General features: G+C 38.2%; 2 protein-coding genes across 4 annotated transcripts; both read left to right on the top strand.

Moving 5' to 3' along the window:
* Positions 1-34,182: 34,182 nt before the first annotated feature.
* LOC145986563 (putative oxidoreductase YtbE) lies at positions 34,183-54,276 on the top strand. 3 transcript variants are annotated; one of them, XM_083120716.1, is made up of 7 exons: positions 34,183-34,272; positions 37,267-37,348; positions 39,603-39,683; positions 42,209-42,316; positions 46,723-47,003; positions 49,335-49,536; positions 54,134-54,276. In XM_083120716.1, the coding sequence occupies exons 2-7, from the start codon at positions 37,288-37,290 to the stop codon at positions 54,274-54,276; spliced, it is 876 nt and encodes a 291-aa protein (XP_082976842.1). In that variant the 5' UTR covers positions 34,183-34,272; positions 37,267-37,287. The 3 variants fall into 3 exon arrangements, with proteins under 3 accessions (XP_082976842.1, XP_082976843.1, XP_082976844.1); XM_083120717.1 differs by having other exon boundaries at positions 34,225-34,324; XM_083120718.1 differs by lacking the exon at positions 34,183-34,272 and adding an exon at positions 34,383-34,440.
* A 16-nt stretch (positions 54,277-54,292) lies between these two features.
* Adat1 (Adenosine deaminase, tRNA-specific 1) lies at positions 54,293-55,988 on the top strand. Its single transcript, XM_083120715.1, has one exon. The coding sequence runs from the start codon at positions 54,293-54,295 to the stop codon at positions 55,709-55,711; it is 1,419 nt and encodes a 472-aa protein (XP_082976841.1). The 3' UTR covers positions 55,712-55,988.
* Positions 55,989-72,089: the final 16,101 nt, after the last annotated feature.

Genomic DNA, 72,089 nt, shown 5'->3' with positions numbered 1-72,089 from the left:
GGGGGATAATCGGGATTTTGTTCACCTGTTCAAGCTGCTTCGGTGCCCACCCAGCGTCGTATAATGGGTACCTGGAGGAAACTCTGGGGAAGGGGGGGGGGGGTATGGCGGCCAGGGGCGTGGTGCTGAACACATCATTCCCACCTTCCGCCTGATGAAGAAAGCGTGGAGTCCTAACTCCACACCCCCTATACGCCTTCATGGCTTGGTGCAAAGCACAATTTAGGACTTTGCATTTTAATTTACTATTCATCCCAATTTTGTCGTAACAAAACTTCCCAATCTCTACGTGGACTTTCTTCCAAGTTCCGTAGGGATGTGAATAGGCTCCAATATTTCTTGAGACAATTCATACATGTTATATTTCCTTATAAGAACAACAGCCGATATATATTTTGTGCCTTTTTTTGGCGGGGAGGTATAATCCAAACATGTGAGGTGATCCTTTTCCCACTACTCACTCTATTCTCAGAAATAAATCGCAATTCCAAACACTGAAAATGCAGCACTTTCTACATCTTAGCATGCAAATATCTACATAGTAGCAAAGTAATGTGTGGAAAGAGAAAAATTAACGATTTGTAACAGCACTCTGGAAATCTTTTACAAGTAGTTTATTTTTTCCAATTTGAACTGACATTCATAACATTCATTAACGATTCCAATATTGACAAAAGAATAGCTTAGGCGTTCTGCTACTTTCAATTCTTCATTATCGTAGTCACCGTAACTACTAACTCTCTCTCTCTCTCTCTCTCTCTCTCTCTCTCTCTCTCTCTCTCTCTCATCCTTCCCGATGGCGCTGTAGTAGAGGAGTCGCATTGTAATCAAGGAGTCCCCTGTTCGATACCCGGTGGAGACACAGTGGTTAGGATCCCACTTTAAACTGTAGATGCAGTCTCGATTAGCCTTTGTGTGCATAAAGTGGACTTAAAATACCAAATAAAAATAAAAATCACCGTAACTCTCTACAAAGCCAGAGGATCCATTTTTGAAACCTGTTGAGGCTTAGATGTAGCATTGCATTCGTATCATTACCCATCATCTTCGTCGTCGCGATTATTGCAAGAGGTAAAAATGCGACACAATATAACCCAAACAGAAGCTTGGAATCAATCTGAATATTGTTTACGTTGGATATGTGGTAGAATTGTTTTAAATATCACTTCCTGTGATGTAATAGGGTTTTTGATTAAGGACCATTTGTATAATGCATATCGTTGATGTGAACAATAAATAGTTTCACGTTCACCACACTCTTCGGTTGTTTAGAAATCGTAAGAAAGAAGGATCTCTAAATTTCCGCTTTCACATGTCAATGAAACTTTAAAATAAGTTCAGTGTAGGTCACAAAAGAGATTTACATATTGTTATGATATCTTTGAAACACCACGAAATCTAATTCCAATACAATACGATACGATACTACTACTTACGTTCCTGTAAATGTTCACCATTAGTCTGGCGAAAGAAAGTAACTAAGATTTCCGTGTTTCCTTGAGGAAAGATAAGGCGCCTGCTTGTAGTAAGCAAGCACCAACTGCTTCGATCAGTGACCTTCACTGCCAGAGTGACTCTCAGCAGGCCTGCGCTCGTTCCAGTGTGCGTATAAAACAGGTATTTTATTTCGTTCGTTCCAATCCACAATTATATCAAGCTAACATTCTAATATTTTCGTAAAATATGTAGTAAACAAGTTGTATACATTATGGTCTTCCAGAGTGTTGTTGCCTGCTATTTACACGCGGGAGATGGGGGTGTTGTAAACATTTCTGAACCCAAAGGTCGAGCACGAAGGAAAAGTTGTGTAATCATTGGAGGTAATAACAAAGTAATAGAAGTTGAAGGAAATGCTGGAATAAATTATATCAGAAATTGAGTAAAAACAGTTCTCATCACACATAGGGCTATCAGATCACTCTTCAGCGGAAAGTAGGACAAATTGTCTCAAAATGTTGAACACGAACGTATTTGCAGTAACTATAATAGGTTACTAGGACATCTTAGCATATAACGAGAATATGACACATCTTCAGCTGAAAAATTAATGTTGAAGTGAACGGTTGAGTTCAAAATTCCTCAACTGCTAATTAATAGCACGGCTGTATGTGATTTCAACTTGTGTATGTAAGACAGAACGTTGTTCGTCGATGTGGGGCCAGGAAGAGAAAACAATCCATGAATTCGGGAAGGAAAAAATTCACAATTTCGTAAACAAAGTCTGGAAGTTCCAGTGACGTGCGGTGACGTCGACACTTGGGGTAGCAGTCAGTGGCGTGCTCAAGGGGGGGGGGGGGTTGGTGTGAGTCACACCCCTCCTCTCTTTAGGGCCAGTATTCCTTCAAAAAGGAAGAATGTCAATAACAGGAAAATATTGCAAAATTATGAATGAGTACTAGAAAAAAGTACACGTAAACCCCACCCACATTCGAAAATAAAAAAAACTATTTGATTTGACTCTAAGCCAGAGATCCTGGGTTCGAATCTCGGATTGGCCATTTGTGTTCTTTGTGTGTGTTCCTTCATCTATTTTGTTGTACCAAAGGTGGCGGAAAAGCGAAGTAAAATAAACCAATTTGAGCAATCAATCAATGATTTGATTTCATTTTTGTTACTTAGCGTCGCTTTTTTGTCACATTTGGTTAATTGTGAAGATGATACGATGAAACTGATGAAGGGACGAGCATAGGGAACGCCCATGCCCGGGTCGGGGTTCGAACCCGGAACGCCTGGTGTCGTAGCGCGCTGTGATAACCACTCCCCCGCGCTTGGTTGATTTGGTGACAGGAAACAAGACACAACACACTTTTTTGTAGTTTCTTCAATGATATTCATTTGACTTTTTGAGTTCTGAGATACATTTTTCATTCCAAATTATTTCATTATTCACTGCAACACATAGGACAAGAATGCGCACTCATCACGGGTTCGAATCCTGGCCTGGATTGTTCATATGAGGTCCCTTCACCAATTTCATCATATCATCACTCAATCCTCATTTTCGCGATAACCAAATGTGGCAGAAAAGCGAAGTAAAATAAACCAAACCAACAACAATATGAACACGCGTTCTCTTGCCCAAATAAATACATCCGTATTTATTACTGTTACAGGCCAATATATTAGTATATTTAAATAAAACACTACTAAAACTAGAGTCAGAGAGAGCCTGAGCACATATTTGTAATTTAATCATTATATATTCCATATTTGAAAAAGAAAAAAAGAATGAAAGCATAACATTATTGTCTGCACATAACACGTTCCCATTTTATAAATAATAAAACTACATCCCATATTATACATACATAATGTACAACGTGTAAAAGGTTGTGTAAATACAGAGAACATAAGTACTGCAGAAAATTTTACCCTGTGTTCTTTAGAGGATTTACAAAAAAAATATGAGAAACCAATCCCCTATCTGTCCTATAGGAGATAGACTGGGGGACCTGAAAGCCTGGGCTTTCAACCATTGCAGCGGGGGGCGTGGGGGCAAGGGAAGTAGAGGTCGAAATCTTCCTTTTCCTTAGGCCGGCCGTTTCTACCTGGAAACTGGCCTGGCTGAAGAAGAGCGAGCTAGGGTATCCAGCCTGCTTTGCCCGCGGAGAACACCGATGGACGAGAAGCGCGTGGAAAAGAAAGTGTTGCATATGAACTGTGGCTTTAACAAGACAATAAATATTGTGATTTGAATATAATTCGAGATGTGAGATGGATTGATCTATCTCTGCTAGACTAGCTACTCCTCAGTGCACGTCACTGGGAAGTTCTTGTTTATTAATATGTAAAAAAAACTAGTATACACTGGGAAAAAACAGAATTGTGTGCCTTATTTCTCCAATAACGAGAAAAATTACTTGTTACTTCGAACAAATTACAGACACTTATATCGATAAAACTTCACAAAGTAAGCATTTTTATACATATATCCGGACTTTTTCGGATCTAGAAAATCGTTAAGTAATTTCTGAGCTGGGATTGTAATTGTTTTTTCCGAACATCCAGTAGCAACCATGCACACTCTTTGATTTAAGCATACTTCTCCAAGTAACCACGTTATCTTAGACTTCCCTCAGTTTTTTCTGTTTCTCCATCTAATTTGAAGTTACGTGATGCTCAAAATACGTATAAGACATTTGAGATTTCTTTCAAATTCCTTCCGGAGGCCAGACACAACTATAAAATGTAGGACACGTCCGGAAATAAGATTGATTTTTATAAGTCTTTTTATTTTCTTATTTAGCGCGTTTTTTTTTCACCTCTTGCTAATCGCGACGACGAGGATGAGTGATATGATGAAATTGATGAAGGGGCACTCACAAAGAACACCCATACGCACGAACGGAATTCTTATAGCCCTTATCGTTCCTCAAGCATATTTCCTATCTTTAACTACACACGAAACATAATGAACAATCTAAATAAACAGGTGCCAGTTCACACTCTAACCGTAAAAAAACATATGCATGTGAAAATGCAAAATAATATTTATTTTTAGGTAGTTGTGACTTATTATTGTATATTAAAGAAATATATTAGTGATAAAATGACGGAAGTAGAGGAACATCTCCAATGAAACATTCATGCCTTATGGATATTTTTATTTCTTGCCGAACAAGGTTCCGAGTTCGAGTTCTGACCAAAATGGATTCATTGTGTATGTTCATTCATGTCTTTAATGTAATCATAAATCGTCGTCATGAATAATTTAACTTCAGAGGAAGAAAACTGAGGTAATTACTAATAAAAACAATAACAAAACAAATTTGATCTTAAAGCCCTGGCTTTGCGCTACATATTCCATCACGGGGATCATAGTCGTGCGCCCATGGGGCCAGGGGGAGGGCAAATGCACCCCTAATCGTGGACGTCTGCAGATTTTTTTCCACGAAGAGACAAGCAAGGTATTTTTCCATGGGGCATATTACCCCGATAATAGTGTTGCATTATCGCATTCCTGCATCCTCATTATAATAATTAATGTAAATTATTATGACTGAAATCAAATTATACATGTGAAAACGTACTTTTTGGTTGACATTCGTTTTCTAAGGGGAAGATGTGGCAATCCTTGCCTCCCTTTCAGACATCTATGCCCCTATATTATTATATTTTCACCTAGAAATTTAGGATAGATGAATCCTATCGCCGTTATTAAACTATATTATACTCTTAAAGAAAATTAAGTATTTTCAAGCTTATGAAAGTTCAAGGCAACTAGTGTTGCCCACGGGACGAGACGGGACAGGCTTTTAAAAATTCGAGACGAGACGAGATTGATCATGTGTCCCGAGACAAACGAATATTTTCGAGACGAGACAGCATTTCACAGCATTTCCACGAGACGAGACAGGCCAAAGTCTCGTCTCGTGGGCAACACTAAAGGCAACTACGGGGGAAGGGGGTGCAGTGGCGAAACCACAGCCCCCCACAGCCTTGAACGGAAATCAATTTTAGGGGGCAAACATGGAAGTAAAGGAAAGCAAGAGTAGCAGAATCTAGCAGGAGAAAAGGATACTCAAGATGGATTTTGTTTTCACGGCTTTTCTTTCTTGCATTATTTCTTCCTGACTGCCAAGAGCACCTGCGGGGGGGGGGGGGGAGGGACAGAGCTGCAATTGCTCCCTTGATTTCAAATTTTATACAAATATAAATACCTTTTGTAAAATGTTCTTGCTCACTTCGCTCGCAATGTCTGCTTTTCTTGCAGTCTAGTTAAGTTCAGGGCCGTAGCTAGGGGTCGGCGGGATAACCCTGGACGCCAAACGATCTAAATGAAAAAAATTGTAAAAGAGAATAATATGGCGCTCCATGAATTTTTTTCCCATATTAAATCGACATTGTTTTCATTTTGCAAAAATTTGGATCTGAAAATTTATTGGTCGCTTTACTCGCAATTTGTTTTCTGTAATGCATTTTATATTACCGAGGAGAGAAGTACTGCTGCTAAAAGGTTTTCTCTTAAGTGCATGAACAATTGTTTGGAAGGAACGCGCAGATTTGAGAGACAATTTATATGATTTTTACTGTTGGTATATATGTATATATATATATATATATATATATATATATATATATATATATGTGTGTGTGTGTGTGTGTGTGTGTGTGTGTGTGTGTGTGTGTGTGTGTGTGTGTGTGTGTGTGTGTGTGTATGTATGTATGTATTTATATGTGTGTGTGGGTCGGGGGGAGGGGTTTATATATAAACACACCCATCAATGCAATAAAATTTAAACAAGTGAGATGAAATTACGTTATTCTTTTCCGGCCTGAAATATAATCAAGGTTATCCCCCTCTAATCAGAGGGTCTGCGCACGCCTATGACGGGGACTGACACTTTACGTAGGTGTAGACACGCTTCGTACAATTTGATGATATCGCGATTACGTAATGGATGTGCAGCCACTTAACTGAAGCCCCCAAAATTCACATTTTATTACTAAATTGTAAATTAGCATAATATCACATAGATTACCTATTCATAATATGCGCCGCTTTGGTGCACTTTGTGGATTGTGCATTAATCAACATCAGGTTAATCGCGGCAGGCAAAGTGGAGGGAAAATGACAATGAAGCACAACGAGGGGGCCCTTGGTTCCCGATTAATGAAACTTTGTGTACATGCAACTAAGTCGCTGCGTGAAATCGCTGAAAATGTCATTTATTAATTTCTTAATTTTGCTTATTTTATATTGCTTTTCTAGCACTTGGCGTCAACAAAGGTGATGAGGATGATTAATGAAGTTATGAAATGGATGATAGGACATGATGATCCATGTCTTACACAAAATTCTAAGTTGGGACTAATGAATAGCGATTCATCTTATCATTAGTCAAGTAGTTGTTTTTAACTCCAATCTTTTTCAAGGACTTCTGGGTTGACAGCATGTGTGTTGCGCGATGATGATTCGACGAAAACCACCATTTCAGTGAACTTTCTTGACAATGACTCTAATATCAGTAAAGAGAACATTTTCTTACGAATAGCTGTTGTTAAGAAACCAATTCCTGAAACTTTTTCTGGTGGTCTCACGGCACCCAGCTGTTGTTTGTTATGGCTGGGCCTGTGGGTATGACTCACGCTGCTGTCAATACGCAATCATTCCAGAGAATCCAGGTCCGCCAGGCAAACTCAAGCGACAATTTTCTTATTTGGGTTGCATAGACAACAGTCTTTAAGATGTTACGATATCGTAGGTCTTGTGGCCCAAGAACTATTTTCCATGACTGTACATGTAGCCGCTGTTACCGCAGGTAACACCAAAATATAAAAAATTGAAGAACCCGTCTTAAAATATTATTACGTACATAAACTGGTAATATTGTCGTAAAGTAAACATTGCAGACTGACATTTTTTCTGACACCGGCAAAAGCGAAGAGGAGGACTGATCCGGTACCCTCCTCAGGCAACATGAGGAAAGGGCCCTGAGCCCACGCAAGGAAGACTTCGCGTTGCGGCAAAGACTGACCGCGGGAGGAGGAGGCGGGTTTTTGGCATGCCTGTTTAGCTGGCGCAGTTGCCGGTGATCCTTACCGGATACAGACCAGTGTTGCCATATTCAATTGACAGAAAAGGGCTAAGTCGCCTAATCGGGTCTATCTTACTCTGAAGGTGTCCAGTCACACTGGGGAACGATGGCGCAGGGGTAGCGTCGCCGCCTTGTTATCAAGTGATCCCGGGTTCGATACCCGGTGGAGGCACAAGTGGTTCGGATCCAACTTTAAACTGTCCCGATTAGCATTACTGTGCATGAAGTGGACTTAAATCGCCAAATCAAAATTTAAAAAAAATCAAATCACACTGGGGGAAAAGCAAACTAGCAAGTGATATTTTGTATTTACTCTAAATATCAGCGATTACGAAAGTCCTCTTCGTCCTTCTTCGACATCATGGGCGAGAAGGAGAGGAGAGGGATGGGTATGATCAAGGGGTCCGCTGTCCTTCTAAAAATGTCAACCTAAAATTCTATATTTCACACATATAATATTATTTCGGTTACAGGAATTTGTGATAATTGTTGAAAGGGCCGATTGAGATTGACATACGTTGTCGCAGGAATGCGATAATTTCGGATTGAAGCTATGTTTTTGAGGTGGTAGAACTGTTTTTGGGTGAAAACATTACTTACAAGCCTTAGCACGCTCTGAAATGTCAGGTGTCCCAGGTTCGAATCCTCAGCAAGAAATGGTTATTTCAATGTTCGTTGTTATTATTTTACTTACATAATTATAAAAATTAATAATTACATACACAAAGAAATAATAATTTTATTTCAATAATTCACCATGCATCCTCATCGTCACGATTACGATTATCCTATAAAGCGAAAGCCTTAAAGATAGCAAAGGACATAAAATATACGAAATAGTAGTGGTGTCAGAAATGAGATTTCAGTGGATTTAGCGAAACATGGGAGTGGGAGTAGTTAGGAAACAGATGAAGACTACATCTACTCTACATACGTCTTATTTGAAACGAAAAGTTTCGCGATTTGGGCAAATCTGGTTTCAAAAGAACTAAGATTGTAACAGTAGTAGAACTGGATTTCTTGCAGGTTCCGAAGGAAATTTTGGGGAAGCGTCGATGCTGAGAGGGGAGGGGCAAGGAGGGTGCTTCACGTGTTACAAAAGTAAACAACGGTTTGTGAGAGGGACTGTGCAGTGCGAGTTTTGTGAGTGGTGTCTTTCGTCTTTATGTTGTTTTCGGGCATTGTCAATTAATTAATGGAGCTTGCTCCGAGTTCCGAGGTGGCGGGTTCATCCTATCTGAAAAGTGTGTGTAATCGTGCTATAGAAGATATTTTGAACCAATCTTTCGGTTCGTTCTTTTGCAGAAAAAAAAGCGAAATTGTGGCGAAAGGGAGGCCAAAGTCGATTTTGAACGATTTTAAACCAAGTCGTCTGCTAGATATGACCGACATTTCAATGTTTTGTGGTATAACGACTATCAGTGGTTATGTGGATGTGCGCAGTTGTCGAAACTCTTTTGTTGGCCATGTACTCTATTTTCGGGTGAAAAAAAAAAACGTGTGGAATTCAGATGTGGATAACATGGACCATGACCATGACGCACCCAATAATTAAAATTCAAATGAAAAACTTCACTTTATGACAGCATCATAGAACCTTTTCGATTTGATTTGATTGATTTTTCTTCGCTTGTGCCACTTTGGGCTAATTTGCGAAGATGGAGATGAGCGATGATATGATGAAATTGATGAATAGACATCACAAACGTCCAAGCCCAAGCCAGGATTCGAACCCGGGACCCCAGCATCATATCACTATTTTCAAAGAAGAGTCGTTGGATTGATCTGCTCTATAAGTAGCCTTCGATGTTTCTGTAAGTATCAAATTACGTATTATTGTGTCAACAACCAATGTTTGCGATTTCACTTCAGTCCTTATGTCAACATTTTTTTCCTGATTAATAACTTTACCAAAATCTAGAATTGAATTGCAGACGTACCAGATTAATATTATATGAACTACTTGGAAGACATTGCAGGGGGGGAGGGGCATGACGTGGGGAGGCGCCCAAGTCTCCCTTAAATGTCCTACTGATAACCGGTAACACTTTTAAAAATCCCACGCCACGCCACTGCAGTTCGTAACAGCAAAACATTTAGCCCAGGGATTTCGTTCACAAAGAACTGCAAGTTCTTCAAATGGCACAGTTAAGCGTGTAATTTTGGTCTCCTTGAAATGATGGTGTCTGATCTGTTCAGGTGGTGCCCTTTTTTTAGTGTATCGCAGGGAATAGCAGCTCATAAAGCACCCTTTAATGCATTTCTCTGTGTATTTGGATGCATCAAATGTTCATCATTATCAGTTTATGTATTTTAGTATGTTACTGGAGTATTTGCATCAACAACTGACACATTTTGGGTTCTGTGTGAAAGGTGGTTGTATGCTCTTGTATGGAAGAACATTCAATTTTACAATTTTTAATCTGATATAACAATCCGATATAACTTGACACATTAAAGGGAACAATTTTGGAACAGCTAAAGCTGAAGATTTCCAACTAAGCTTGTGTGCAAGATGAGATGATAAAATGTTCAAGTTTACAAGCATTACGTTTGTAAACTGAAAGACGTGAGTTTCTGTTAACGTTCAAAACTTTACATCTCATTTCAGCCAAATTTTCAGCTAAGAAATAGTTGTCCAAACACAGTTTGACAAAGTCATGATGAAAATTCGATGACATCTCATAAAAATCCGCAAATGAGAAGCTAAATATTGGGGGATATCACGGAAACTAGGCAACCATCTTGAATTTCGAGGTATTTAAATACTGTGACATCCGAAGGCTGTGAACCTCCCCCCTTCCCCACCCCAAGAGAAGAGTTGATTAGTTCCGCTCAAATACAATACCAGATCGATTCTTCAAGCCATATAGATAACTATGATAAACAATCAGCCCAGACCGCACAGAGGTTGGCGTTTTCTTGTTCCTGATGACTGTCTTTACTGGGTCTTCGAGAAGTGTAGAGCAGTGGTTCTCAAACTTCTTTCTCATTGTAGCCTTTGCGAAATCACTGCAGATTGGTGGTGGGAAGGAGCAGACAGACACATACACACACACACACAAACACACACTATATATATATATATATATATATATATATATATATATATATATATATATATATATATATACAGAGTGTCCACAAAGTCCTGCTACCATTACAATGAAACATAGCTCCTAAACTATATGAGATAAAGACATGCGGTTTTTTGCAACGTGTTCTACAGCTCTCAAAGTTTTAATAAGTAGTGGGTATTTTACTATTATTATTATTATTATTATTATTTGTTTTGTTTTTGCAGATTATGTTGTGGGGGACCTTTTGGATAGACATTTCCTGGCAACCGCGCTCCCCTGATATCACCCCCTTGGATTTTTCCTTTGGCGGTACGTCAAGGATCGTGTCTACGAAACCCCTGTTCCAGATATTCTCACATTTCGTACACGGATTGCAGAAGTTCTCGAACAGGTTGATGCTGCTATGCTGCAGCGTGTATGGATGGAGATCGAATATCGTCTCGACGTCCTGAGGGCAACTAACGGGGGCGTATGTGGTGTGGAAGTGTTGTAATTGTAAATAAAACTTTGAGAGTTGTAGAACACGTTGCAAAAAACTGCATGTATTTATCTCATATAGTTTAGGAGTTAAGTTGCATTGTAACGGTCGCAGGACTTTGTGGACACCCTGTATATAATGTTATTAAATATGTGTAAATTATTAAATAATCAAATTATATTATAAAATATACAATATATTATATCGACTGCCTTTCAATCATAATGTAATTGCAGATTGAAGATTTTGATGTACTACTGATGCTATGAACAATGATTTGCGTAAGGGAGGAGGGACAAAAATTAAGAGGATAAAAGTTTCCTGTATAAAATTCACATATAAGTACTAATACGTGTTATATTAATATATTTATATACTTCGTGGTTGCTAACGAAAGGCGATGAGAAATGGAGAAGAAATAAGTCGATCTAATTTCTGTGTTCTGGGGATTGCTGGATTCGGTGGCCTAAGAGATGAGGCTCTTTGTTGGCAGTTATGTTATCGATATTATTCCAGTCAAGTATATTCGAATTCCAAACTAATTGTTTATGTTCGTTGTTAAAACAAAAACTCTCCCCCCCGGAAGAGTTTGGTGGGGGGAAATTTCAGGACAAGATCGTTGTTGGGGGGAATTCTCCCCGTCCCCCCGGGATTTCGCACCCTGCCCTTTATTCGTAACTAAACGTCTAATGTACCCCCACCATAGGTGTTCTCCAAAGAGTGGGTTTTGGGGAGTTTTCTTGCTACCTGATTGGTGGGGCGTTTTTGATATGTTGGAAAGCATGTATCTCTGCAATAGAGCAAAATGGCATTTGGGCTGTATGCGGAAAGATGGTAAACTAATAAATATTAGAATCCTACGTTTATTATTTTATTGGGTGTTTCTACGTTTACAACCTTTATGATTAAGTACAACAATAAAAATCTGAAACACATGTATGCTAAGAAGTAGATAAAGAAAACTTTAATTTTTCATACATTTTTTCCACAGTTGTTGGAAAAAGTAATAAACAAACTGCCAAGCACAATTTTGGAGCTTTTATTGTAAATTCTCAGAGTTTCTAGTGAGAGGGATGTGCCTACATAGCCTGACACAGTCTCTTGATGTCTGGCTGTGCACTTGAAACTTTCAAGCGAAGATTAGGCTCCAAATTCAGCCTATTATAGATTTCGAACGAGTATTTGATTTCAAAACACATGAAACAGAAGATAAGGGTGTCAGTGACAAAATCCGCCTAATTTTCCTGTTGGGTGTAAGCTATGAAGTCTGAAACAATGAAGTCTGCTCTACACACCTACAGAAAGAAATGTCGTGTGGGTATTCTCGACAATTCTCTTCCGAACTGGTCGCGTATCCCTTTCAAGTCGTTCATGTACCCCTGAGGGTACGCGTACCACCGTTTGAGAACCGCTGATGTACAGTAATATGGAGTGTGTGTTATGCGAACGATCTGTGGGGAAACATTTATCTCTTTTCCTCGCTATTTCCACATTGCTATCCTTATTTTTTTCTACCCTTTCTTTCCACGTTTCAATCCTTCTCATCAGTTTTTGGAGGTAACTAGTTACTCAGTTACAAGTAACTGAAGTAACAGTCACTTTTTGAGGAATTCTAACTTTAACTTGTTACTTTTAAAATTAAGTAGCTGTAACTGTAACATAGTTTCCTTTTGCAATAAAAGTAATTTTATCAACAATTACTTTTGCAGTTAGTACTTCACAACACTTAAATTTGGCAACTTGAATATCTGTAACGTGAGAGAAGAGCTTTCTTTGGCAACTCAGTTTCCAAGCATGTGTCTTCTCTGGACGCTAAAGTGAAAGAAGTTTCGTGAACTCGCCTAAGCATGGGCGTAACTTGGGACCTAATTTTGAGGGGGCAGAATCAAACTGAGCCTAATTTTGAGGGGGCAGAATCAAACTCGGTCTAATTTTGAGGGGGAAGAATCAAACTGGGCATAATTTTAAGTGGCAGAATCAAACTGAGCCTAACTTTAAGGAAACAGAATCATACTCGGCCTTATTTTGAGGGGGCAGATTCAAAGTGGGCCTAATTTTGAGGAGGCACAATCAAACTTGGCCTAATTTTGAGGCGACAGAATCAAACTGGGCCTAATTTTAAGGGGACAGAATCAAACTGAGCCTAATTTTGAGAGGCAGAATCAAACTGGGCCTAATTTTGAGGGGGCAGAATCAAACTGAGCCTAACTTTAAGGAAACAGAATCATAGTCGGCCTTATTTTGAGGGGGCAGATTCAAAGTGGACCTAATTTTGAGGAGGCACAATCAAACTCGGCCTAATTTTGAGGGGAAAGAATCAAACTGGGCCTAATTTTAAGGGGCAGAATCAAACTGAGCCTAACTTTAAGGAAACAGAATCATACTCGGCCTTATTTTGAGGGGGCAGATTCAAAGTGGGCCTAATTTTGAGGAGGCACAATCAAAGTTGGCCTAATTTTGAGGCGACAGAATCAAACTTGGCCTAATTTTAAGGGGACAGAATCAAACGGAGCCTAATTTTGAGAGGCAGAATCAAACTGGGCCTAATTTTAAGGGGCAGAATCAAACTGAGCCTAACTTTAAGGAAACAGAATCATACTCGGCCTAATTTTGAGGGGGCAGATTCAAAGTGGGCCTAATTTTGAGGAGGCACAATCAAACTTGGCCTAATTTTGAGGGGGCAGAATCTAACTGGGCCTAATTGTAAAGGGACAGAATAAAACTGAGCCTAATTTTGAGGGGGCAGAATCAATTGATTAATTTATTAATTTGGTGTCCACTTTATGCACAGTAAGGCTAATCGGGACTGGACCTACAGTTTAAAGAGGGATCCAAACCACAATGTGCCTCCACCGGGTATCGAACCCGGAACCCCTTGATTTCGAGAGGGGCAGAATCAAGCTGGGTCTAATTTTGAGGGGATAAAATCAAACCTGGGGCTTAACTTTGGGGGAAGAGAGACTAGAAGTTTTCCATCACATACAAATACCGTCAAGGATTATTTGCTAAATCAAAAATATTACTCTTTATTACTTAGCTCCTCAGTTCCCCTAACTTGTAAATTTTATTAAACCTGAAAATTGGAGGAGGGGAAAGTGCCCCCTCTTGACTCCGCCAAGGTGCGCCTATGCGCCTAATGCAAGGAAGTTAGGCTTCATTGAATGTAATACAGGGCGATTCTTATAGAACTGGCTCGACAAAATGAGCTGTAATATGAAATATACCATACAGATATTAACGTAATTTATACATGACGTACCTTGGATAGTGTGCCGTTGATTGTTCATTGTGATCAGAGCATGTGTTGAAAGTGTCCGCCGTTTTCCACCCACGTTTTCATATTCGCCGTGACTCGCCGCAGTGTTTCTCCATGATGTTCCTAATTTCAGCCGAAATGTTGTCCTTTAAAGTTTGTTTGCATACTCCCTGACCTTCATTAAACCCCACAAGAAAAATCCAGGCTGGTAGGGTTTGGGGGGGGATCTTGGGGGCCTGACGCCTGGACACTCCAATCACGTTTGTACAGTAGGATCCATTAGTATTACCGTGCAAATTGTCCATAACCATGATCGTGCACTTTATTCGACCCAATAAGAGCTTCAGGAATTAAAAGAAAACTCAAAACAAGCTGTTGACAACTTCTGCACCAGCATACATAAAAATCCATCTCTTAAAAACACATAAGATGTAAGAGAAAAATTAATGAAAATAGTCATGGACAATTTGTACGGAAATACTCATGGATCCCACTGTACGTACACCACTATGTGTCCTTCAACCTTGCAGCTTAACGGGATGGACTACGGCCGCCATCTTGAAAATTCGTCCCATTCATTTACATGGTAAATTGTTACCATAATTGCGTTGCTCTGAAATGGAACTTCGACCATCTGCTTGTAGGGCCTTGTTCTTCGTAACCGTCCCCTGTGTTCTAATACTTCGAAGCATAAATTTTATAATTATATTGAGAGCAAAATAATAAAAAACTGACAAAATGCAGCTGACATGCCTTTCCACTTAATTTTCTTATTTCACAAGAAGAATATTATAAATCCAACATAATAGTTCACTAGAGGAAACATTTATGCTGCGATTGATGTATACTTGTCACTGGGAACTTTGCGTATTTTAATGCAATTACTATAATATTCGAAGTCTGCAGCGTATTTTTTTCGCAGCATATTGTGCTGCCACCTACCATTACTCCTGGAACTTCCAGGAGGCGGAGGGATATTTGAGTTGGGCAGCTTCACGTTCGTCGAGTGCTGTCAACCAACACAATCGCCAAAAAATTGAGAAGATTGTCTCTATCAGGTCAGGGAAAGGAAAGACGAGGCGAGCAATTAACTTGAAAATTTGGCGAGAATAACAAAAACAATATAGATAAATGTAAATATGTATTTATATTACTTCCTGTAATGTAGATAATTTAAAACTGCGCAGTCGTCACGCGAACAATTTTGTCCGCAAATTCATGGGACATAGAAAACCTTGCTGGTCTGAAGCCTAGAAATTGCCTGAGGGAGGGATACCGCTATGGTTTTTCCGTCCCTCGGTAGGAGGGAGCTCCAAATGTTTGTCACTTCACTTGAGAGTGGTCAAGGTCAACTTTTCGGAATGACACAACGGTGTGTTTATTTACGATACAACAGATCCCAGTGATTAGGCGATACAACCAGAAACATTTCCTCTTTTTGGAAACCGTTACGTCTTTCCATTGGGAAAGGGTTTCTACAAAATGTGCGAATAATTATTGTTTTGATTGCACGATAAGCTGCATATTCTATTATTGTGTAAAAGTATTTTCTTTCACCTAGATGCTTCCCTTGAATAATTTCACAAATGATAGTTTACGTATTCTCACGACATCCGTACTTCTTATGTACGGTATCCTACAAAAATAATTGTAGACAAAGGAGATACGAAATAGACTGACTGCAAGCATAGGTGGATGCATAAAATTTTCCTGGGAGGGTCACAAAATATGCCGTAAAGATACGACAGGATGTAATATTGAGAAGATTATGGGCAGACACAAGATTCCAAGACAAATGCAAGGATGAAACAACTGTTTTTCTTTTACATTCACTTTTACATCTCACCAAATCCGAACCCGGGACCCTTGATTATACGGGAAAGGAAAGGCGCCAGCGTTAGAAGAATTTGATGAAGTAGAAGTTGTTCCACAATTACTTGTATTGACAGTGATTAAAAAAAGAAATACTTTTGAGAATTTTCTTATTCAGACGAACTCTATTTTTTCTTATTTAACGTCGCTTCTACGCCACTTTTGACTAATCGCGACAACGAGGATGAATGATAACACTGGTCGACAGTGATTTTTTTTCGAGCTGCTGAAGACGAATCTGAACTTGGTTTTTGTTCTGCACCCTCAGATTTAGAATTAATGCCAGTTATAGTATCAACCTTTAGACACCGGCCAAAATTTGAAGGAAATTGCAGAGCTTCATGTTGGCGGCCCTTGTACCCCTCTACTAATTAGCCCCGTCTACTTGGGTGCACTTTTTAACACTCGGTGCAGTGCAGGTGTATCCAGTGTCAGGGTGGTGCAAGGAAATGACGTTCAACCCAAGACTACTAGAAGTCTTGCGTTCAACCAACTAAACGGAAAGCGGTGTTCAAGTTCAAAAGATTCAACAAATGCCTGTCTGCTTCTTTAAACGGTCATTTGATTAGTTAGCACGCACCACGTCACCATACACCACACTTGCACCGGTCCGGAAGGTACTGCAGACGGTGCAGACACCAAATATACTACTTGACTCGAAATCAACGAACTAGAGGACTCGGTGTTGCACCGTTCAACCAACTAGATGCTTCGGTGCAAAGCGAGTCATAAAGTGCAGCCAACTAGACGGGGCTATCATCCCAGAATCACAAATGATACCTCGTTGGAAAGCTTATGGAACTCCGATTCCAACGAAGTACATTTAGGTTCCATCACGCCCAATTTGTAGAAGAAGAAGAAGAAAATAAGAAAATTTGGGGAAAAGTTAATTTTTGGAGAACTTGAGGTAAGTTTTGCAACACTTACAGTTGCGCTACGCAAACATAAACTCAGTAAGACACACCCTATACGTTAAGTTGGCTAACTGAAGTTGTCCTGTAGGACGAATTTCAATGAAGCATATGTAAAGTATACATATTGCAATATACAGGGTGAGTCAAAAGTCCGTGACCACCCCTTATAAAATGGAAGGGAGTGTAGATTGCAACAATTCAACACTTTTTCCAGTTCTTAAAACTGGTTAAAACTGAGATTATTTGCGAAAATTACAGGACATAAATGAATATCACCTATGCCCAGGTCGGCGCTGGAATCTTGAACGAAAGTCTCACACACATATATATACTAAACAAAATTACTTTTTGTTATAGTGGTGTTGGTATTATAAGCAGGAAAAGTGATAGCATACAGAATACACCACTTAGAAAACTGTGAAAATTGTCATACTCTTAGAAATGAACTATCTTATTATTCGATATTTCATTAACTTCAGTTGGGTGTTAGGGGGCGAGGCGCCAGGGGACATCTCCCCCCCCCCCTGGCGTCGTCACTGAACCCCTGTCGCCGTAGCGCGCTGTTCTAACCACTCCGCCACGGAGGTTGACTCTCAGGCGAGACAATCAGAAACCTTGGAAAGATCCGAGTTCCTATTCGCGAACCGTCTTGTAAACAAAAAGTAGGAAAGTAGCTACTCGTTACATAAACGACAGAATGAGTGAATCAGTGAAGTCAGATATATTCCACTTTCTGAGGTTGTATTATTTAATATTATTAGTATTATTTTTCTGTTCTTGGTTCTTGAAATACCGTAATTTATTCTGTTGTTCGCAAAAAGAACAGTATTTCCTGGTGAGATATTTTGCTTTTGCCTTGACGTTGTATTTATGTGGGCCTTTAATATATTTTTATGTCAATTTTTTTCAGATTGAAACATAATTTTAATTACGATTTTTAATAACGATCTTTTGTGTGTGAGCGAGTTTATAATATTCATACCAATATTACGAAATGAATTATTAATTCATATGCAGTCCCAGGTAGCCAAATGTTGCTTTCGGTGTGAACTGTCTGGTGTTGGCCAAGCATCGTGAGGATAATGATGAGTTCCTTGAAAAGGAAAGCCAATTAAGCTTCGCCTGGAAAGCCAAATAACAGCAACAATTGGTTTGATCGATTTATTTTGGTTTATATTTCTTCGTTTTTCTGCCACTTTCGGCTAATCTCGAAGATGAGAACAAGTGATATGATATTATGAAATTGATGAAACGACGCTCACATGAAAGCCCATAACCAAGCCTGGATTCGAACCCGGGAACTCTGTCGTCGTAGCGCGCTGTGCCAACAATTCGGCGACGAAAGTCGGCACGATGAAAACAATTGGACTCGTTGCGCTGAGCAGGCGTACTCTAAAGATAAGCAGCCATTCGGTAGGTATTGAACCTCAGACGAAATTTTCACCATGGAGTTTATTATTCCAAAGCTGCTACCTCGGTGGCGCAAAACTAACTGACTTCTGTTCTAAAGGCTCTAGGTTCGAATTATGGCCATGGTTTACATATTTTAGGGCATTTGTTCTATTCCCTGTATCATAGGATCACCATTTATCCTTGCCGTGGAAAGTGACGAAGTTTTTGGTTCACTAGTTGCTCAGATAGGCAAATCGGAACTGGAGTAGTGGAGTTTCCGAGCCCTTGATCACAATCCCACAACGTAATCCCCTACGCTTTCGAGGCGGCCTGAAAAGTGTCGTAGACGAGTGGAGGAAATAAGAACTATAAAGAGTGTATTCAATCCTGAATATTAACTATAATACAAAAATTAAATTTTCAATACTTAGATTCTAAGAAAGCTTATTCACATAAAGGTGGATCCCATACAATTTGTAACGAGACTGGTTCGTTACAATAAATAAGTGAGTAAGTGGTCAGTAATTTGTCAGTATTTGGTCAGTTTTTTTTACCACTTGAATAGTTTCCACCCCTGCTATCACCAAAACCAAAACAATCGCACATAGGAAATTCCAACCCAATCTGAGTCGCTGGCTAAGGGCTAGCACTACAGACATTCAGTTCAGTGGTCAACCTTGCCTCGGGGACAGACAAAATCAAAACAAAAGCAGTCGGAGGGTGTTGGTTGAATGTTCTGCGAGGAAGGAATTTACAGTACCGGAAGTTTGGGGAGGGGAGCTTGAACGAGGGTCGGCACGTGTTTCGCATTTTGTGGGTGAAAGTTTTATTTTAGCGTATACTATTTTTCGCTGTTTGTAAGTAAAATACAGAGTAATTAACTTATATTTTAGGAAAGGAATCAAATGGTAACATTGTACACAGAGAACACCATAACACTTCCTTGCAGTAGTTTGCAAACATTCAACTACATCTTTTATTTTTTTTTAGCTAAATTAAATCGAAATATAAAACAACCTTTCTCATCTTGTCTATTCTAATGCATAACATACAGCCAAAGTACATCTACGTCTCGTGTGTTGCACTAAGTACAGGTAAATTGTAGAGGAAGAACTGCAGCGACGGAGGAAAATGCAAATCAAACAGGGAACTATATTCAGTCGTGGAATAAGCCACAGTCTTGCGTTGGACCCGCTCGCGAAACTATCGTCGGTGGTTGCTAGTAATTCGGAAGTTTCACCACCAGATGTCTCAGACGTAAGGGTGGCAAAGTCGTTTCCTTGATCCATGCCGTTAAGTGCTGCCACCTGTTAGATCATCTGCACACCATTCGACTCAGCAGCCCACGGATAATTATGTGGTAATTGGGAGATCTTATGTGCATTACCTGCAGCATTATTAGCAAATTCATCAGGCTGCTTCTATAGGAATCACCCTGTATTTACTTTCCTACTAAAAAAATTGTGTGAATGCATATACAGTATGAGAGTAAATAAAATGAACTGTCATTCAAGCAAAGCCAACTCCTTGTTCCATCATTTATTTGTTGCAATGATATAAACACATGAAGACATATTACAAACCATAAACATAAATAAAACACATGTTAGTTTTCATACATTTATTTTATTACAATTAAGGATCATTGATTGTTTGGAATTTGTTTGCAAGAAAATTTACAGCAGAAACTAACTGCTAAAGCAACTTACAGTAAATTTTCAAGTGCTAGTAACTGTAACTGAGCTACTATAAAATGAGTAACTGTAAGTAACTCAGTTACTCAGTTACATTTAAAAAGTAACATTCCAAACGCTGCTTCATGCGCTTTTTTTCATGCACTATCGATGCATCGTTGCTAAATCTTACAATGTAATTAAATCTTTCTCCAGGCCCTTACAGTCCACTGTACAGTGAGATCCATGAGTATTATCGTGAAAATTGTCCATCACCATGTTCGTGCACTTTATTGGACCCAATAAGAGCTTCAAGAATGAAAATAAAACTCAAAACAAGCTGTCGACAACTTCTGCACCAGCATACATAAAAATTCATTGCTTAAAAACACATAGGATGCAAGAGAAATATTAATGAAAATAGGCATGGACAATTTGCACGGTAATACTCATGGATCCCACTGTACGTCAAGTGCAGAATGGAAAGTTTGACTTTTGACATATTATTTACTGTTGAGCACTAATCCGTCATTCTGTATATCGCTAAACGTCCCTTGCCTTCTCTCTCTCTCTGTCTCTCTCTCCCTTTCTCTCTCTCTCTCAGTCCAGTCTTTCTGCACGTGTCTATCTTCCATACTCTTTCGTTCTCTCCACATTTTTATCTTCCTTGTTCCGTTTTTTTACACATTTCCATCTACCTTACTTTATTATTCCGTTCCACGTTTCTATGTGGTGGTGCTGAATGTTTATATTCTTCTCTGATCTTTCTACGTGTCTATCTTTCTTACTCCATGTTTTTTTCTTTCCCACTCTCACTCTTTCTTTCCACGTTTCTATCTATCTTACTCTACTTATATAATTTCGTACACCATACTTTTCCCACGATTCTCTCTTTAACTCTGATCCTATCTCTATCTCTTTCTGGGTTTGCTTGTTTCTTCTTCTAATTCTCTATCGTTTTCATTTCTGTCTCTAATTCTTGTTCTCTCCTCTATCAGTTTATACCTGTATGTGTGTGATTCTTGCTCCACTCTAAATGACTCTGAAAATGACTTGTGTTGGTTATTTAGCTGGGCAGACGACTAGGTTAGGATAATTTCACGGTAAGTTGAACTCACCCCCTAGTGGCACCGCACGATGAAATTATAATTCATATTTGCCCAACCCTCATATTTCCTGTAGTTTTATAAAAGTGATATTACACAAATACATCGTTTGTTTCGTATAGGTGGGTTTCATGACGTCAGGATGCGCACAGCCGCCATGTTTGCAGCAAATTTTACCACAATGCAACAGTTTGTGACGTAGGTGAAACAAGCGGACATCACATTTAATTTTGTCTGTTATTGGTGAGCTTCCATAATGAAGAAAGCATTAATTTTCAACATTGGGGAATCGCAGTTAGAAATACTAAAACTAGTCATTCATGTATCCTTTTCTTCATATTTGTGTAAAGAACGTTTCGCTCTCTATTGGCTAAAATTAAATGGGGAATGTATATTTAATTGTTTTATTTTGAGAGATTTTTTTCTTTTCCTTGCATCATATAACTGCCCAAGCAATGCCAGAATTCAGTCTGTCGCTATTCATTGGGTTCCGTAAGAATGTTTGTATCCTCTTCATCATGGAAAACTCTCCCTCCAAAGAAACTTCAGCAGCTATGTCTTCACAAAACAAACAAAATGAAATCTTCCCGAACAAAGTCGGATCACGAAATAAATCAATTACACAATCAAAACTGTTTCGTCCCCAGCAATTGTAAATTTATTTATTTATTTTTATTTATTTGTTCATGTATCATCAAAAACAGAATTACATCTCTAAATGTAACTACATAAAAATTACAATATTGCAATGTAAGAGAGCAGAAGAAGAATCAAAGAATTGAATGAAAAAAGAAAACAAAACTGTATTTAACGTTACATTTATAGTACAGTGCATAATGAGTAGATTTATTTCGAATAAATAAAATACTAACACAGGTAAGATATTGCCAACTTCAATATAGCCTAGTTATATTTCAGACGCTTTGGTTTATACCCAGTATATGAAGCCAGAAACGCTTTAAATGACATAGTGAAATACAAATCCTCACCTATATGACTACTTTTCTGCGTTTAATATGTAATCTTGTAATAGGCGAATTCTGATGGTCTGCCGAGTAGGATTTACCGTAATGAAAAGGTTGCATAAAACGTAACATATCCTTCTTAGGATTATAAATTAATGTTTGTTGGAGGGTTCCCTCAAGCAACACTTACTTTTTGAGGAATTCTAACACTAACTAGCTACTTTTTGAAGTAAGTAGCTGTAACAGAGTTACTATTTCCAAATAGAAATAGCGTCAACAGTTACATTTAAACTTACTTTACGACACTTAAACTAACATGAAAATTCGTAACGTGGTGGAAGAGCTATATATGGCAACTCTCTGTTTCCAACTTTGTGTCTTCTCTGGATGCTAAAGTAAAAGGCTTTTCGTGGAATCGCGTAAGACAGGAAGGTAGGCTTTCTTGCAGGCTAGATTTATAACATCCACGCTTTATTGTAATTCGTCATTTCTACTTACGCGCGAAGGATTTGATGTCGTGCATGGATTTCTGCATTAATTTTAAGCATGGTTGTCCAGAAAGAAGTTATTGTCGAGGGAATGGACCTTGTTGAGCTTGGAATGGAAAATAGTGAAACAGGTGAAAATTGACTGATGCCACCACATACAAAGTATCGTGGTCGGCACACGGACGACTTTTCGAATTAAAACCATTAAAGCGAAACTGACTCCTTGTTCCATGGTCTTTATTTGTTATAATAATATAAATATATGAAGACTTATGTACCAGAAACATAAAGAAAGCATGTATAAGTCATCTTGTATTTATTTTATTACAAATATTATTTATTTATTTCAAGTTTCAGATACAACACTTGTAACGGCCATTTTCACTGAAAACTGTAATAAATTAACAAAAGAAATCAAGATGGCTTTAGGTTAAAACAAGAAAGGTAAATATACACATGACAAGACATAAACAAGAAAACAAACAAGAGATCGACAGGTCCATTGTTAGCGACGATCGCAATGTACTTTCTGGGGAGAAAATATTAATATTTGCGGGTAGTTTACTATAGAACTGGGGCAGCCTGTGGAACAGAGAGCGCTGTATAAGATAAAGCCTAGTGGTAGAGTTGTGGATCAGTTGAGAGTTTCGGGTCGATCGAGAGGGCACTCTGAAATTGAAGCCGGCCCCCGTGGCGGAGTGGTTAGCAAATCGCGCTACGACGCCAGGGGTCCCGGGTTCGAATCCCGGCCTGGGCATGGATGTTTGTGAGTGTCCATTCATCAATTTCTTCATGTCATCATTCATCCCCATCTTCGCAAATTAGACAAAAGTGGCACAAAAAGCGAAGTAAAATGAAGCAAATCAATCAATCAATCTGAAATTGAATTCTGTAAGTAGAAATTCAGATCTTAATTTTCCATTGATGATTTTATAGACAACTTTCATATCGGCCATATCGCGTCGGGTCTGCAGTAACTGAATATTTAAATTCGTCAGGATGTCGGGTTTCTGAAGATGCCGTAAAGAAGGAATTCTATGACGAACAATGGCGGTAAAGAAGCTGAGGACGATATCCATGCTAGAAAGATTAGTATTGGAAGCCATGGCCCAGACTGGAGAGCAGTATTCAAGGATCGGAGAGGGCCTCCCCGATGGCGCAGTGGTAGCGTCGTCGCCTTGTAATCAAGTCCCGGGTTCGATACCCGATGGAGACATAAGTGGTTCGGATCCCACTTTAAACTGTAGGTCCAGTCCCGATTAGCCTTACTGTGCATAAAGTGGACTTAAAACACCAAATCAATCAATCAAGGATCGGAGAAATGAATGATTTGAAAAATAGATAGATTGTGTGTAACTTGCTTGTAAGAACATTTCCAGCAGAAAGCAACAGTAAAAGTAATTTACAGTTATATTTCAAGTATCAGTAGCTATGTAACTAACTAGTACTCTGTACACAAATATTTGCACCGGACTGCACTTTGACAACTGACCAAAGCAGGTCTGAGAATAATATTGGAAGTGAGGCTTCCATCTTAACTAAATTTCTCGGATAGATAAGCTGCCTGCTGGCCAGGTTTTCTACATGACACATATATTACGCATAAAATACGTATAAAATGTAAAGTACCTAGAATCAAACATAAAAATTTAAACAAAACATGGTTCTTGCGATGGTTATTGTTATGTATGGCAGTTGGTATTGGCCAAAAAAAAAAAAAGGCTTTAAGAAACTTTCCTTCCGAATTTGTATGTGCTCTTATATTTGAATTTTTCAAGCTACCAACCATACTCACATTCAGATAACAATTAGCCTACGCAAGTGCCTGTCCATAATATCACAAGAAACCAGCTCAGTTACGAACATTCCAAGAAACTGCTTCGAATTTATTAGTACATACTGAAGTTACAAGACCGTACCAGTGATGAATACCAGTGCTTAAGAGTGAGAATTATGAACATTTTTTTCAGTCATAACAATTTTTTTCAGTGAAAATTATAATAAAGACAAAGTTTTTTTTTGTGTGTTGGAAGCAAAATCGTCTAATAAGTAGTTAGCCTAAATGTTCTGTTCAAGCAGAATTTTCTTTTTCAGTATAACGTATACTAATTAACAATCAACGTGTTTTATTTTACTTATGAAAAAGGAATTTGAAGCTGTTACTAAAACTGAAATCCAATCCAAATAAATTGTTGTTAATCGTTATGTTATGTTATAAATACAAGTACCAGTGCAAGACGTATGTATCAACAAGTTTCTCAGTTTTAGAAAATATGTGAGAGCACAGTTCCATTTTTAAAAATCTGTTAGTAAGGACGAGGGCGTAAGGTGGCAACATAAACAATCTTCAGAAAATAACGATTTTGTGCTGAACTACGTAAGAAAATTAAAGTTTAAAGTTTAATGTAAATAAAGCAGTTTTGATATTACTAATTTACGAAAAAAATAGTTTTTTACATCTGCGTAAAAAACTGTTTTTTACGCGAAGTAAATTACTACTAAATTACGCGTAACTTACGTAAAAAACGTAACGATAACGACTAAATTACCTTGCCAACCCTGCTCCCGCACACAACATCAGTAACATCTGTTCCTTTTTCACTATCATTATGAGCAGATTCTGAAGTGGAAGATGTTAAAAAAGCCACTTACCTTTAGAATGCATTTTAACGTACTATATTTTTTTCGCTTGTCTATTTATTCTTCTGTTTTTAACTACCTTAGAAAATTATGGGATATACTATTTTCTTTAAGACCAATGGTCTGATTCTTGTCGTTTTCCATGGAAACAGTTTACTTTGTGATTGATTGTTACATGCCAACATGCCATGAAATCTAAAGAATGCAATTTTGGAATTTGCGTTTCATAACAAATCTGTTTCTTGGTAGATTATCCATTTACGGACATTTTTTATTAATCAGTTTTATTATCGCTCAAGGGGTGTCGCGAGATATTTTAGGGATAAACAAAAAGGAAAACACCAAAAAGAAAAAAAGATATTTAGGAAGTAGGTAAAAGTAATATTAAGTTGAATTAATTACTCTCATGCCCAACAGATGGTGACACTGATCGACGCTCTCGTTTCTGAGAAAGTAAACTAGCTAATGTTCAAATCACCAACCCTTTAGCATGGTAGTCAGACGCGTTACCGACTGAGCCACCTGCATGCAGAAAGCATTGCAAACTCATAGAAGTAAAACAATCCACACGAAAATCCAGCGTTGTTACAGGATTCATTACGTAAGGTAAAACAACGGCCAATTTCTAGTATGGGATACGCTGCCGCAAATGACGTCTCACTTTAAACCCAATGCTCTTTCTTTTGTACTTAGTGCTTCAACTTTATGGTTAACTCTTTGCACCAGTAATCATTTCCCATAAATTTGGCTTCTTTCTTGCATGCGAATTGAATATATTTTACTTGCATTTTTTTTAGACAAAATGATATAACATGGTAATGTATATTTCTAAGGTTTGATATAGATAGGAGTGTATTTGAAATTTGTAGATTATATGTAAATTGTATCTTATGTAACTAAAATATATAATGTGCATAAACAGCCATATGCAATGCTGTAAGTCCAATAAATATATTGATGATGATGATCAAAACAAAACAAAGAAAGTTCGTAAATTTATTGCGGTTGGAAACTTTGACAAGCATCCTAATAACGATTTTTGTTCAACCAAATATAGTGCACTTCGTAAAATAACTTGGTGACATGGCAAGGCAAGATAAGTGTGAACATTTTGTAGGAATATGCATTGTAACTTTCAATGAGCTTCGAGATTTCTGTAAAGTAAAAAAGTAAAGTGTTCCCCTGTGCTTAGCACCACGCCATGAAGGCGTATAGGGGGTGTGGGGGTAACGCCCCACACTTTCTTGATCCGGTCGTGAGTGGGGGTGATGTGATCAGCATCACGCCCCTGACCGCCTTTACCCCCCCCCCCCCAGGGTTTCCCCCAGGTACCCATGTTATTCGACGCTGGGTGGGCGTCGAGATTTCTGTACATAATGATATTTCAGGGGTGCCCACAGGGGGGATTATGGCGCCGATTGCGCCATTGAGATTTTTGGGGGGATTTTTTTTTAACTTCAAATAATATAAAATTCAACATTTATATATATTTTTAAAATATATGTAAAAGAGTTTACACCTTAAATCCACCATATTGAATCCATTAGATGAAGAAAATAAAGTATATAGGGGCAGGGGTGCCCACAGGTGGGTTTCTGGACGCATGTTGTGTGTACTCAACTTTGGGGCTTTGGGAGGGGGGGGTATTTTTTTCATTGAAATTTTACGTGAACAATGTAGCATTGGACACAAGTTGAATTACATTATTATTAACCATTGCTGCTATATAGATATCGATTTATAAACTTCCAAGGGAATTGTAACGGGTAATATATATATATTATTGCGGGGCAATATCCAAATCTTACATATTAGGCCTTAAATTGACACTTTGTCTTGGATTCTGAGGGGGGATTGAGAATTAAATGTTGGGGGGGACAATACATCTAACTCTTCAATATCAGTGTTAAGTCTTCGATTATGGCGGGTATTTTAGTTATACCCTGGAGCAAGCGAGAGAGAAAAAGTCTCTGTGCAAGTAGTGACCCGAGATGGCCTCACCAATGAACACGTCAGAGTATTGGGATTGCATGGAGGGGGGCGGGGGTGGAGCGACTGCAGTTACCAGCCTTCCCAGCAGGAATATTGAACATTCAATTGAGGGGCTATCCAATTCTTGTGTATTACTCTTGTCTTAGACTGTTGCGCAAATTCTGGTGCGGAGACTGAGAATTATTTGTCTTGGAGGAGGCAATATCCACTCTTCAATATAAACAATAAGTCTAAAGTTGTCATGGAAATTTTGCTTGGAGGATTGAGTATTAAATTTAAAGGGGGGGGGGGGTATGAAGCTCTTGATAAAGAGTTAAGTCTTGGATTGTCAAGGGATTTCTGTAGTGGGGGAGAGTTCGAATATTATATCACAGACAAACACATATTTGTATTTTTTATTTCTCTGTAATTTTTTATATAATTTTTTTCTTCCTTTTTTTCAATATTTTAATTATTTCATATTCAATTTTTTTGTAAACATGGTCAAGTGGAAGAAAAGGCTCCACAGCCTTAACTTCGCCATGTAAAAGAAGACGAAATAAATAAATAAATAAATATTTTCGGCGTCGATCGTTCGAAAAGAGTAACTATCGCGGGATCCTAAGAAAGTATTGACACCCCATTAAATTAATATTCTTGAAAGCCTGCAAAGAAATGGATGTAAAAATTTTCTTCCTCGCTTCGCTCGCAATTGTGTCATAAGGAAATGTGTGTTTCACGTTCTACTCGGGTGAATGTGAAGTTTTATACTATCGCTGCATTACAAGACATTGTCGATATTCTCGATATTGATTAATAACATCACTTCTTAAAATATTGTGCTTAGTGTTGGTATACTGCTTAAATTAGAACACGTGCATCATTTGGATGGTCTATTAGCAATATTATGGTATTATTGATTTCCTGCATGCTGTAACGTAGTTGTACTAAGTGTACTTCATATGTTAACACATTGCACGTTACCCGATAAAAAAGAAACATAAATATTATCAAATTCACATTTCTAACTTCTTGTCACAGGACAATGTTACGTTTACAAGTGAAATTTACATTGAAGATAAAATCCATGTAATTATTGCTATGGATTACCAAAATCATTATATAATTACCTCGAGCAGAGGGGGCGAGTTCTTTGAAGGAGGAACCGTATTATATTCTCGCCCTGAGCTTAGAAATTTCTATCTACAAATAATTTATTTATTGTTGTTGATTTGGTTTATTTTATTTCGCTTTTCTGCCACTTTTGGCTAATCGCGAAGATGGAGATGAGTGATGACATGATGAATGGACACTCACAAACATTGCCCAGGCCGGGATTCGAGCCTGGTACCCTGGCGTCGTAGCGCGATGTGCTAACCACTTTTTTTCACAAAAGAAAATACCCCCTACACGGAGGTATCGCCCACTATTCACTCCTTTTCTCACTTTTACACTTTTCAATTGATACAATTTATCACTTACATCTGGACAAACACAAATACCAATACCCAGGACTCCCGGATCCCCTGGCGTTGTATCCACTCCGCCACGGGGACCGGCTATAAATAAATAAATGAATAACATTAGTACTGGAGAAGGTATTTATTTGACAATCAATGTAACTTGCTCCTGATAACATATTCCAATTCGATTTAAGATTAAGAATTGTAAAAAATATATAAGGATAATTTATAAAGATAATGTAAGGAACAACGTTTTTAGCTTTATGAGAAGAGCTGGTCTGTGAGGAAGATTTTAGTGCATTCCTACCCTTTTAATGTATTCTGTTTTTCATGTGCAGGTCGCTTGCTTTACAACCTTGCACTTTTAACTTTTCCTAATGGGCTTTTTACACCCCTTTTATATGGGGCTATTTCCCCGTGTGCGTGTACACTGAAAGGTGCAACCCAAAAACTTTAAATCAATCAACCTACAATTAAAAAGTAATGATAATTTCAACAACGTAATATTAAAGATAATGAACAACTTTTTGTAAAATATAATGAACGGAGTTGGACAAAATGAGGATCCCCATGTTGTCAGACCCTACAGGTGCGCTTGGCCAGGAACCAGCGCGGAGACCACCTTTATGGCAGTGACACTCTGTTACCACGTTTACCTGAGAAGGAACTCGCGGCCAATTACGCCCACCGCTTGGGCAAGGCAGCCATTAGGGAAAGAAGATCTTGTCTAAATAACCGTTCTGCGCTGTGATTGCACTCCGGTTGATAAGGCGACTCCACCAAGAAAAAGTAGGCCATCCCGTTTTGTCCAGCCACATCGTTTTCAACAATTCATGACGGTGCTAGGTCAATTCTTAACCTCTCGTTCTTACAAAAGTCAACTTACAGCTCAATAATGGTAGTTTTCAGTGTTGTACTTTTTCCTAAAGACACATTTATGCATCAAACAGACCAAAAACGCTAACTTTTTACGATTTATACGACAACTGAAAAACAAGTTCCGTGTGACAACACATTGTGCATACTGAAGCAGCTTCAACTTGAAAAAATTGCAAATCAAATGACAAATTTACCCATGAGTCAGGCACGAATCCAGAGGGGGGGCTTTGAGGGCTCGAGCCCCCCCCCCGAAAGTTTTAGGTTTACAATAGATAAAATAAGGTTTTTTGTTTCTTGTGGTGTGAAATAAAATAATGTGACAATAATTTAAGGAGAAAAATAATTATCGAGGCAAGACGGAGAATGTTCCGTAACCCTGTTATTGATAATAGCATGTATCCGAGAGTCCTCCTCCGTAGCCGAGCGGGATGTGGAGAGGTGGATACAAATGAACATCGCCTCACTACATGTAAAGGAATTTCAGAAATTTGGGCCTTTCTCATTGTGTGCCTTGCCAAAATATGTCGTATATCATCACAATGCTTTCAAGCAAAAATTTGTATATTACCAGACTTCAAATATTTCCCTGTGAAGAAACAAAATGCCATTGTGAGGCTAATAGCACATACAGTATACTATATATATATAGCAAAAAGTTTGAACCAAATATCACCCTATATACAATGTATCTTAAAAGATCTAGATGGTAACAATCAAATAAACAAAATGTCCGATTGTCACAATATTTTGGTAAATATCTGGATGTAATGTAATTGTATGTAGTATACGTCTAGGAAAAAAAATCCATAGATGTAAACAGAATAGTGAAATAAAACTTTTTTTAAAAAAAAGGGGGTTAAGGCGTTCACTCGTCTTGAGATCGTTCGCTGCGGGACGGCGTAGGTTCGAATCCGGCCCTGGTCCGAATTTATTCGGCTGGGGATACGTCGGGCTGACCCCCCGACTATTCCAATACTGGTTGAAGATCTCCACGCTTAGAGGTGACGAAGGAGAGCGTGGGAGGGAGACCGGCAGTCGGTAGGTATGCCCTCGGCCCTTCATGGGCTGTTGCGCGACGGATTATTATGTATCCAAGATGGACTCTCGACTCTCTCCCCAGGAAATTTTTCAGTTAACGTTAGATAAAACTAGGTTTTTGGCTTCTTGAATAATGTGAAAATAATTTAAGGAGAGAAATAATTATCGAGGCAAGACAGAGAATGTTTTATACCCATGTTATTGTTAATAGCACGTATCCAAGGTGGGAATCAGGAGACTCGAGCCCCCCTTCAGCAAATATTTCTGTTTACACTAGATAAAATTAGGATTTTGGCTTCTTGAATAATGTGATGATAATTTGGGAGAAATAATTATCGAGACAAGACGGAGAATGTTCTATAACCCTGTTATTGTTAATAGCACGTATCCAAGGTGGGGTTGAGGTGGCTCGAGGTCCCCCCAGGATTTTTTTTATTTTACACTAGATAAAATTAGGTTTTTGGCTTTTTGAATAATGTGACGATGATTTAAGGAGATAGACAATTATCGAGGCAAGACGGTATAACCCTGTTGTTGATAATATTGCACGTAAACTTTTCTTGCGCTTTCGGTGTTGTCGCAGCGCACTTGAGCACTATGTAGAGACTTGTCAGCATTTGGAAGCTGCACAACAAAGGTAGCGCCACACGTAGGGCGATTCGTTGTAATTTCTAATCTCTTGAAGGCGGGAGAGGGTACGTTCTTGAATGAGAGAAGGAGTCAACTACTGGCAATATTAACGAATCGTTTTATCTGCGGAACGTTCTAGAATATAATGAGGATATAAATACGCGGAATCAATCTGTACAAAGAATCTGTTAATGAGATTTCAGAGGTAAGTGTGACAATTCATACAGTCGATTAGTGATCAGTCAGCGTCCTCTGGTTGCTTTATAAGATATAGTGATTCGAAAATGAAGACATGGACAACAGCAGAACTTCCGGGGCCGTAGTGCTAGTTCAGGTCGAGAGCCGAAGAGATGAAGGCCCCCCCTCTCTCTCTCTCTCTCTCTCTCTCTCTCTCTCTCTCTCTCTCTCTCTCGTGAATATTTCAGAAGTACCGGATGTTGGAGTGGTTTATTAAAACAGAAATAAGCTGCATAGATCAACTGAAAATGAAAGTTTTGAGTGATGATTTAATTTTGCCAGAACTAAATTTCGTATATGCAGTCCGAGAATTTCATGGTATAAAAAAATACTTTTGTTTAAGCCTACTGGGTTCGAAACACATTCAAACACTTAACTACCATAAAGAGACAGCCTAAAATTTTATGAATATCGAGAAGAGAAAGCAAGAAGATGTTGCATATGTAGACATTTTAGGCGGAAATTGCAGGCTCTACCAGAACCCGAATCAGGGCTCTACCAACTGAGCCACCTAGCAATCCTTGACTTCAATCGATTTTTCGTTAAAATGTCTACATAGTACATGTCCTGTGTATATCAAATCGTAAGGTGTTGCCTGTATAGTGAACAAGCACAGAAAATATAGGAGAGAGAAGAAAACTGAGGAGAATTATTTTCTTCTGTGGTCAACAAGAGCTACTACTTCGAGGTGACTATGACAGTAGCTTAATAAGAGAGATTTCACACCGTGTCGCCTGAGGATTTCACAAGTCGAAATTATGTTTGTGCGGCCTTTTGTGTCGCTACGGTGTGAAACGTTGCTGTTGATTGGCCCATTCCAATCGACATGTATCGCGTGTCCTTTCTGTCTGAAACCTTCCTAAGTTTTGAAAATCCAAGTCGCAGGGATGGAAAATTAGGGCCTTGTTAAGGTTAGGTGTGAAGGCAGGCAGACAGCACCCTAAAGGATCATATCCAAACCTGCAGGAAGAACGCATCTTACTTTAATCTCTAATACGGAATGATAAAACTTCTGGTGAGTTGATTTTAAAAAATGTGTCCGAGATAAAGAGTGGCGTGCCCAGGATTTTCGGAAGGGAGAGGGGTTACGCATACTATTTTTGGTGGTCAGTCCTGATTTTATAATTTTTTTCCTGACTTTGACGTTATTTTTTTTTTAAAAAAAAAAGAAGAAAGAAATACTGGGTCAAATGGGATTATGACCTCACCAACCCTTCCTTGGGCACGTCACTGGAGATAAATGAGTAAGCATTTGATCATACTGGGAGACGAAACATTAGATGTGTTGGGAACGGAAGGGTTTTCACTGAGCATTAATTGTTTCGTATTCGAGAAGACTTCCTTTGTTTCGTGCCGATATATGACAAGACAGCGGAAGCTGTGACAAACATTTTTGAACACTTGTGACTGCTAAGGCCTGAATCTGAACAATTTGGTGGGGTTCGGCTTTTATAAGAGCTGCAAAGATGGGAGGACAAGACACGTTAGTGTTATTCAGGCTCGAATCAGAGATAAATATTCGAGAGCTGTCTGCGTCCAGTTCGCAGCCCACAATTTGAATCTCGCGTTGTCGAGTGGATTGTCCATCCCGTGCATGTGTAACAGCTTCGTAAACACACTCAAACACACCATAGATGTTTTTATGCCTGATGAGAAGAAATGGACAAACACACTTGCTGAGATGGTTCCGGCACACAATGTTAATGCATGGAAACAGAGGAGTCGAGTGGTAAAATATGTTCTGATTTTACATTCTGATTAAAATGACAGCCTGGTAGTGGCGACGATTTAAGGGATAGTTGCTCCCCATTTTTTTTTGCCTCAACATTATGGCCTCTTATAATGTTAAGCCTTGTCTACCGCCCTCCGCCCCCCCCCCCCCGTTTGGGAACCCAATTGCCACCACTGGTCTTAAATATACAATTGTGAGGTTCTTACTATACCCTTAAAATATGGTGTTGACCCCCCCGAAAGGAATTCCTGGATACGTACCTGCCATGAGTTATCACTATAGTTTACGCAGAACTTGTAACCTCCCCGTTTTACCCTACCATCCCATTTTGTCCAACTTTTCCTTGTATTTGGAGTCAAATCTAATTCCCTTTCTTCGTTTTACTTTCTCCCGAAAATTCTAGTAAGGGCATTTTTTTAAGGACGAGATTGGTGATGCGGGAGATACCCGACCCCCCAGTGGCGTGCCCAGGATTTTCGAAAGGGAGGGGTTATGTAGCCTACACTTTTTCTGGTAGTCAGCCCACATTTCGCCATCTTTTCCTACCTTTGACGTTATTTTTTTAAGGAATACTGGGCCAAAGGGGGTGTATAACCCCAACCAACCCCCCTTGGGCACGCCACTGCGACCCCCTCCCCTCACCTCGGAATTTTGCACCCTTGTTCTCTGATATTTCGTGCGAAATATCTTATTTCCCCAAAGGAGAGCTAGTTCCGCAAGATCTCGAAAGAGTATGCTACCAGGCAGGAAGGGCATAAACGAACAGAGACATCTACAGCAAAAGTGAGAACTGTTTGTACTTGAGCACTCTACTTGCTGCAACAATATTAAAAAAATGAAACAAGAAGAATGCGAAGTGTTTTGTTTGGTGATGTATCGGAGTGTGTCCATCCTTTAGGATGAAGTACAGTTTCTTTGAAGTAGGTTTATTCAACATTGCAATGAATGTCAGTTCCATGTATTGTTAACCAGGTAGTATAATTGCCTAAGTAATTCATGTGCTGCATTCTGAAGTTGAAATACTGATAAATGGAAAATTGAAGATGTGCCACATCATTTAGGTTCTGCTTGTCAAAGTTACATAAATTGTAGGTTCATCATATTTCTTAATTTTCTGAAACGCATTCTAATGAAGTACTTACATACGATATTATCGTGTATGTTTACTGCGTATTAAATGTCACCATTCGTAATTACTAATAACGTTAAATTATTTGTCATTTAAACATAGCTCATTAAAGAAGAAGTAACATAAGATCATTGTTTAATTTTATAAACATTTATAAATATTTCACTACAAATTCACAAAAGTCTTGTTTATTTTGCAATTTGATATGCAATTCATAAACTGAAGAACATTTTAAACCTGAAAATATATTAATTATGATTAGGTTAATTAATCTAGATTTTATTCTGTATTCCCTTTACCATGTCATTCATATTTGTTCTTGAAATAAGCAGCTTCTTGATATAATTTTTTTCTGGAGCGAATGTAGAATATAGAGAATGTCTCTCATTTCGTTAATATTTGGTATACTAACTAAATTTGACCTTCTAATCACGAATCTGTTGTTAAAATGCCACGGACACGTCTGGAAATCGTGAGAAAAAAAACTGATTTCGGCTAAGTTGATTTTTTTTTAAAAAAAAAAACTTTTTCGCGTTGTTTTATGAACGAAATTTGGTGACACTTTACTATACCCGAGACGGATTTCTTCAAATTTACAGGAGAAAGTACTTACGCAAATAATTTTCTGTAGCGTTATTGATGTTCAGGAATGTAGTTTTGATCCATTTGAATGCGAAAGCCTGTGGTTTTCTACGAAAATCTGTTTCCGACGTGCTATTGCTGCTGCTGCCATTTGCTTTCTGCATGAGAGCACAATGCGTAAACCCCATAGTCAGTGTTTCAAACCACGCTGTGTTATCGCTACAAGATGACGTGTCGAGGATGCGTTGTGAAGTTGTTGCTGGGTGTGGAAGATGCCGTGGAATTTGTAATTCAACATGGAATCTTGAAGAAAGAAGTTGAATGCAGGATGTGGAAGGTTAAAATTAAAAGAATTCCGTGTATTTTCTTTCATCGAGAAAGCCGATGTTGTTCGTATATGCTAAATTGAACGAATGGAGTGCTAATGGAACCTAACCTAACCTAGTAGGCATACCTTGTGATGGTTCGTGGGGCTATCGTGAATTTTTGGGTTAACGTCAATGGTTTTTGGGGCTACCCGTGGATGGTTTGTGGGGCTAACATCAATGGTTTAATAATTACTCTTTATGTCAAAAATTCAACTTTTTTTGGTGAAAAAATTTCGTGAAATGTTTTAATTTTTTTTTTAAATTTAGGTATTTTTCGGTGAAGAAGATTGCAACACTGCATGCACACTCCAAATCGACAAAACACTGGCACAATGTGCGATGAACGGGTAAGCTATCGCCATATTGTGTGTGGAAATAAGGAACAACAGTAAGTAATCGTTAATGTAAGAAATAGACATTATTTTCGTTAGAAATTCATTGTTTCACATAAAGAAATGTTCTGCAATGCAGAATAGTACGTTAGCAATGTAAAAAATTGCAAAATAAATCATTGATAGGTGTCTCATGTATAGTAAAGTAGTACCCTATTCGTCAGTGGTTTGTGGGGCTACCTGTGAATTTTTACACGCGTCCGCGGCATTTTAACAACAGATTCGTGATTAGAAGGCCAAATTTAGTTAGTATACCAAATATTAACGTAATTAGAGACATTCTCTATATTTTTCATTCATACCTTTTTCTTAAGTCTATTGAATATAAAATCGACTGAGGTACGCAAGTACACAAGTCCAGGTTCCGATCGCGTTATGTCCAATATCTTAATGATACCCACACTATCTACATGAATTAAATTCTATGCATGTCTATAAATGCATACTGATTACATACTGCATCTCGTAATAATATTCCCAATATTAGAACATGAATATGTGTCAGGTTTGGTGCATTTAGTATTACAATTAAACACTCGTTCATGCTTTATTTATATTTTTGAAAGTAGGTTATGTTTGATTGCTGTAATATTTTAAGCACTTTCCTTCGTCTCCAAAATGTGCTTTAGACAGTGGTGAGCATGATCACTTTCAAACCCACTTTTCACAAATTAATACGGTAAATGTTAACTATCCTTCGGACACCTATAACTTCTTACCTATCTGCTTCGTGGATCATTTTTTAACGTGTATTCACATTTTTTTGATCTTTTTTTTTTTTAAAGTGTTTTTGTAACTGAAGAACGTACGTTTCTGCAAATGGTTCGTGGGGCTATGTATGAATGGTTCGTGGGGCTATGCGTCAATGGTTGAATTTCTGCTATGAAACATTCCCACATCACACAAAACACCTTCCAGATGTTAGACATACTACAGGAACTTATTACGGTAAGAGTTTCTTCTGTAGAAATGAAGGAATCTGTCCGAAGGATAGTAAACTAGTACCATTAGTACTCTCTGCATCTTTAAATTGCACAACTTAGTTCATCCGAACATCAAACTTACACACTTGCATGCTTGCTTAATTACACATTGAGGACAGCTTCCTCCTCCTCCTCCTCCCATTGCAAAATCTGAATCATTACTACCAGGCCAGGAGTCTATTTGTAAATCCTATAAATTTTCAGAAGAATCATTTTGCAAATGCTGCCTATTTATTTATTATAATTTTGTTTGAAGTATATATGCTGGGAACAGGGGACTAAGTGTAGCACAAGTACTGCTATCGTGAAGTAGCGAAACACTTTCTAACTATAAACAACTGTGGCATGGCTGGTAGTCATCTTTCTAATTAAAAATATGTAAATATATTGGTGATTACTTCATATTCCAAACTAATATGTATTGATATAATAGAAACAATGTTTTTTCTTTTATTTTCAGTAATTTCAAGAATTCAGCCCAATGCCACCTTGCGACATAAAGGTTCATCTAAACAATGGACTAAGAATGCCAATTATTGGTTGTAAGAAAGTTTTTACATTAGTCATTATCTCTGAATACCCGGAGTAAAATATTTTAATGTCTAAATATTTTATTTCAAATCTCTCAAGATCTGTGAAAATACACTTTGATTCAAGTTACAGAAATGCGAGCCTACAAATATTACAGGAGTACTAACCAACAGAGCTTAAAAAAAAGTATACTTTGCTGATTGCATCTGTCTATGTCATCTAGATCTCAGAAACTACCAGAGCTATAACGATAAATTTTAGTGAACTGAAAGATTAATAAATACTGACACAACTTAAACTAAATTGATTGGCCCATTTGTCTGGCTATGATGAGCAACAGACTGGCCTGCTTAGAAATAGTGATTTATCCATACACCCCAACATTACCCTACCCCCCAAATTTCCTCAACACCCTCCTAAAAGTTGTCCAGAAAGGCCCAATTTATGGTCATTTTAGCTCTAAATGTATACTTAACCCCCCCCCCCTTCCCGATGGAAAATTCTGGATAAACCCCTGCTCAGACACTAGCAAACATGACCATTTCATTAGCAAATATAAAAAAATACACATGAAATTTTGTATGCAAATGCATAATGGAATATTTAATCTTACGATTAGCCACATATTTATGGTGAGTTAAATAGCAAGATTTCGGTACAAAACTGGTTATATTTTTGGATCAAAAGTGGTATATAAAATGGCATATCAATGTTAAAACGATCATTATAATACATTTTATATAAAAATTATACTTATTGCATCAAATAAACATTTCCTTTCCAGTAGCACATTAAAGTATAGTTACCAGAGTATTGTGTTTATTCCTGTGTAAAGGAGTCTACATTTGCTTCTCAAATGTTTACAGCAGAATTAATTAATTTTTCCCCTGATTTTGCAAAACTCACAGGATAATTCAGATCTCAGAAAGTCTTGTCGGTAAATAAATCCTAAATGTCGTATTTAAAGAGTTTATATTGCATTACATTTCATTTTGCATCGTTTTGTGACAAAATATGGTAAGAAAATGTACCCCACACCATTCACAAACATGAAAAATGAGCATTATGCATGTCTATTTATGATCAATCTATTTCTCTGCCAATGATAGGTAAACAGTTTATTGTATAGTCATGTGCGACTAAGAAATAAATCTGGAAATATATTTTGTGGGGTGATATATGGATAAAATTATAATTTAATAATACATTGGCTATCTCAGTATTTATGAAACTGAGAAATAGGGATATAACTTTTTTTTAAATAATTTCTATATTTATAAAAACATCTTACTGTGTCTTAAAAGATATAATATCTTCATTATTCTATTAAAAGAATGCATTTTCGAGTGTCTGTAACCCTTAAGGAAGTTTCTATATTTTAACCACATTCACAAGTGATTAAAATAAAAATATATTAATCTGGTAGTGAAGGGCAATAGGCATGTAAACCTTGTGGGTGACGTTCCTAGTTTTTAGTATTTGGGAAAATTGAAGTGATATAGGTTGGTAAGGTAAAGGTGAAGTTCCCCCATGCTCATTTGCACCATTTCATGGAGGGCCATGGAGGTAGAGCCCCACACATTCTCAATCTCGGCCATTTTATGGTAGTGATCTGACCAGCAACATGCTCCAGACACGTTTATTTCCATAGTTACCTTTAGGTACCCATTTATTAGGTAGGGGCTGGGTTAACCTAGGCCAGTAAATAAATGATAAATAATGCACACTATTTATATTTATTGTATTGTAGGCAGCATCTCGTTACAATCCTTTAGTGTACAATCCCCCTGCTTTTCAATAACTGTGTTTCAACATCTTGCAAAATTTGCTGTGCCAGTTAGGTTACCACTGTTGTTCAGTCCACAGATGACTCGGGGTACCACCGCAGAAAACTCTTCCAGGAAGGAAAAATGTCCGTGACTGGCTCTTTCAACTTGGGGGATAAGTCTGTTTTTGTGCATTTTTCTTCGTAATTTGTGAATTGAGGCACGATAATATGTTGCTGTCACACTAGTTCCACATGAGACTCTTGTCAGTCATGATGATTCATTTGTGATAATTTGCTTCATCTTTGCTTGTGTGTGTCTTTTGGGGAGAAGGGGAGAGACTAGTGTGGTATTCATACCCAAGATTATAATATTTATTTATTAATATTTTATATATTTATTTATTATTACCATTGTTGCTATATAAAAATTGCATGGCTGAGTACCTGCCTTCTTTTTCAGTTTTGGTTTTGACATTGGTTTTTCTTCTTTTTTTAAGTTGGCACGTACCTGATACATGGACGTGATGTGATATTCAATGTTGTGAATGAAGCATTGAAAGCTGGCTACAGATCTTTTGGTAAGTTTGTATGTAGGAAATATTCATGAGCTAGTAATGTATTTAAATAGTATGATAGGCATGCCTCTCCCATGACATATGACTAGTGCATTCGTTTTTACTGTGGGGTTCTGGGTTCCATCCTTAGTGGAGGCACATTAGACAGTGGTTCACTACCTTAATCCTAGTCCTGATTATACAGGGTGGTTCTTTATGTAGTTTACAACTTCAATAATTTATAATTATCTATTGGAACCACATACAGACTTGGTTTATATGTCATTATGCAGCAAAGCACTTCAAGTTTTTTATTAGAAATCTGTTATGGTTCAATGTGTGCACCGTTGGTCATCCTGGACACATCCCAACGTAAGTCAATTTCCTGCCAAACATTAACCAGCATTTCAGGGGTAACATTAGCGATGGCTGTTGTGATGCGATCTTGAAGTTCATGAAGATTATGAGGTAGGGGAGGGGTGTACACCCTATCTTTCACAAACCCCCACAAAAAAAAAGTCGAGTGGAGTGTAATCTGGAGACTGCGGACAAAACTCTCCCTAACAGCTTCCACCACATCGTCAGCCACGGTTGAACGCCCTGGAGTCTACATTGATTACGGCAACGAGGTCCTCGGCTGACACGACAGGTGTTTCGTAAACGAGGCGTTTCATCTCTCCCCAGAGGAAGAAATTCAGGGGCGTAATATCAGGCGATCGAGGTGGCCATGGCACAGGCCCTCCCCTGCCAATGCACTGGTTGTGGAATACGGTATTGAGGAAATGGCGCACATTCCGATCGAAATGTGGGGGTGCACCGTCATGTTGAAACTACAGTCTCAGTGCCAAGGGCACGTCCTCTAGTAGTTCAGGCAAAACCTCACTGAGAAATGCTTGATAAGTGGGTCCACATAGGCGAATAGGGAGAATGTAGAATCCAATCAAATGGTCATGCAGTATCCCGCACCACACATTCACTGCAAATCTGTGCTGATGGATGTGCCACTAGCAGTGCATGTGGATTTTCATGTTCCCACACATGACTGTTTTCACTATTGAACACACCAGTTTTCGTGAAGATAGCCTCATCAGTCCATAGTACCGTATTCTGAAAATTGGGGATAGTTTCAATTTGATGAACAAACCATTGGCAAAAGTCCTCACGTGGGCCAAAGTCCCGACGTAAAAGTTCTTGCACTTTCTTCAATTTGTACGGGTGCATCCCCCTCTTCTGCCAGGACTCGCCACACATTCACGTGGGAGGTGTTTCGTTCATGGACTAGTGCACGTGTACTGGTGCCTGGATGATCCATCACTGCAGTTAGCACATTTTCCACAAACCGTCGTGTTCGCACACTTCGTGGTCGTCCAACTTCTCAACGAGGTGGCAACACTGATCCTGTTTCCCGAAGTCGAGCGTCTACAGTTTGAAATAAGGTGTGTGATGGTAACACCCTATTTGGAAAACGTGCCCCATACAGATGCCTTGCAGCACGGCTATTACCTCCAGCCTCCCCATAATTCAGATGCATGTCCGCCAGCTCTTGGGATGTGTATGCAGCCATCCTGTACACCGGGCTACAAGTGTTTATGGCCGTTAACACTAGTACACTTCACAGAACACGATAGGCTGTGGCTAAGAATTAACACGTAACACTGCTAGGTCAAATGTTTGCCCAACACTACTGTCCAAGAACCTCACGTCTTTCCATTCAACCGTGAATTTTTAACAACCTGCTGCTGGCACAGCACCTGAAGCACGAATGGCACAGACACGTGCGCTCCTTCATGAGGAAACCTACACTGTTGGCGCCCCTAGCGGGAAATGTGGTACTTAACGTCAGATCACACAGACACCCATCTGCCCTTCAGGGTATGCAACCTATGACAGTTCATTTTTTTCGTTTTTATGTCATGGTGCCCTTCGCTCAGGAAATTTTCTTTGTTTTCTGGAGCCATTCAACACATGCCAATTTTTGTCGATACCAGCTCACGCAGAACGCACACCCACCCCACTCCCGTCAATATCTTCATTTGCATCCTTTGGGGAATCCCTTGCACCGACATTGCACAACATTGCTGCTTGATTTTTTGACAAGAGCGTACCCAATTTCTTAGTGGACTGCCCAACACCGATGACTTCTCTCCACCCATTTTGCCATTATTCACTTCGGAAAATCATTTTCCCACGTTTTCAAATGTCAATAACTCGGCAACAAAGCCGCTTCCGGAATTTTGTTACATGAACTTTTCACCTTATTTTCACTCGTACAATCACCTCCAAAGTGTTGTAAATGAACTTACGAAACACCCTGTATATTAATAACTGAACTAAAGAAATGTACATTGAAAGTTAAAATGTATTTGTCTTATTAGGTTAAAATGTGTGTTATTTTATGGTTGAATGGTGCACTATTGTATTATAATGGTATCAATATTGATAGAGTACTGTTACAAATGTTATTAATCAGAAGTGTCAATCATTAATCGGTGATACATGCATTCATCAGGAAATGTTTTAGTAAGTAGATAAATGTGTTTGTGTTTCAGATACAGCAGCTGTTTACAGGAATGAAGAGGATATTGGTCTAGCATTGAAGACCTACCTTCCAAAGTACAATCTCACCAGGCAAGACATTTTCCTGACATCCAAACTTGGTAAGTATATTTTAGTGTTTATTCCTGTCTTCTAATTTGTGTGTAATATTCATACAATTTGTAGAATTTGTTTTCTGTGAAATTTGAATTCATCAGGAAACTGGTTGTTCTGTTGCCACTATTTTCATATCGTTTTACTACAACTGACGCAGGAGTGTGTGCACTAGAGTGCTGCAATGAGATGTTTTCGCTCAAGCAGCTAAACAGTTTGCACAGGCAAATCTATATGACATATAGAATTGATAGGTCTTCCTCTCGAGTGAAAAATGCTCGAACAAGTGGAATACACTTGAACTCTCGGACCCTATTAGTACACGTATTTCCTTCATTTCTCTATGGTAGTGGGCCCTGAAATATGGGTTGTGAAGTAAAAGACGAAGTGAACATAGTTATCATCTCCTTGTTAAAATGCAGTTTTGTATATCTTACTGACATATATAAAAATGAAATAGATGATTATCAGCTGAAACTACCTAGGCTGAAATTTTATTTTTCTATGATTATTGTCACATTAAAATGATGTTTGATTGAATGTTATAACTAGGGCTGAGCCGATACTGATGTATTGGCATCAGTGAGTATCGGTTAATTTTCTTTTACCAATACCATCCGATACCAAAGATATCTGTGGCTAGAGAAGCGGGCAAAGGCAACAGCTCGTCTCAACATTTGTCCTTTCTAAAAGTTGGTTCACCCTTCCTTGTGACAGATTTGGAAGATCAGGACATCCATACATTTTCCTAGAAACACTGGATTATAAACCCCCATCCTCCTGGGAAGCAGATGTCAATATCTTAGGCATGGGCAAGTGAAAACTGAACCCAAGTGTGACCATGAAGGCATGTAACTGCTTAGTTAACACTGTGGGAAATAAACCATTCATTGCCAATTCTTGCTTGAAGATCGTGGTCGTAATATAAGTGAATGTTTCTAACCCCCTGCCGCACTAATGCCAGGTCAGGTAGTTGCGGAGTGCTTGGAAAAGAGGGATGAAGGTCACTGAAATTAGCTTTATTTTATCTACGTTCGAGCACGAAGGGGAATCAGCAATTGATACTTATCCTCTTCACTTATGTCTTTCGTGTGACTGCCGGTATCGGCCAATGAGGGTTATGCATTTCCGCCAAAAGCCAGCCCCCGTGGCGGAGTGGTTAGCACATCGTGCTACAATGCCAGGGGTCCTGGGTTGGAATCCCAGCCTGGGGATGGATGTTTGTGAGTGTCCATTCATCAATTTCATCACATCATCAATCGTCCCCATCTTTACAAATTAGCCAAAGGTTGCGGAAAACCAAATTAAAATAAACCAAGTCAATCATTTCCGCCAAGATTAGATTGGGAACATATGGCTTTGATTGGCAGTACTAAGGAAGATAAGCTAATCGGGACTGGACCTACATTTTAAAATGCCCATAGCCAGGCAGGGGCCAGGGCAGCCCCCTTGTACAATTTATTTGCAGTGAAGAGTGAAATTGTAGACAGCAGATATTATTTGCTCACAACTTTGAATGATAAATTCACAGAGCATGAACAGCAGCAGCAAGTATTTAGAAGATTCGCTTCTCTAGACTTTAGAAAGTTCCTTCGTAGGAGAACTTATTTATCTGTACCTTCGCTGTCTCTGTTGTGACCTCCTGTTTATACAGAAATCTGTGACTTTGACGTCAGTTTTATCTGATTTTGTAGCATCTATTTACTATTTATGTAATAACAATATTTTTTAGTCAAGAAATAAAGAACAAAATAAGTATTAACGTTGTCTTTCCTCCGTTTCTTAGTCTGTGCTTACATATAACAATACTCCATATGCATCAGAGAAATTAAGTACTAATTAATTAATTTTCATATTAAATAGAAACAATTTTATTATTATATTTCTGAGACACTTGGCTCGGACTGGCTCCCCAAATTATATATTTCTAAATATGTGCCTAGTGATGTGACGAGTTAGTATGACTTGGTAACTAGCCTTTTTATTTTATTCTGGAATTATACAAGTATTGGCATCGGTATCGGATCAGCTCTAGTTATAACTGCATTTTATTATTTTGCAGAATATTATTATCCTTTTCGGTATGTGATCAATGATGTACGTGTACTTCTTGCACTGTGATACAATATTTGTAATTGCTTAGGCTGGTCTGTCAGCATGTGTATCCATTTTATGTTTTGGTTTGTAGATATTGCATACTTTCATTTGTATTGCATTTGAGTCTTACAAAATATATATGGAATTATTATTTAGAATTGTAATTCCACAGAGTGGTTTCCTTTCATGTATTGGGTTTTAGGTTGACAGTGTTGCTTATTACGTTCTGAAATACGGGACGTTGCCAATCATTCCAGTGCAAGTGTGGTACAATTGAGTGTGGAAGGCTCGAACGAGTTTGTGTGAGCAAAGTGGTCCCATCCAGTACTCTAGCGTGCACTAACTGGATGAGTCCAGCTGCTGTAGTATGGATATGGGAACCAGGTTCCGTGAAAATTGTCTTCTACTTAATCATTGTAGTGTGACTGAATCTTTGTCTGTAGTTTGACACATAGTAATGTCACTGGCAAACTACATTAAGATGGGATGTAATGACCTGTAATAGCCATTGCAAACCACGAACACAGCAATGTGAGTGGAAAAAGAACACCCAGATGCATGCTAACAAATGCTGATCTAAACTGAAACCTACAGTGTTCATGTTTATACTAGGGATGGCCATAAAATGTGGATAACGGATATTTGGATTTCAAATTATCTGGATAATCCAGATTTTGTACATCCGGATAGAACAGATTTCATGAAGGATTTGTAGAAAATCCGTGCAGTGAAAGTGATGAATAAAGGAATATGTGGATAACCCGTAAAACTGTTCAAATAATACACACATTTTGGATAATCTGAATATTGGATATCCAGATAATCCATATATATCCGGATATCAGAATATCCAGATATTTGAAATCTGGATAGAATATTATCCATTATCCAGATATTTGAAATCTGGATAGAAAATTATTCAATATCCAGATTTGTGACCATCCCTAGTTTCTACCTGCTTCCTCTTTGCATGTAGATTTGTCTTCCCAAGCTAGTCTCATCATCTGTGGTTGGACACTACCTGTAGCATTAATATGGTAATCAATGTCAATGCCTATCCCTTCTTTACCTTACAAGTTTTATTACTTATTTCCTTACATGTTTTAACTGTAGTACGGAATGGTACCTGAAGATTAAATGTTCTCATGTTAACAATTTTTTTTTTTTTCACTAGAGAGGTTTAAGGGGTGACCATCTTCTTGTGTTTTGTACACACAAATGCCACTGAGTGCCACTTTCCAGGCTCAGATTTTATCAATGGTATAGTGATTTTAGTTTCTTTAGTTTAATTTTGATAAGTTGATCTCTGATATAAATGTTTTGTAGTCAAATTACTTCCATCTTTTAAGGCCTTCTTTTAGTTCGTTTTTGCTAAGAGCCTGTAAATAGCCTGAGTGCTGATGCATCCATCACAGCTTCAACAAATGATGCTTATATTGTGTTTCATTTCGGCAAGGTAACTATATCCTTGCGTTTACTTTGAGCTGGTGTACTTAGTCACATCCTTGGTGCCTTCACTGACGGCGTGCTTGGCCAGTTCACCAGGGAGGAGCAGCCTGACGGCCATCTGGATCTCCCTGCTGGTGATGGTCGATCGCTTGTTGTAATGAGTCAGCCTGGAAGCTTCGACGGCAATGCGCTCGAAGATGTCGTTGACGAAGCTGTTCATGATGCTCATCGCCTTGCTGGAGACGCCAGTGTCTGGGTGAACTTGCTTCAACACCTTGTAGATGTAAATTGTGTAGCTCTCCTTCCTCCTCCATTTCTTCTTTTTTTTTTGTCTCCCTTGGAGATGTTCTTCTGGGCCTTTCCGGCCTTTTTGGCAGCTTTTCCACTTGTCTTTGGTGGCATATTGCAGACAGACTCGACCCATTCAATTCAATCTTGAAAAGGCACCCATAGTCAAAATTTTGAAGAAAAAAAAATTAGTTTCACATGCTGTACATTAATTAGCAAGATACTCAAAGATTCCACAGCACACATTTTTTGTTTCTACTTCAGCTTGATTTTGACACTCCAGTTCTTTGGACAGAAAGTGTAATACACACACACACATGCAAGTTGTTAATACACGTAACATGTCAGCCTTAGCCCAATGACTGAATATGTTAAGTTGTAGCTGACTTTCGATCTCATCATTGAAGTTCCCATGTTTGAGTCCCAGACTGGGCAAGGGTGTTCATCAATTTCATCTAATCATCAGTCATCATCACAATTAGCCCAGAAGTGGCAGAACAGTGATGTCAAGTAACAAAAGTACACTACAACAATGCAAGTACATATATGCTAAGTACATTAAATAATTATTTTGTTTCAGATCCTCATGATCATGGTACGGGAAATGTTAAGCAGGCAGTTAATACTTGCCTTAAAAAGCTAGGAACGACATACCTAGACCTGTTCCTCATTCACTGGCCAGGAGCTGGCAAGCTGCAAGTCAATAATCCTCAGAACAAGGCACTGCGGCTTCAGACTTGGGACGAACTTTGTGAACTTCATCAAGATGGTGCATTAAGTGCTATAGGTGTTTCCAACTACACCGTCAGACATTTACAGGAGCTTTTGTGTTCAAGTGCCTTCAAACCAGCTGTAAATCAGGTATGTGATGATTCCATCATTTGCTCTGATATTTGTTTTTTTCCTTTGTTTCATCAGCTGGGCCTCCCCAAGTGTAATGCCATCATCTTGTAAAGCACATTGAAGAGAAGTGTGGATCTGAATTTAAACCATATAATTACAAGGCAACAACATTATCACTATGCCATCGTGGAGGCCCAGTTCTTTTCATATGGAATATCGATTGATTGATTTTGTTTATTTTCCTTCGCATTTTTGCTACTCTTGGCTAATTGCAAAGATGAGGATGAGTGATGAGTGAAATTGATTAAGGGACACTCATAAAGAACATCCATGCCCAGGCTAGGATTTGAACCCAGGACTCCTGACGTCAATGTACACTATGCTAACCACTCTGCCAGTTAGAGTGAAAGTGAAAAAGATGAGAAAATATCTTGAAAACTCAAGTAATTATTGATACAGGAATCAATATACTACCAAAGTACAAGATCATTGATTTATTTTCTTTATTTTACTTTGCTTTTTGTGCAACTTTGGCTAATTTGCAAATTTGGGGATGAGTGATATGATGCAATTGATGAATGGACACTACAAACATCCATGGTCAGTCTGAGATTCAAACCCTGGACCCCTATGCTAACCACTCAGCTACGGGGGCTGGCGAAGTACAAGATCATATTTAAAGATGGAACTATCAGGTTGCTGCACATGAAATGTCTGATTTGGTAGTGAAACTTCAAACAACAGTAACTCTGTGGAAAGGAACTTTTATTAATCAAAATAGGCCATAAACTTCTTCCAGCGAGGAACTAGTGCATTAATGCTACATTCGTAGAAGTTCGACATTCTGGACTGAAGAAACTCCTCAAAGGCGTTTTTGACAGCTGCTTCATTGGTGAACTTTTTCCCCCACCAAATAATGGTCCAAATTCTTAAAAAAGTGGTAGTCTGTTGGCAAGAGATCTGGTGTGTATGGCAGATGTGGAAGAGCCTCATACAGCAAGCTGTGTAGTTTTCACACTCCTGTTCTTGCCACATGGGGCCTCGCACTGTCATGAAACACTAAAACTTCATTCCGTTGACCACTATAGGCTGCTTATATTGTAAGTTTTGATGCATTTCATCCAGCTGCGTGCAGTACTTCTCAGCATTCATTGTTTCACCAGTTTTCAGTAATGAATAGTGAAGAATACCAAACTGCACACCACCAGTCCTCATTATCTTCCTCGGATGAAGGGTCGGTTTAGGCATGTATTTTGGGCCTCATCAGCATCTAGTCATTGCGCGGGGCAGTGCTAGGATGTTTATCATAAAATATCCATTTTTTTTTGTCACGTCTGTGTGAAAGCAGAATGTTTCGGTTCCAGGAGATCAGAGAAAGACATACTTCCAGGCAATGCATCATCTCTTGTTCATTGAGCTCGTGAGAACCCACTTACCCAACTTTTTGACATTTTCAAGTTCTTGCAAATAATGTACATCCAATATCACTGCCATTTTCATAGAATTTGGCGAGAGTCAGACTCCACTAGTGCTCGCAGTTTGTCGTAGTTCACTTTCAAGGAATTGGAATGGTTCATTCATTTACTGTGTCAAGTCAAAATGCTCTGCGTTCTGGTAAAGTTTAAACTCTTAAAGGAGAATATAGGCATATTTGGCTTACATCTATGTTGTGTCTATATGATCACATGGCACGCTAGCATTCAACTGATTCCTTGCTCACATGCAGGGATATGTACGTGTCACTTTCTGATACACTGGCACCATCTGGTAGCATTTGGGAATATCCAACTTACGTCTATCCAATATCTGACATTTCATGTACAACCACCTGATAAATTGACCATTGTAAATATAAATTGTGATAATGAAAAAAGAAAGAAATTCAGTAAACTATATAACTTATAGTACTGATTCCTTCTGTTGATTCCATAGAGTCAACCAACATTACCTGACGTAGTGGTTAGCACAGCATGCTATGACACCAGAGGTCCCTGGTGTCCTGGCTTGGGCAGGGGTGTTTTTTGTGAGTGTCCCTTCATCAATTTCATCATATCTTCACTCATCCTTTTCTTTGCAATTAGCCAAAAGTGGCAGAAAATCAAAGTAAAATAAACCAAATCAAATCAAAATCCATTTAGTCTGATGATGCAAATGAAAAGTTTGTGAAATCATTTCCTGCTATAAAAACAATAAATGTGCTGCTTATAATATAAATGGTGAATAAAATTTGCAATATGATCTACTTAACCAACTTATAGTTTCTTCCAAACAAAGCAAGCCTATTGTAGTGCGCATTACTTCCAAGCTTATTTAGTACCAAAATATTATCATTATTACATCACTTCACAGGTTGAATATCATCCTCATTATGTGCAGTCAGACCTACTGCAATTTTGTAAGGATAACGACATCCACTTACAAGCCTACAGTTCATTAGGGACAACCAAGAACAAGCAGGTGCTGCAAGAGCCTGCGGTGGCGGATATTGCAAAGAGAATATCCAGAACTCCAGCTCAAGTGCTTTTGCAGTGGGCCATACAGCAAGGCATAGGTAAGTATTTGAAGTTGTGATGGCTTTGAGAGATACAGTTGAACCTTGATTGGCATTACTGGAATTTAAAACTCCCACATTATAAATTTGCAGACAAACGGTTAGTGATCTCACTATTGGTGCAGACACACTGAAGTTCGATCCCTGTTAGAAGGACCTAGCATTGTGAGGATAAGTGGGGAGCTACTTGAATAGAAAAAGTAGCAGGCTCTGATCGATGAGGGTGGATCAAATTAAAATGGAACAGGGGCCACAGATTGAAATCAACAAGATTTATTTCGAATGTAATCTCCAAAGTTACACAAGCACTTGTCCCACTGTTTCACCAAGTGGTGAATACCCTGCTCGTAGAACTTCTTTAACTGAGATCAGAACCAGTTGCAAACATTGTGCATGACTTCATTGACCGAGTGGAAGTGCCAACCTTTCAATGCCTTTTTCAACGGACCAAAGATATTGAAGTCGCATGGCGATAGATCAGGGCTATTTGGTGGGTGTTCCAACACTGTCCACCCAAACATTACCAGCATGTTCTTTGTAACAGCTGACATATGTGACCACGCATTGTCATGCAGCAAAACCACTCAAGGGAACAACAGGTCGGGCCTTGATTGCTGCGTGCAAACGGTGGATCCCTTCTTGGACAATACCGCTGCCTGACCACCTACGCATATCACGTGCTCACGTGCAACTATCTAGGGTGAGTCCATTACGCAGTAGGTGTTTTCTTCTTTACCTCTACACAGGATTGTCGCCACACACATACATAAATATAACCCAATACATCCACTGTTTCGTTTTCATTTGATCCACCCTAATAGATATCTAGAGACTGGTGATGCAGTTCAATGCACTGGCCTTGTGCCTTCCAGAGAGGAGGTGGAGGTTATTTTAAATCACATTGGCTACAAGCACCTGAAAAATATATAATGGAGTTTCCAGTGTATTCCAGAATATCACAATACAAGTAATTAAATATGTGCATTACAGTGATTTTATTTGATTTTAAGTATGTTATTTTATGACACTTTTCTGACACTTTTGGCTAATTGCGACGAAGAATGGTGATAAGATGAGTTGGATGAAAGAACAGTCACAACACAAATCCTACAAAGGATTATCCTGGTTGTAGGTACATATGATGACCATGTTTCGGCCATGAGTTTAAGGGAGATTTAGTTGCGACAAATTTTGCTCATTTTTAGCAGCATGGCATCGCTCCAGCAAATGTTTATGGAATGGATAATATTAAACAAATTTTATATAATATACAGATCACAATAGAGAATAAAAATTTACAAACTTGCATGTTTCTTAGTCCTAACCCGTATGTATTTGTTCCCTGTTTGTCTGTAATTTTGTTTCCATTCTCATCTTCTATCATCCACATTGTTTCCCACTTCTTTTTTGTAAAGTCCAGGCATTGAATTTCACGGTACATCAGGTCATATCTCCCTCTTTTTTCTAATTTTTCTGTTTCTTGGCAGTTTTGTTTCATCCATTTTTCTTTTGCCTTATCTGCTTCCCTTAGCTGGTTATTGAATTCTCAGCATTTTTTCTTCCTTCCTGTGTATTAATATTTTTCCATCTTCTTCTTTCTTCCATTTTTTCGAGCATACTTTCTGTGATCCATGGTTTCTTGCATTTCTTTCTTTCCCTGTACCCTATAGTGTCTTTGACAGCTTTGTTAAGGCAAACTTTTATTCCTTCCCAGATCATGTCACTGTTTTTAAATATATAAGGAGAAATAGAATATCAATGCCAGGAGAATTTTAAAAAAAAACAACTCTGATACGGGACATCCGGGGAATTATGGTAGAGTTGATCACCCTATAGGAGCCTGACCAGGCTGCAAACAATACAATCCAGATGTACTACATAAAAACAAGGTGACATTTGAGTGCTTTCAGATAAGGACACCCCTTACACCCCAATATGTGTGCTATGTTTCCTCTTGTATTCCCGATCTCTAACTAAAAGCTTGTTATTGTACATTGGACTATTCATCATCCTTTGCCATTTCCTGCCTCATGCTGGGTCGGCATAGAAGTCAAGCCTCTCCATTTTTGCCTGGACTTCCACCACTCCTCTCTTTCCACGGTATTCCAATCTTGTCCTCTTCTAACACTTTGCTATTTGCTCTTTCCACCGACATCTTGGTCTCCCCCTTGGCCTTATTTCCACTCCTTATGCATTGTAAGCTCTTACTGGTAGTCTTTCTGCATTCGTCCTCTTCATGTGTCCGAACCATCTCATCTGTCCCTTGTGTGTCCTGAAGCTTCACCACACCAACTGTTTGTCGGATCTCCTCATTCCTTATTCTAGCCCTTCTAGTCTTCCCCAATATACTCCTTAAAAATTCTATCTCCACTGCCTGCATCTTTCTTTTGTCTCTCTCTGTCATTGTCCAAGTCTCTGTTCTGTATGTAATTATTGGCACATAGTATGTGTTATACATTACCTTCTTGCATTTCATAGGTACATCCCTGTTCCATATTAATCTTCGAACGTTTTGATATAGTCCCCCACCCATTTGTCCTCTTCTGTTTACCTCCTCATCTATTCTTCCACTTCTCTCAATTATGCTTCCTAGATATTTGAAGCTCTCCACTACTCTCAACTCTTCCGTGCCCATCTTTATTCTTCGTTCATTTATGGCTCTGTTTCTCGTTGTTATTAGCACCTCACTCTTTTCTGCACTGAATTTCATTCCTTCTCTTCTGATTTCCTCATTCCAACTATCAAGCTGTCTCTGTACTTCTTCTTCCCTGATTCCCCATATCACTAAGTCATCAGCGAAGAACAGGGCCTTCATCTCTTTTTCTCCTATCTTCTTCCCCACCTCTTTGTTAATTGCATCCATTGTAATTATGAAGAGCAGTGGGGAAAGAGCACTTCGGTGTTTTAGTCCATTACTTATACTGAACCACTCCGTTCTCCCCACTGGTGTCTTCACACAGCTCTGGTTGGCCTTGTATGTGCTCTGCACTCTACACACTATCTCTTCCTCGACCCCTTTGGACTATTATGATTTGTTATTGCTATCTTTAAGAAAATAATGAAGAATTTAAATATTCACATACCCTTTCAGGGTTGGGGTTTATCGGGATTTATCAAACTGCTTTTCATTGGGGATACATGGTCATCTTACCATATAATTAGTGTGTTCTTTTTTTCTTTCTAAAACATAAATGCATGAATTGAATATGGTACATAATTTTTTAATATTATAACATGCTATTTGTTTTTATCTTTTTTATTGTGTTCTTATTTGAGGTTCTCCTTTTTGTGGTTATTCAGTCCAGTGTATTGTGTATTATTAGAGGCACATATTTTTGGTAAATAAAAAAAGCAAAATTTCGGTATAAAAACTCAGTCAATTTCGGGTTCAAAAGCGGTAAATAAAATAAAATATCGGTGTTATAGCGGTGAAAAATTGGATCAAAAGTGGTATATAAAAATACATTTTGGTTTTAAAATTGTGAATATAATCCTAAATTTGATTTAAAAACTACACTTATTCCACAGAATTAACATTTCACTTCTAATAGCCCATTTATGTAGTTATCCGAGTATTAAGTTTATTTCTGTGTAAAGGAGTCAATTTTTGTTTCTCCAATATTAACAACAGAATTAATCAATTTTCCGGGAATTGCATAACTCTCAGGATAATTCAGACCTCAGAAGGTGCCGCTAAGAGTTAATTTCGCTTTTTACAGTTCATTTCGCATTATTTCGTGACAAAACATGGTCACAAAATGCATCTCACACCTTTCAAAAACATGAAAAATTAACACTACAATGTGTTTTTTCAAATTTCGTTTTTTCGTCAAAAACTAAATATGCATGCCCCTATGTATTATGGTTGTCAGTAAGCAATTAGATGTCCTTTAACATGTTAATGCACTAATGATTTCATTGTACCTTGGTGCAATCCTAAAGAAAAATGGGTTACATAATAATATGCTGATTTCCTGTACTGTTGGCAATTTTAGCTGATAATATTTGTAAGAAAGTTAAAGGAAAAATATTGTAATATCTTGAAATAAAAAAAAAATCGTACCACTCATAATGAATGCAATAGTAGTAATCTTGTCAAGACCGAATGTAGCTTTTTTTACTTGGTTATGCTTCGTATTTGTGATTATATCTGTGCATATATGTGCGATTACATTACACTCATAAGCTGAGTACATTGGTGGTCAATTTATGGTCTTGTAACTGCATGTTCTAGGTTTGAGTATAAGAGTTTATTTAGAGTTATCCAAATGGGGAAGGATGGGTGTAAGTGTAAATTTAGAGCCGAAATGTTTGACTTTTGAAAAAAAAAAATTAAAATAAAATAAAATAGGGGGCTTGAAATTTTGACTGGTGTTGGGGGTGCATGGATAAATCACAGAGCCCATCTTGGCGTGGGTGTTTCTTTGCAATTGTCCCTTCATCATTGTGATTAGTCAATGTGACATAAGATGAATGGAAACAAAATTGTGAAAGTAATGCAGATGAAGTACAAATTCCTTTTCTCCTGTAGTACTAGGGTCTTGTAAATTGTTTAACTATGTAAGTTTGTGAATTATGTATTTTTCTCCTCTTCTAGGTGTTATTCCAAAATCTACGAATCCAAGGCACATTGCGGACAATATAAATCTTGATTTTGAACTCTCAGCTGCAGACATGAATACACTAAACAATTTACCAAAGGTTGAAAAGTATGCTTGGGATCCTACGAGTGTTGCTTGATATGTAAATACACAGCATGGAAATGCCAAATAATTTTGCAAACATAGTAGCAGAAACTTGTTATGAACAATATGCAAGCCTTCCAAAGACTGGCAAACCACAGGAAAATAAGGAGTGGACTTTGCTTGCTTGTGTTGTGAAAGTGGTGAATAGTGAGGCATCATCAGTTCAGGTGGTGGCATTGGGAACAGGCTCTAAGTGCATAGGACAATCGAAAATGAGCACAGAGGGTGATATTGTTAATGATAGTCATGCCGAGGTGATGGCAAGGAGAGGTTTCTTGAGGTATCTTTATCACCAGCTGCTTGTTACGTATCAGAAAGAGGACTCGGATGTGTTTGTTCTGGACAAGGACACTGGGAAATGCCAGATGATAGATGGGGTGTCGTTTCATTTCTTCACAAGTCACACACCTTGTGGTGATGCTTCAATTATTCCTAAGTCAGAGACAGCCAGGAGTGAGAATTCGGTTGCAATTTCTAGTACTAAGAGAAAGAATAGTTGTGAGGAGATGCCTGAAAAGCGAAAGAAATTAGAAATTGTTTCTCGAGAGAACCATAGTGTAAGTAGTGATAAATCAACGAACATAGCTAGTAGTGAATTCTTTAACAACGGAAAACAGAAAGAATCTTCGGCAGAAGTGGATACAGGTGATGCCAGTGTGCATTCAGTGTGTGATGACATTCATCGGACAGGTGCAAAATGCCTTCCAGGAGAACGACAGGATCCTCATTTACCGGGTGTACAGTACCATTGCATAAACGTTCTCAGGACCAAACCTGGCCGAGGGGACAGGACGCTCTCTCTTTCTTGCAGTGACAAAATGGCAAAGTGGAATGTAGTTGGTATCCAGGGTGCCTTGTTGTCGTTGTTCATGACCAAACCTGTTTACATGCAGTCTTTTGTTGTTGGTTTGTGCCCATTTTCTGTTGAAGTAGTGCAGAGATCTCTTGTGGAACGATTCTCTGTAGACTGTAGTTCTTTACCAGATCCTTACAAAATTAACAAACCTTGCTTTCTTCAGGCATCGATACCATTCGCAGATGGCCGGAGTGACATTTCATGTAATGGCAACTCAAAACGGCCATGTGCATCCAGTATTGTGTGGATGAAAGTTCCCCAGAAACCCTTGGAAGTAGCAGTAGAAGGCAGGAAGCAAGGAGTTACCAAAAAAGCCCAGAGGACCCAAGCTGGGTGCCTCAGCATTTGTAAAAAGGAGCTACTGAAAGAATTTGTAGAATTAGTCCAGAATATCAAATCAGATTATGTTCCGGAAGATGTTCGTCAGTTTGAAAATTTAAGCAAGACTCCTTATTGTCAGTTGAAGGCTTCAGCCAAAGATTATCAGAGAGTTTGGAAATTTGTAAAAGAAATATCATTTCCCTCATGGCTAAAGAAACCAGAAATGCTGTTACAGTTTAATTCAGATGGTTAACTTTCACAACTCCATTGCCTATCATTTGCTTATAAAATCTATTTCCAGCAGATTTATCCATGTTTCAAATATTATCTCAGTCTGATTGCACAATTTGCTTTACTTACTCGGTATAACTTGTATTGCCCTAAAAATGTTTTCATTCCATATATATGGAAGCGATGCACCAATATTTGCTGTTTGTGATGTTAAATAAATAGGCATATGTACAGTTATGTAATATATTTTCAAAACTTTTCAGTTGTTTATTTTGTTAATTGTACATACTATACAGTAACATGTATTTTTTAATGTATTTACTTAATTCACTTATTTTGTTAATTAAGAGAAAGAATATGGCAACCACAGTGAATCACATACATACATCACTCACTCACTCCCTAGCCTTCTTAAACCCGAAGGTTCATGGCTGCAGCAACACAGGCCTTCCATCTTTCCCTATCTTGAGCAAGTTCTATATACTCTTTTCCATCCCTACCGATTTCCTTTAGGTCCATCTCAACGTTGTCCCTCCATCTTCGTCTTGGCCTTCCTACAGGTCTCTTACCATCAGGTTTCCCAACAAGAATCCTGTAAACTCCTCTTTCCTCTCCCATTCGTGCCACATGGCCTGCCCACCTAAGTCATCTTGATTTAATTATTCTAATAATATCTGGACATGAATACAAATTATGTAGTTCTAAATTATGTAACCTTCTCCACTCACCTGTCTCCTCATCCCTTTTAGGTCCAAAGATTTTCCTAAGGATCTTATTTTCAAATACTCTCAATTTATATTCCTCTTTCAATGTAAGGGACCAAGTTTCACATCCATATAATACTACAGGCAAAATTACTGTTTTGTATATTTTAACTTTTAGTTTCTTAGATATTAAACGAGGAGACAAAAGTTTATGAAGAGAGAAGTAACATGCATTTCCTGAATTAAGCCTACTTTTTATTTCCTCTTTAATATAATTTTCATTTGTTAATATTACTCCTAAGTATTTGAATTTGGAAACTGGTTCAAACGAGTTGTTATCAATCATTAGATTTTGATTATTACCTAACACTTGGTTTCGGCCTGTAAGCATATATTTAGTTTTCTCTTTGTTAACTTCCAAACCTATCTCTTTAGCAGTTTTGAAAAATATTTTAGCATTATTCTTAATTGTATTCACTTCATCCCCCAGTAAATCTACATCATCTGCATATGCTAACAACTGAGTCACACCATTTAATTTTAGTCCTTCTTTAGTTTCTTTTACTTTCCTAACAGCATATTCTAAGGCAAAATTAAAGAGCAATGAAGATAATGCATCTCCTTGTTTTAACCCATCGTGAATTGTAAATTTGTCAGACATATTAATACCCACACGAATTTTACTTTGTTTCACTGGTGCATTTTTTTATCATACTAACAAGCTTCTTAGGTATTCGAAACTCTACTAATATATTATATAATTTATCTCTTTTGACGGAATCATATGCTTTTTTGAAATCAATGAATAGCTGATGGACATTTTGATTATATTCCCACTTTTTTTCAAGTGTCTGTCTGATGTGAAAAATTTGATCTGTAGTTGATCTGTTACATTTAAATCCACATTGATAATCACCTATAATTTCATTAGCATATGGTGTTAGTCTTGTTAAAAGAATGTTAGATAATATTTTATATGTTGTTGAGTGTAGAGAAATTCCACGGTAATTATTGCAGTTCATTTTATCACCTTTTTTAAACACAGGAACAATTATGGATTCTTTCCACTGTTGAGGGATTTCTTCTTTATTCCATATTAAACAAATTAATTTATGAATTTCACATATTAATGAATTTCCACCATATTTAATTAACTCAGCTGGTATTAAATCAATGCCAGGTGCTTTGTTATTCTTTAGCCTTTTAATAGCATCTTTAACTTCAGTCAAGTTAGGTTCTGGAACTAAAGGTTCTGCTGTGTGGACTTCATTTACTTCTGATTTATCTCCTACATGGACATTTAAAAGGTCATTAAAGTAGTTCTTCCATCTATTTAGAATATCGCTTGGGTCAGCTAGAAAATCACCGTCTTTATCTTTTATCAAGTTTACTTTAGGTTGCCACCCCTTTCTAAACTCATTTACACCTTTATATAAATCTTTGATATTTTTATTTTTGCTGTTTGTTTGAATTTCGTTAATTTTGCTTTTCAAGTAATCTCTTTTTTTACTTCTAAACGTGCGGTTAACTTCTCGCTTTATTCTATTATAATTGTTTAGATTTGTATCATCAGAGTTATTTAACCACCTAAGTCTAGCCTGATTTCTTATTTCTTTTAGATTATGACATTCATTATCAAACCATGGCTTACTTTTTCTCGGTTTATGGTATCCTATACTTTCTTTAGCTGCTGATTCTATTGCATTACGTATGTGCTCCCAATTCTTATTTACGTCTGTTTCATTTATATTTTCATCAACATTTAAATCCTGCAAAACATCAAATCTATTTGACAGTTTAATTTGGTAATCTTTCTTAATTCTTTCATCAGTAAACTTTCCTGTATCAAATTTTATAACTTTTAGATTTTGTTGCTTATGATTTATCACTGAGAGTCTTTCTCTTAATTTAGCAATTACTAAATAATGGTCACTGGCACATACATACATACATACATTATCAAATTAAAAATTACTAATATGAATACACTTGAATGAAACGTTCACCTCTTTCTTAAATGTATGTAATTATAAAGCCCAGTGGGATTTTGTCTTGGGAATTTTTATTTTATATATATATATTCCACACCACTCCCCCCAGCTCACAGGTGCAACAAACCCAGATGCAAGACCTGCCCCATACTCATCACCCTCCTGATCCCCACAGCGGCAGGCGAGTTCACCCTTCACCCTAAGGGCACCTGCCACTCATCCAACCTAATTTACACCCTCATCTGCCAAATCTGCGGCAACTTCTACGTAGGCGAAACCTCCACCCCCTTGAATCTAAGGATCAATAATCACCGTTCGTCCACCCAAAACTCCGATTTCACTGTTGCCATCCACACCAACAGCCATAACACCACTTTCAATAACTGCTTCCATGTTGCCATCATCCACCTTTTACACCCCCCCCCCCCCGCTCTGACACATCTTTCCGCAGGCGATGGGAAAGGGCCTGTATAACAGGCATGCACGCCACTATACCCCCTGGACTCAACCTAGCCAACCAGTAACCCTTTCCTCCCCAAAATTACCCACCCACCTTACAGTAAACACTGGTTAAAGTACTTCTCATCATCTATCAACTGTTTCTGGCAACACTGATTGTAGAGACGCTACGGTCATTATTCTGTGCCTCTTCTCCAAGTAATGCCAATCTTTCTCCTCCTAACTTGAAAATGTGACTCAGATCACGAAATATACAATAATTTCTCTTCGTGTGGTAAGAGTTTACTGTCTCCTTCATCATTAGTATATATATATATATATATATATATATATATATATATATATATATATATATATATATATATATTCACAAGGGTAATAAAATAGAAAAAAAATTGTTGGATGTCATAGTCAGTTGTAGAATTAAATTAGTTTTGTTAAAATTATCAACAAATTTATCCAACAAATATATGTTACTAGCAGCAAATAGAAGTAGGATGCTATCATCAGTTGAATCCCTGTTTAAAAGAATTGACCATAAGTGGTGATGCGTGACATTTTTACGTAGTAGTCGCAAGATTTGCCAAACATTAGGGTCATTCTTTCAACAGAAGGGGGATGGGGGAGGGAGCAAAATATTTCTCTGCGATAAACGCCAAGGTCATTGCCAATTCAATGTAAACCACAGACCTACGACTACAAAAGACAAATAATTCTGTCCCATTCGAAGAGAATTATTAAATATGATTAATTTGTATTCCTGTAATTAACTATAACAAATTGGCATGCATGAATTACAAAGTAAAATATGTGTTTAATTAATATAAAACGTCTTCCCTTACTTGTACTTAAATTCAAACCTCCTTGTTTTCGTGGTGAATTTGTGAATGATTGTGTCGTAGAATTCTTCATTTTCTCTTACAGACTCCAAGAGTTATATCTCAATGAATAATACACAGCACCGGCACAAAACAAAACCATCACTTGTTCTGTGTAAGGTCCCTTGACTTGACTGTTGTTTCCTGCCTGCTTCGGAAGGTCTGCACACATAATGCCCGTGACGACATAGGGATGAAATGTCACTGGAGAGAGTTTAGTATCCGCCAGTTTCAGGAAGGAAAATGTATTTTTGTATTCTTTCCTTGCTCTTATATTTTTGTATTTCGATTATTTTTATTCAAAAAAGAAATTTATTACGAATGCATTTTTAAAATACCGTATTTACTCATGTATAATGCACTTTTTTTCCAAAATTTTGCACCCAAAACCTGTGGTGCGTATTATGCACAGAATATTTTTTTTTCTTTTTTACGTAACCCTATCATATTATATATCATTGTAAAGCTTGAATTCTGTAGTTTCTGAATATGGCAACAGTATTCCATCCAAGATGGTGACACTAATGTGCAATCCAGTTGAAATAAGCTCATCACAAAATGAAGGAACATTCTGATTTTTGTGTTACTTTGGATGAAAGAAAGGATGAGAAAGAAAATAATAATTAAAATATTTTACTGGCCAAATAATATGACACACATGGGGTGTGTAAATGCCTTAATGAAAGAAATCTTGTTCTGCTAACTGCTAGTTTGAGGGTCCTGAATGGGCCTCTTATAAATGTTACATTAGTCATGGAAAAATTATATATTTTGAAGTATTTTCTTATTTTAGAAAAAGTAAAGAGAAAATTAGCAAAACCATGCATAAAAGTTTAAAGGCCATTTTCCACGATTTTTCACTTTGTAATGTAATGTTTTGCAACACAAGAAAAGCAGTGCTGTTCTGGCAGAATTCGAGCATGCACCTCCCATCACATGGGATATATATCAGCAGTATTTGTTGGGTGAGAAATAACAGAAAATAACTTCCTGAGCACTGCAAATCCATAATGTAATTTTGATCTCCCTTTCTACTATTACAGAATAAATATAATGGTTAAAGAGTGAAAGTTTTGGGATGCTAAACACAGTGGAGGGAGAGGGGGGGAGGTGGCTTGGGTTGGTGACTTGCTGTTTACACAAGAGGATATTCTCCTCTTGGTCCACATAGCAATAAGTGATTCATTGAATAGGTATGTCACTAGCTCTTGATTTGCAGAGCAACAGCTATACGACCTACAACTAAGAAAGCTATTTCTTGAACCTGGATTATACTGCGCATTATACACAAGATAAAATTTTTGTCTCCATCAAAAACTAGGGTGTGCATTATACACGTGTAAATATATGAACTGTGTATTTTAATGATACCACATAAACATAAAGGCTACAGCACAGGATGTTATTTTATTGTTGTTGTTTATTTTCTTGGCTATTTTTAAACTATTGTATCTTATTTTCTTGCAGATATTGTTTTTATGAATTATTAGTTTATATAGTGTTAATGGCTTTAATATATAATGCCAATAACACTAAAAATGATAAACTTTGAAGGAAATACTTTGGAGACCACACTACTTAAATGAGCAATATCAAAAAGCAACAATTCTCGTTTTTTCTTTCTCTCCATGTCGAAACTGAAATGCAAACACCTCAGTTGTTGCATTGAAAGGTCCACCGGCAATTATTGTTTTGATAATGAAAAGCAGATTTCATATCGTTCAATATGTTTCTCCTCTTAACAAGTGGAAATAGCGGACATGTGCAGTGGCATCCCCAATATTTTCAAATGGGAGGGGTGTTACATGTACTTATTTAGCACTCATTTTGCCATCTTTTCCTGCCTTCCTTTGATGTCTTTTTTTTTAAAACAGGGTGGCGACAGACCTGGAAAACCTGGAAAACCGGGAAAAGTCAGGGAATTTGAGGTGTCAAAAAAAGTCAGGGAAATGTCAGGGAATTTCCTCTTCATTGACTTTTTTTTATTATTTATTTTGACACCTCAAATTCGAACACTCTCTGGAGGAAAATTGTTATAACTCGGGTACTATGGGAGCAATCTACTTCGGATAACTTTTGTTTTACAGCTAAAACTTTAGCGCATGTAACCATGTACAATTCAGAACGCCGGACCAAGGAAGGGGGCTTGGGCACGACCCCCGAATTTCAATGGAAAAAAACATAAAAATCTGGAGTTTGCCCCCTCTTCTCCTGCTATTTTGGGGAGAAGGAGCAAACTTTAGTATTCCTTTCAAAGAATGTACATTTCTCAAGAGAATGAAACATGTTTCATGTTCTTGGGTGCCATACAAGTTGAATAATAAGCCAAAATGTGATATATTATTTTTTTTACGAAAAATATGTAATTTGCATTTTTTGAGGAAAATTGTTATAACTCTGGCACTATGGGAGCAATCTACTTCGGATAAGTTTTGTTTTGCAGCTAAAACATGAGAGTATGCAACCGTGTACAATTCAGAACGCCGAACCGAGGAAGGGGGTTTGGGGGGCTCGAGCTCCGAATTTCAATGGAAAAAAACAAAAAAAAATGTAGTTTGCCCCCTCTTCTTCCACTGTTTTGGCAAGAGGGTGCAAACTTCAGTATTCTTTTCAAAGAATGGACATTTCTCAAGAGAACTTAACATTTTTCATGTTCTTGGGTGCCATACAAGTTGAATAATAAGCCATAATGTGATTTTTTTTACGAAAAATAGATAATTTGCATTTTTGGAGGTAAATTGTTATTACTGTGTCACTATGGGAGCAATCTACTTCGGATAAGTTTTGTTTTGCAGCTAAAACATCGTAGCATGCAACCGTGTACAATTCAGAACGCCGAACCGAGGAAGGGGGTTTGGAAGGGGGTTTGGGGGCGTGACCCACGAATTTCAATGAAAAAGCCATAAAAATCTGGAGTTTGCCCCCTCTTCTCCCGCTATTTGGGAAGAAGGCACCAATTTTAGTATTATTTTCAAAGAATGGACATTTCTCAAGAGAACGTAACATTTTCCATGTTCTTGGGTGCCATACAAGTTGAATAATAAGGCAGAATGTGATTTTTTTTTTTTTACGAATAGTATAGGTAATTTGCATTTTTGGAGGTAAATTGTTATTACTGTGGCACTATGGGAGCAATCTACTTCGGATAAGTTTTGTTTTGCAGCTAAAACATCGTAGCATGCAACCGTGTACAATTCAGAACGCCGAACCGAGGAAGGGGGTTTTGGGGGCGTGACCACCGAATTTCAATGAAAAAAACAACATAAAAATCTGGAGTTTGCCCCCCCTCTTCTCCCACTATTTTTGGAAGAAGGTGCAATTCTTAGTATTCTCTTCAAAGAATGGACGTTTCCAAAGAGATTGAAATATGTTTCATGTTCCTAGGTGCCATACAAGTTTAATAATGCGCCAAAATGTGAAACTCTGTTCGGAAATGTGGCATGGATATGTTGCAGAGAGGGGGAGAGGGCGGAGGTTGGTCATCAATATGAATTTCCCAGGCTTGCTCCAGACCTGTGTCAGAGTTTACACCCAAACATAAGAGTATGAAGGTCCAAAAAGCACATTCATTTCGTAATCAGCACCATGATACCAGATGGTATCATTGGGCGAGTACGACCTTACTCTGATGATACCATATGTATCATCGGGGGAGTAAAGGTTAAACCTCTAAATATTACGTGGAAAATGCATTGAATTATCATTTTTTCTTGTCCGTATGGGAGTAGTAAGGGGACTTGTCAACAGATGGAGGGGATAAGAGCGGGTGGCTCCGTCCGATAGTTGTCGAACGTCGTTGTAAGGCATTTTGTTGGGCAAACTGAAGGAACATGGAAACAAATAGGTTCCATTGATACATACAATTTTTGTCGAATATCTCCACCCGACAAAGTATCTCACTACAAAATGTGATAGAAATTGCATGGACTGCAACATCCAACAAAAATTGAATGCATAAACAAGAAGAGCTTTAGACTGCAAATATGCTGCCGAAATTTTATTACTCTACTGGCTCACTTCACCTTATTTAATGTAGCAGTGTTTACGAAGGTTTTCTTTCATCATCCTGAGGTATTACTGGTTTCGCACAAGTTAACATACGTTTTCAATGACATTGCACTATTCTTAGATATCAAGAAGAATCCAACCAAATGGGATATATATTGAATACTATCACGAAAAAGTGAAACATAAATCTGCACTGGTGAACGTTATAAAAATTTGGCAAGTGCATGCTCCCAAATTCAAATTTACAGCAACACTAGTATTGCAATGAAATTGACACCACTCTCTGTCCTGTCTGTTTTAAACTCATGAGAGATGGTCATTAATCTCTCACTGAGTAATGCTAATGTCCAATATTATGAAATAAAATACTAATAATAAATACATCAATATGTTAATATCATATTTACTCGAATCATTCAATCATAAAAGCAAATCACTTTCTTCAAGAATTGACTTTTCTCTGCCAGCTCTGCTAAATTTTCACTTTCAATCTACTGATTTATACGAGGGGTGGTCAGAAAGTAATTTCCAATTAGTAGGGACATTGATTTTTCGCAAATGCCAAAACCGTGAAAAATGGTAATTGCTGCGAAGTTATGTTTAGGAATGTGCAGTGATGTCTGGGCACATTTTTCGCCCGTTTGAAATATCGAAATAATGCAAATTCGGCATAAAATGCGAATTGTTGGAGATTTTAGTGATTTTTTTTTAAAAAAATGTCCTAAAACAAGGAAATATTCCATGAAATCCAACATTCTTGTATTTTCTAGGCCATGTTTGTGTACATAGAACATGCAAGGTTTCCAACATTTTACTCAAGAGTAAACTATAGAGTTATACGTACATGGAATAATTCCGACAGCCACATTAAATCATGTATTTCCCACGATTTTTTCAACTTCTATCAAAACCATTTGCATCACAGAGCAAAGTGGCAGGGTTCTAACAGGAGATCGAGTGCGTATCTACCGTGACACGGGAGTCACATCTTCGTATTTGTCGCATGAGATATGTTTGGAATTACCAAGCTAATTGCGCACATTTGGCATTTGTCAAGCGAGTAGTAATGGAGCTCAGTCGATAGGGCATCTGACTACTATGCGAGAGACCCAGGCTCGATCCCCTGCAGGGGAGAACCGGGATGTTTTCCACCTACTCAAACTCCTCCGGAGCCCACCCAGCATCATATGAACCTGGTACCTTGAGGAAACTTTGAGGTATAAAGGTAGCCAGGAGCATGGTGATCACATCACCCCTACCTTTAGCCGTGATCAAGAAAGTGTGGGGCCCTAACTCCACACCCCTATACACCTTCATGGAAAAGTGCAGGGGAGCACTTTACTTTTACTTCCTCAAAAATCTGTTCCAACATATCAAACTGTCACGAAAATACGTAGACCATGTGACCTACAATTTAAAATAATAGTTTAGAAGCACAATGGAGTATTACGTTTCGGTATGTTTGGCAGATAAATGTTCTAAAACAAAACGCGAATTTTTGGAAACGTAACACTAACAAGTCAAAGAAAGATAATGCCAATTTTTGGTGGCTTAATATATCGGTATCTGTCACGTGAGATTGATTGATTTTAATTTTTTGGGTGCATCGCCACTTATGGTCATTATGCACCCTTCAGTATATATGGGGAAAATTCCATTATCTAAAATCCTTACCTTAAAATTAAAAAAGGGGTATGGAAATAACTTTCCCAAAATAACTTTCAAGATATCAAACTCTCATGAAGAGGCGTAAGCCATGCAACTTACAATTTGAAACAGTAGTTTAAAAACACCATGAAGATATAATTTCAGATATTTGCCAGAAAATGCGCTAAAATGAAAATGTGAATTTTGGGAAAAATAACACCGTATAGAAAAAAAATAAAAATAAGAAAATACACCAATTTAAAAAAAAAAATATCAAGGTCCCTACCGATTAGGCATAAATAAAACAAGAATATCAGTTGTAATTTATTGCATTAGTAACAATGAGTCCTATCCTAATTTTCAGCATAATCACCACCACTGTTCTGGCATTTGTCGTAGCATTTCACTAAATTTTGTATGCCCATGGTATATGTGTCTGACAGCAAAGAATGGAACTATCTCTACCGCAATGTAGCTGTCAAATCCTTGCCCTGCCAGAAACCTCTTCAGTTAAACAAACAGATGAAAGTCAGTAGATTCAAGTCCATGGCTGTACAGCGATTGGTCCAAGATCTCCTCACCTGAAGTGATGCAAAGGGTTTGCGTGTACTCACCTATATGGGGTTGTGCACATTCGATTGGCGTTCCGTGAATTGTCTGCACCATCGTCTGACCATACTATCACTCACGACGTCTGGTCTGCACACCTCACACGATTGCTGGTGGCTCTGTGCCAAATTTTGAGCGTGCAATGTAGACTACATCACAGTCTGTGGTAGACTGTATGAGAGCTGCAATCTTTAACCTAGAACTGTCCTAAAATGGCAGTTTACTAGAACAGGCACTACAGCGTAGAGATCTAAAATTGGACCTTGATGAGGTATACAAGGACTTTGCCAGGGGATATGGAAGAGTTGTTCAGGACACCAGTAAACCATGGCCATCGTGGACTTCGATATTAAGGCATTGAAGGAAAATAAAATAGGCTGCCTACAGGTGAACTTAAATGGGGCTGAGCTGGCCACAGAGGAAATTTTCATCTATGCCAGAAGAAACAATGTGGATTTACTAATGTTGCAAGAACCCTACACTCGAAATGGTAAAATAATTCATGCACCACTTAGTGCCACAGCAATATACAACCCATCTCTAAACGCAAAAGCAGCAATAATCTCACTGAACAAGAAAATTAAAATCTTAAAAATTGCTCAATTATCAGACTCCCATGTCAATTGTGTGGAAATTTGCTATGAAACAATAAACTTTATAATAATTAACTGTTACTGTCAATACAGTCACAATATTGACAAGTACATCGCCTGTATAAGAAGAGCCTATGAAGCCTACCCTAACAGGAAAATTTTGATCACACTAGGCAGCAACTCTTCCTCCCCCCTATGGTTTGGTAGGGTAATCGATGCCAATGGAGAGAAGATGATGGATCTCATTGCTGAAACTAACCTAAATATAGAAAATCAACCAGACAATCCGCCAACTTTTAGAGGTAGAGCTGGAGCATCCAGCAACATCGACCTAACACTATCAAATAGAAGTATGTGTCCATTAATAGAAGGATGGCAGGTACTGGACATGATCACTACCAGTGATCATAATGCCATACATTTTAATATAAGACTGGATGCTATTCCAAACATCCCAAATGCTCCAACAGGGCAAAATCTTTTGTACAACTGGAAGAAAACAAACATGGAAACCCTCCTCGATAGTATTGTGTTGCCGGATTATCCTGGACCTGAGCATAGTCTGGATGAATGGGCAGAGATACTTACTAAAGAACTCCAAACTGCAATACAAACATCCACCCCAATGAGAGGTATGGCAATACAAAAGAGACCATGGACAGAAAAACTCACAAAATTAAGAGCAAACATGCGAAGATGTAGGAAGGCATATCAAAAATCAAATATTCCAAACACTAGAGCGATCCTACTCGATGACTACCGCAGGGCCAAGGCTAGGTACGCAGAGGAGCTCAAGGATTTTAGGAAGAAAAATTGGCAAAAATTTGTAAATAAAAATCTCAATAAGGACAAATGGGGAATACCGTACAGGATTGCAACAAATAAAATTAAACAGGATTCAGGAATTACTACTCTCAGGAAACCTGATGGGTCCATAACCATGGACTTAAAGGAAACTGCCATAGCATTGCTGTATGGACTATTGCCAGATGATGATGAAGACACGGACAACGAGGTTAATGCCATAATTAGAAGCGAGATGGGAAGGTACCCAAATAATAACCCAATTCTTCCTTTTACACCTGAAGAAGTGTTGAGCGAACTGGCTACAGTAAGAAATGGCAAAGCTCCAGGGCCTGATGGCATTCCGGCTGAGATATTAAAAATGTCTCTCCCTAAGACGCTTCAATTCATTACGTCACTCTTCAACTTGTGCCTAATTGAGAAACAATTCCCTACCCCATGGAAGGAAGGGAGATTGATAGTAATTAAAAAGGAGGGAAAACAAGATGAGCTGGCATTAAAAACCTATAGACCTATCTGTCTGTTAAATAGTATTGGTAAACTACTGGAAAAGCTCATAAATAGAAGACTTCAGGACTTCCTCAAAATGATTGGTAACACTGGAAATCAGTACGGCTTCACGAAGGGTCGCTCCACCGAGGATGCCGTAAATGCACTAACAAAAGCAACAAGGGAAATAGATGGAAAATATATCATAATTATTTTTGCCGACATCAGTGGAGCGTTCGACAACTTATGGTGGCCGCACCTTTTCTCCACACTATACAAAATGAATTGTCCCGTGACCATAATCCAAATCCTGGAGAGCTATTTCAAAGACAGGAAAGTTAAATTAAATTTAAATGGCGAAACTGTGTCCAAAATGTCAACAAAAGGATGCCCACAAGGATCAGTGTTGGGACCACATTTGTGGAATATAAACCTCGAGCCCTGTTTGAGACTATTAGGAAGGAACAATAATGTCGATAGAGTCATAGCCTATGCAGACGATGTTGCCTTCATTTGTTCGGGAAACACGAGAGCTCAGTTGGAGAGAAAAGCAAATAACGCTCTAAGTGAACTAAACGGGTGGTGCCGTAATGCTAAACTTGAGATATCGGCTGCTAAAACAAAGTATCTGATCGTCAAAGGTCGCCTCAGCAGAAGTAGAAATCCAACAATCAGAATATCAGGAAAATCTATACAGCGAGCAAATGCAGTAGAATATCTGGGAGTAACATTGGAAGAGGGGCTAAAATTTGGAGCTCATATACAATCTATTACAAGTAAAGGGGAGCTAGCCATGAATAAACTGACAAGGTTGGCCTCCCAGAATTTTAATCTACATCCTAGCATTATACAATCTTACATTAAATCCATATATGCACAAATAGTAACATATGCGGCTTCAACGTGGGTAGATGGCCTAAACAACCAAAAAAATTTAAGGACACTAAGAGGCTCACAACGAAGGATACTTTTAAGAACAACAGGTGCCTTTGGTACAACATCGACTGAGGCGCTTCTGGCTGTCGCAGGACACCTGCCAATGGATCTGGAAGCGAGATGGAGAGCCACTAAATACCATTTCAAGAAGGGCAATGAAAGAGACATAATAAGAACTATAGGGACCTTCCACCCGACACTCCAAGAAATTCACGACAAAATAACCACGGACTGGCAACGAGAATGGGAAAGAGCGAAAAACGGGAGAAGAACATATGAATTCATCCCGAACATAAGAGCCAAAATTCCTACTGGTGATCTCCCCATAAGAGGACTTATTCACCTGCTGACAGGCCATGGTCCTTATGGAGTTCACTTGCACCGAATTGGCAGCAGGCAAACAACAGTATGCGCCACATGCGGAGAGACAGAGGATACTCCAGAACATAAGGTCTTCTTCTGCCCGGCAGCTGGAGACTACATCAAGAATCTGAGGAAGGAACTACCAACGACGAACATCAAAATCCTTCTCTGTCAGCAACAAATAGACAAATTGAAATGCTTGACAAATGCAGTTTCCTTGGAGGAAATGAAACGGTTCAACTCACAGCTGCAGACTCGACCTACTACACCTCTCATTACTCCCAGCCAGCCTCAAGATAGAAGGGTGACGAGGTCCCAAAATGCTCTCTCGATGCGTAGAGATCACCTACAGTAGTTCCCGGGGAGAAGAGCGATAAGGAGGACGCACCAGTAAATGCCCCCAGAAGGAAATTCTTCGTGACATCTACAGGCAGAAGTGAAGCAGCCGAAAGAAGAAGATTTCGTCTCATGTGAATGCAAGGAGAAATACACAAGGACTACCTTCTGAGGGAGACAGCCTCAAAACAACACAACCCAAATTCATAAAATTATCAAATAAAACCCCTCTGTAGATACACGTACTGGTACGCCAGTAAGAACATAGCACCGGAAATCCGGAGCTTCATAAACCATTGTATTCATTATTAATATTCATAATAATATAGTATCTTATTTTTGTATTATCATTGTTATTTTCATTAATATTTTATTAAAAGTTATTTTACTTTACATTTACTAGTTATCTGATTGTAATCATACACGTCGCCATGAATTAGCTGAAGTGCACACATTTCGGCCTACACATACACAACATGGCGACGATTTTTTTTTATGTATTTTTTTTTCTTTTATTTTATCTACAACTTCTGTTTTGTTTTTTTGTTTGTTTTTTTTCTTTCTCACTACAAATTGCAATACTCCATTATAGTGATGGAACTCGAGTGCTCTATACCTTGTCCACTTCCTCCTAAAGGAAACGGGACGGGACACCGAGGGCGGAACACCTAGCCTCTGGGGTGGAGCAAACGACGAAACAATACAAACTAAAATGGTCTTCAACCATCAACTCACCCTCTCTCGGTGGCTGGTCCAGGAGCCTAATCATACCTTTAAAAAACCAATTATATTAAATAGAGAACTCGAGCCATACAAATCCTCAATTTCTTAGATTCTGGTACCACAGAATCCGGTACTTACAGCCATACCAAACTACAATAAACTGCAAACACTTTCATACAGAATCTCCATCTCACGAAGAAATAATTGTGTACTGTAATACTGTGTCCATACACTATTTTATGTAATCATTTCATGTATGTAGTAATGTTATTTTCTTGTATACTTTCAAATATTGTAATGGGAAATTTAATAAAGTGGTAGAGCAAAACAATAACGGGGGAACCGTAATTCGAGCAAAAGACGTCCCAGTTTATTCACAGAGGCACTGGGACAAAGCGTATGCCCTCGAATGCATACGGGTGGAGGTTTGGTAACATTCGGGGGTTCCCCCTTTATTGTCCTAAAATGGCTGCATTGCAACTGTACCAGATTACAGCTAGATGCCACTTCTTCCTGCCTGCATGGGTGTGTGTCGCTCTTCGACCACTAGTGCTGCATATAGGCACCATTGGAGCTTTTTTCAGGATGCCCCTCGTATATGAACTTTCAGAAGCTTTTATTATTAGAGTGTTCCTGTTTTAATGTGTGGTTAGCTAAATCAGGTACCTATACAATGCAATTCTATAAATTCCTTGCATTAAATTTCTAATACCTACATACTCTTTTCGTCAGCATTAATGGTATAACTGCACGTTGTCAGTTTCATGGTACTTCACTTGGATATACTGTACTAAGCAGAAATCCCATTGATAATGTAAGGAAATATGACACTTTATTTTCTTTGATTCAATTGTTTCACTTATATGCAAGAGTTAAGTTGTTTGCTTTACAGAGAAAAGAGAAGTAGCTTTATGCATCGAAAAATGAGTCCGCACTCATGGTTCTTGCAAGCAGAGGGTTCCAAACCTCAGTGGAAATATCAACATGTAATACGGAGAATGTATAGCTAAGGAGACTGATAAATTACAAATTGTATTTCTTAATCAATCACTCTTCACTCTTATCTCATTTAGTTGTAACTTTAAAAATAATCAAGTATTTTATTTTAAACTTACTGCATATGACAAAATTCCGTAATCCTTCCCTAGCTTGTGAATTGAAATAATTTTCCAAATTCACTATTTTGTAGTTTGAATTCAAATCATAGAGAATAGAGAAATTGAGTCAATTTCATAAAGATAATATTGGTACTTAACAAATCCATACCTGGATATGTATGAGTTTATTATTTCCATTTTGCAAAAACATCGATTTAGTTTAGTTTGTAATTGTCAGGGAAAAATGTAAATTTTGTCCTGGAAAACCTGGAAAAGTCAGGGAATTTCATTTCTGCTTGTTTGTAGCCACCCTGTAAAAGAATATTGAACCTAAGCAGGGATTATGACCCTCACCAACCCCTGCTTGGGCACGTGACTGCAGAAGAATCTTGACTCCAGAGAAACCCTGCCGTGGCTGTAAACATGGGGATGGGGTCTGAAAAGAAGGCCTGTTATGACACAGACCTTCCAAGAGTGAGGGAAAGTGTAGGTCTTTGAACCTTGTAGGATGTCTGCCTGTTCGGAAGCATTCTGCTGCTCTCGGCACCGGCAGAGACCAGAGGGAGTTGCACCATTCTGCAATGAGCTGAGCCATTGCCTTCAATAGAAACTTTGCGGGAGGGTTCGGCGTCAGGGGTAGTACTGGACCCTCATTTCGATGTGCTAAACGTTAGTGAATCTCTTGCGTATTTCGAGCGGTTTCATGCTGTTGCTTGGCTTATTTCGCACAAATATGTAAACATTGACTTATTTTTTTTTTACT

This window comes from Lepisma saccharinum, chromosome 4 (genome assembly GCF_977018435.1).
Source record: "Lepisma saccharinum chromosome 4, izLepSacc3.1, whole genome shotgun sequence".
Lineage (NCBI taxonomy): Eukaryota > Metazoa > Arthropoda > Insecta > Zygentoma > Lepismatidae > Lepisma > Lepisma saccharinum.
The sequence above is the reverse complement of the archived record's forward strand: the minus strand, read 5'-3'. Positions and strand labels throughout refer to the sequence as shown.

Excerpts from the sequence above, each read along its gene's own strand:
- LOC145986563 (XM_083120716.1), top strand. The coding sequence starts at position 37,288 with ATGCCACCTTGCGACATAAAGGTTCATCTAAACAATGGACTAAGAATG. Across the intron at positions 37,349-39,602 it reads AAGAATGCCAATTATTGGTT|TTGGCACGTACCTGATACAT; the intron begins GTAAGAAAGTTT and ends TCTTTTTTTAAG. Across the intron at positions 42,317-46,722 it reads TTTCCTGACATCCAAACTTG|ATCCTCATGATCATGGTACG; the intron begins GTAAGTATATTT and ends ATTTTGTTTCAG.
- Adat1 (XM_083120715.1), top strand. The coding sequence starts at position 54,293 with ATGGAAATGCCAAATAATTTTGCAAACATAGTAGCAGAAACTTGTTAT.